Source organism: Amblyraja radiata, chromosome 10 (assembly GCF_010909765.2).
Source record: "Amblyraja radiata isolate CabotCenter1 chromosome 10, sAmbRad1.1.pri, whole genome shotgun sequence".
Classification (NCBI taxonomy): Eukaryota; Metazoa; Chordata; class Chondrichthyes; order Rajiformes; family Rajidae; genus Amblyraja; species Amblyraja radiata.
In genome coordinates this window covers 46387270-46459358 of record NC_045965.1, presented here as the reverse complement: position 1 = coordinate 46459358, position 72089 = coordinate 46387270, and the positions used below count along the sequence as shown (strand labels likewise).

General features: G+C 42.8%; 1 protein-coding gene across 2 annotated transcripts; it reads right to left on the bottom strand.

The window, feature by feature from the left end:
* Window positions 1–18531: 18531 nt before the first annotated feature.
* LOC116977873 (elongation of very long chain fatty acids protein 4-like) lies at window positions 18532–66509 on the bottom strand. 2 transcript variants are annotated; one of them, XM_033028727.1, is made up of 8 exons: window positions 66428–66509; window positions 41332–41418; window positions 37121–37308; window positions 34571–34651; window positions 32614–32670; window positions 28694–28808; window positions 25320–25447; window positions 18532–18714 (listed from the first exon to the last, which is right to left on the bottom strand). In XM_033028727.1, the coding sequence occupies exons 2-8, from the start codon at window positions 41387–41389 to the stop codon at window positions 18547–18549; spliced, it is 795 nt and encodes a 264-aa protein (XP_032884618.1). In that variant the 5' UTR covers window positions 41390–41418; window positions 66428–66509; the 3' UTR covers window positions 18532–18546. The 2 variants fall into 2 exon arrangements, with proteins under 2 accessions (XP_032884618.1, XP_032884619.1); XM_033028728.1 differs by lacking the exon at window positions 66428–66509 and adding an exon at window positions 49566–49662.
* Between the last annotated feature and the right edge of the window lie 5580 nt (window positions 66510–72089).

The following is a 72089-nucleotide window of genomic DNA, read 5'->3' as shown; positions in this document are numbered from 1 at the left end:
ACGATATTTGGTCGGCTCTCAATGGGAAAAGGAACGTCATACAGAGTACAATCAAATCAACTTGAAAAATAAGGGGAATGTCCATCGGCATCACTCATATTAAGAAGCCTCAATGTCTGAATTCAGAGTGCGAGTCATTATTGGTAACACCAGCTTGTGCAAAAAATAGGGTGAAACCAATTTAAGGTGAGAAATTAAACTAGAAAGGGGAGTGAAAACAAAAATAATGATCAATATTATTTAAAAAGCTGGTTTAAGACAAGAAGGAAAAGATTTTAAACGGGACCCAAGGAACCAACGGGCAGAGGTGGTTACAATGTCTTTTACAATTTAAAAGACATTTAGACAGGTACATGGATAGGAAAGATTGAGGGATAATGGCCATGAGCAGGCAAATGGGGCTAGCTCATATCAACAGCTTGGTCAGCATGAACAGGTTGGGCCGAAGGGCTTTTTTCGGTGCTGTATAACTCTACCATTCTATGATTCTCCAATAATACCATTTCATTTTGTCTGAAGATAGACACAAAAAGCTGGAGTAACTCAGCGGAACAGGCAGCATCTCTGGAGAAAAGGAATGGGTGATGTTTCAGGTCGAGACCCTTCTTCAGACCCGAAACGTCACCCATTCCTTCTCTCCAGAGATGCTGCCTGTTCCGCTGAGTTACGCCAGTTTTTTTGTGACTATCTTCAATTTAAACCAGCATCTGCAGTTCCTTCCTACACATTTCATTTTGTCTTTTCTACTGCAGAGCGAAAATAAGATAAACCATTGTTGACTCTAATGCAATAATGTTATCTGTCCAATATATCATTTGCTGTTCATGTACAAACCATTGAAGAGCAATCCATGAAGAAAGAGTGCACCAGAGGATGAGATGATGTAAATACACCATTCTAATTAAGTTTTAGTTAATCACAGATAAAACAAAGTCTTAGTTCCTTAGCCATAGGGTTTATTTTCCCCACTCACCGGATAAATCAGTTAAAATATCACAATATATTAAATAATGGGAAACTATTACAGAAATATTTGTAACCTGGGGAGATAATAGGATAACCTGCAATAGCTGTGATTCCTGTTCCCACAACACTGCTCTGTAGATCCCCAATCACTGAACCTCACTCAGCTCCCTCCCATTTCTCAGTCACATATTGGCTCTCAAGAATAGATTCCAACTCGCACTTCCTTGTTACCATCTTCTCAATCCTCCTTTGTCACTGTGCTTATTCAACTTCTGGTATTGGATGAGCAAATATTTTATTAAGCTAAAACCACGCTTCAGCAATGATGTGGTCCGTGGCCACTGGTGTAACAGACTAAATTGGATTAATAATAATAATAATAATGGATGGGATTTATATAGCGCCTTTCTAATACTCAAGGCGCTTTACATCGCATTATTCATTCACTCCTCAGTCACACTCGGTGGTGGTAAGCTACTTCTGTAGCCACAGCTGCCCTGGGGCAGACTGACGGAAGCGTGGCTGCCAATCTGCGCCTACGGCCCCTCCGACCACCACCAATCACTCACACACATTCACACACAGGCAAAGGTGGGTGAAGTGTCTTGCCCAAGGACACAACGACAGTATGCACTCCAAGCGGGATTCGAACCGGCTACCTTCCGGTTGCCAGCCGAACACTTAGCCCATTGTGCCATCTGTCGTCCCAAACATTACAACTTCTGCCGTTCACACCAGCGTGAAAAAAGGCAGAACTTGTAAGAAAATCTCCGCCACGCATTGTGAACTTGGGGTGAACTTGAGGTACAGCCAATTCATGCCCTCAATAGACAGCTGCAAAACAATGTATTAATGTTTAGCTGCATTAGATTTATAGCCAGAGGGTCTCATGCACTCAAATAATTAAAGCTGAAAGTTTTAAAGAAAAAAAAGTAAACCAATGTTGTTTCTCTTACCCTTAGCTCGCTCCTGCAGTTCCATCTCTCTTTTTCATACTTTATTTTTCTGTGTATTTCTACGTTTCTAATTCCCGATTCCATGACCTCTCATTGAGGACTGTTCAGTTCAACATGGTGCTTTGCATTGTTTGTAGATGCCACGGATCCCAGGTATAGTATAAGTTCCCAAAGTAGAACAAATTCCCATTTAAATCCAATGGAATCCTTGGGTCATGGACCTACAACTCCATTAACTGCAAGCCAATTGACTCCGTCATTCTGCCTGGCATTCATGTCGGGCAGATCAGACTATATTCCTTGGTAATGAGTTCAACCCTAATAGATACTCTTTACTACGTCCATCTGCTTCCACCTCAGAAACAGAGCACAGCACCAGCATGAGACCAACATGTCCATGATGCCGACCAAACTAATCCTGTTTGACTGTATTAATCCTGACCCATCCTGGGAACTATGAACTTGCACTGCAAGGTCAAGATATATCAACACTTAAGGTCCTTGCCATTTACTGCCAATGTCATGTCAGTATCTAACATACCAAATATTTGGTTGGATTAAATTTCAACCATCACCTTGTCAAGCTTGAAAGGGTTCAGAGAAGATTTACGAGGATGGTGTCAGGACTAGAGGGTGTGAGCTATAGTTGAGGTTGAGTAGGCTGGGTCTCTATTTCTTGGAGCGCAAGAGAATGAGGGGTGATCTTATAGAGGTGTATAAAATCATGAGAGGAATAGATCAGGTAGTTGCACAGAGTTTCTTGCCCAGAGTAGGGGAATCGAGGACCAGAGGACACAGGTTCAAGGTGAAGGGGAAAAGATTTAATAGGAATCTAAGGGATAACCTTTTCACAGAAAGGGTGGTGGGTGTATGGAACAAGCTGCCAAATGTGGTAGTTGAGGCTGGAACTATCCCAACTTTAAGAAACATTTAGACAGGTACATGGACAGGCCAGGTTTGGAGGGATATGGACCAACTGTTGTCAGGTGGGACTAGTGTAGATGGGACATGTTGGCCGGTGTGGGCATGTTGGGCCGAAGGGCCTGTTTCAACACAGTATCACTATGACTCTAAGGGATGGGAGATTGCAACCTTCACGTGGTCCATCCTGTTTCGACGAATGCAATCAACCTGGCGTGCGCAAATGGAAGATCAAACAGAGCAAGTTGTCTTACAACTTTAGGCTGTGCACGCCATACGCAAGAAGAAGTATGACTAAATGACCTTCTGGACAACTTTCCAAGCACATCTATACCTCTCTGTATCCTCAGCCAACCCTCTTCACCATAACTCCACCAATTTTCATCTTACCAACAAAATCGTCAATCAGACACTCTTAATTCACATCCAGATCTCCATATATGACAAATAAGGTTCCAAGCATTAATCCCTGCATTACACCAGTGGTTATAGATTTTAGACAGAACCCCCCCCCCCCCCCCCCCCCCCCTTCACCATTACTATGTCTCCAATCACCAAGAAAATTCTAGTTCTAATTTGCCCACACCTCAGATCCCATACATTTAAACACCTCCTCACTCCATTTGCCTGAAACACTCATCGTTGTTAGCTCTAAGTGTGATTCTTCAGTTTCCCTTGAGCCTTCTATTATCCTCACTTTATCGAAGAAAGCTCATCCAATTTGCACTGATTCCTGAGAAAAGCAATTCCGTTGGAGCCACTACCTGGCTCTTTGCCCCAATCCTGTAACTTTTCAACCATGTATTTATTCAATTATTTTCAAAGCTATCTAGTCAGACTCCTACAGGTCTTATCTTCCTGGTACTCACCATTTGTTGAGCAAAAGTATTTTCCTTCATGCCAACTCCAGTTCATTTGCGCTCAATTTGTAGCCTCTAGTTATTGATTCTTTAGGTATTGGAAACACTTTCTCTTGATTTATTCTCAGCCCTTCATGGTTCCAAACAACTTTGATTGACTGACATCTTCTACAAACCTACCAACTCCCACAATTATCTAGACTTCACTTTCTCCAACTGTGCCTCTTGCAAAGATGGTGTTCCCTACTCTCATCCCTTCCATCTCTGCCGCATCTGCTCCCAAGTTGAGGCTTTCCACGATATCCCCATTCTTTACTAAACGTCGTTTCTCCCCTTCTGTAATAGATGGATTCCTTACCTGCGTCGTCCCTGTCACCTTGGTTCTACTCTCGCTCCTCCTGATTGGTAAGGGTGTCAGGGGTTATGGGGAGAAGGCAGGAGAATGGGGCTGAGAGGAAAAGATAGATCAGCCATGATTGAATGGCAGAGTAGACTTGATGGGCCGAATGGCCTAATTCTGCTCCAAGAACTTATGAACTCCCAGATGGGAGTTCCCCTGGCCCTCACCTTTCACCACACCGGCCTCTCCATCCAACACATCAACCTCCAACATTTCCGATACATAGTTATCGGAAAAAGGAGAGAGGAAAAAGGTGGGTAAAGGCACAATAACTTCGCTCTCTAGTTTCCCCGTATATACCATGCCATTTGCACTTCTCTCACCTTCACTGGTTGGTCACTCAGATGGCCCCACACACTCGGTGCAGTTCAAGGGGGTAAGCTTACGTTTTCCTCTTTCATTATTGTTTAAAATGCAGCGATCCCATAAGAACTTGACCTTGAGTTTGCTCCCACACCCCGTTGCAAAGCTGCATGCCTCTACCTACTCTGTGGAAGCAGTGACTTCCAGCAGCCAGGCATGCCCTGCAATCAATTGACATCGAGGCTCTTGATGGGAATTACCAGCAGGAAACTTACATTCACCCGCAACTGATGCATTAGTAAATGCATTCTTGTGTAAACCTGTAACATTAAACTTTGATTCACTCCACTGGCACAGACTGTCAGTGGAATTAAACTCAATTGCCCTGTTGTAATATATAAAAGAAACTCTCGGACTACATTGCTCAAGTGGAGCTGCATACATTGTCCATCATTTTTAAACAAGCTACATTATCTTTATGACATGTTCCATTTCGCTGGTAAGGAGCTGCCAAGTAACCTAAACTAAGTTGCATCTTCGGGAGACACACTTTCAACAGTGAGAAAGTTCAATGCTTTTATTCCCCTGGCAGCGAAGAAGTGCGCGGCCAGGAGAGGTCTTCATTTAAAACACAGGCACGTTGAGAGCTTCACTGATCTGGAGACGGCAGGGCCAAAGTCGAAAGCAAAATACTGTTAATAGATACCTTGTACAAACGGTAGATGGTGACATCTAGTGTCAGATGAAAGAATTGCAAATGCATATTAACTCATTAGCACCTTTGCAAATCTGAATCTCCAATGGTTCAGGGAATAACAGCTGCAATCGCCCGAGGACTTTTAGGCAATGGTTTTGCACCCCGCTGTTGTAGGTGCTAATTGGATGAGGAAGTACAACTAAATTTATTTTTGAAGAAACACGTTTGGTTTAATTGTGAAAGTTAATTGGGCACACGTTTGAATCACTAGTCGTGGTTCTGTTCCTCTGCAAGTGCCTTTGATGTTCCTTCGTACCAAATAAAATTCATGCTAAAGTCCAAAGTACAAAATTAAATCAGTGCAGATTAAAGTCCCGTTGCCATGCACTGAAAGGTATGCATCCAGATACCGTCTTCAAAACCAGTCTTAAAACCCTTTTCTATTCCTTGGCTTTTGACCCTGCATGAGACTTTGCTCCTGTTTTAGTGTTTTTAATGTTTTTTATTGTTTTTACTCTTTCTTTTAATGTTTTTATTGTCTTGTAATAATTTTTTTGTTCATGATTAGTCATGTACAGCACTTTGTTGCAACAGTGGTTGTTTTTAAAGTGCTCTATAAATAAAGTTATTATTATTATTATTATTATTCTAAAAACTGTTGAAGTAAATTTTGTTTTTGTTTAAGAAGGGTTTCCTGGTTATCAAATGAGCAATATTAGAGCTGGAATATTTTTCCAACTTTTGCAGCACACTCCACAAGAAAATTTGAAAAAATAGAACTTTTGCTTCCAAAGGCCTGGCTGGACCCAAAGAGATATTACAAGGACATCTACTGTATGCATCAGAGAACTGGTCTTTAAAGCAGAGACTCATGTTACTTGTCTCCATCATCCTCTTACGTGGCACATACCCGATTGCAACCACCCACGGGGTGAAAAGGTTGTTCTCCAGATCCATTCTGAACCACTGACTACACACATATGCCTTTCTGCTTTAGACATCTCAGGTCTATAGCGATGTGTATTACTGTCGCTCCTGTCCCCCTCAATTTTGGACATCTCAATCAGGTTCTGCACCATACCCAGCTTCAATATCTTAAAATAAAATCGCAGATACTAGTAATCTGAAATAAAAATTGAGAAGGCTGAATACAGCCAGCAGGCCAGACGTCGCCTATGGAAAGAGAAACACAGCCAACGACTCAGTTCTGAGGCACTTCTTTTCTGCAGATGCTGCCTGGTCTGCTGGGTGTTTCCATTATTTTGTGTTTATCATCTCCCCTCAGCCTACGCCACTCTAAGAATGACAATCCCAGCCTATCCAGTCACTCCACATAACTGAAATTCTCCATTCCAGGCAACATACTGGTAAATCGCCCGTACACCTAATTAAATGTACTTCCTATTATCTGTGATCCAGGACTGTACACAATACTTTAGTTGTGACCTAACAAATGATGCATTAAGTTATATAATAGCTTTCCCACACTTGTACTCAATGCCCCAGCTAATGAAGGGCATCTTTCAGGATCAATAAGGATAGCAGGTACAATACACATTGATGCAACAGCCCAGGCAGAACCCCAACACCCAAACATCCTGAGGAGAGTGAGGAAATTTGGCATCGCTCCAGTGACTCTTACAAACTTCTATAGATGCATCATAGAAAGCATGCTGTCTGGTTGCATCACAGCTTGGTTTGGGAATAGCTTTGCCCAAGACCACAAGAAGTTTCTGAGTTGTGCATGCAGCCCAGTCTTTCACAGACCATACTTCCCATCATTGACTCCATCTACAATTAACAATACCTCGGAAAAGCAGCCAGCGTGATCAAAGACGTCAAACTCCGGTCATTCTTCTTCCTCCCTGTTCCCATCCAGCAGAAGATACAGAAGCTTGAAAGCGCACACCATCAGACTCACAACCACTTCTTTCTTTCCATTATCAGGCTTCTGAAAAGCTAGGGTACTGTCTGATTCACCTCTACCTCATCAAGGACATTAGACTTTGTCTGGTGCTGATGCATTCCAATGCTGAGAACAATAATCTGCACTCTGTATCATCTCCCTTTGTTCTATCTATTGTACGAGTTTGCCTTAATTGTATTTATGTATGGTATATCTGATCTTTAAACGTTATGCTTTTAGACTTTAGAGATACAGAGTGGAAACAAACCCTTCAGCCCACCGAGTCCGCGCGACTAGTACACTACTTTTATCTTACACGCTGGGGATAATTTATAGAAGCCAATTAACCTATAAACCTGTACATCTTTGGAATGTGGGAGGAAACCAGAGTACCCGGAGAAAACCCTTGCAGTCACAGGGAGAATGTACAAACTTCATGCAGATAGGACCCATAGTCAGGATCGGACCCAGGTCCCTAGCGCCTTAAGGCAGCGACTCTCCCACCACGCCACCCATAATCTGTTTGGATAGCATGCAAAACAAAATGTTCACCAGGCCTCAGTACACGTGACAACAATAAACCTAAACGTAGAGATACAAGCAAGAAAATCTTCAAAAAGACCCTGTTCCAATGTATACTAGTTTTTGGAATTAAAATAACATTGTAAACAGAGTTGTCTACAGAACACAAGCTATTGAGCCACTGCAGGAAGTTGCAAAAGATATAGTTTGCAAACTGACATAACTACAAGACAATCTCACTTGCATCAGCCAAATGTGAGAAAAAGGGTGTACTGTATGAAGAAGGGTCTCGACCCGAAACGTCACCTATTCCTTCACTCCATAGATGCTGCCTCACCCACTGAGTTTCTCCAGCATTTTTGTCTACCTTCGATTTTTCCAGCATCTGCAGTTCTTTCTTAAACATCTGTTAATTGGCTTTTTTCAAACCAGATTATCAGACACCATCTGCTGTTATTTTGCATCATTATGATAGGGATCAAGGTTCGCAATCTTATTTTGTCACTTAGTTCATCAAAAGTCAAGAGTGTTTTATTGTCATATGTCCCAGATAGAACTATGAAACTCTAATGGGTCTGTCCCACTTAGGCGACTGCAGGAGGCTATGCAGTCGCCACATGTTCACGGGTGGTTGCCAGGGAGTCGCATTAATGGTCACGAGGAGTTCCCGCATTCTGGGAACTACTCGCAGCCTCATTATGGTCGCCGTGAATTTTTCAACATGTTGAAAAATTAGCGGCGACTAGAATGAAGCCGCCATGGAGTAGCAGGAATTCTTGAGCCGTACGTGGGTCTAATGGGTTGCCAGGAGGTCGAAGGTTCTCGTAGGTTGTAGCCAGTGCTGAGCGATGAATTTTATTGGCTCATCGGGGGGAAAAAAAGGTCAGCAGTAGTTTTCAGAACCAAGGATAACCGACCGGTAATGTTAAATATCTGCCAAGCTTCACAGCCGTGTATCTCTGGCTTCTTAAAAGTCGTCTCCACTCCTTCTCCCCCCCCCCCACCTTTTAAAGGCCTTACCATACACTGTGCTTTAGCCGTCTTTTTACAGCGACAACCATCCTGTTCATCGCGATGCATGTCTGTTTCACCTTGGCTTTGCACCGTGTGAATTTTTTTAGACCGCGCTCCCCCGCTTGCCCTGTCCCCCGCCAGCATAATGGGAGAGTGAGTGAGTGTGTGTGAGTACCTGGATCTTACAGTTTTCAGGCACCTGTACCTTCTTCCCGATGGCAGTGGTGAAATGAGTGTGTGACCAAGATAGTGTGGGTCTCTGATGATGTTAGCTGCCTTTTTGAGGCAGCGACTCCGATAAATCCCTTCGATGGTGGGGAGGTCAGATCCGGTGATGGACTGGGCAGTGGTCACAACATTTTGCAGTCTTTTCCGCTCCTGGACGTTCAAGTTGCCGAACCAGGCCTGAAGAAGTTCAAGAGAATCCTCTTTGACATACCGAATCTCTGTAATTTTTTCAGGAACTAGAGGCGCTGATGTGCTTTATTTATAATTGCATCAATGTGCTGGGTCCAGGAAAGATCTTCGGAAATATGCACGCCCAGGAATTTAAAGTTATTGACTCTCCACCATCGTCCCATTGATATAAACAGGATTGTGGGTCCTCATCCTCCTCTTCCAAAGTCCACAATCAGTTCCTTGGTTTTGCTGATATTGAGAGCCAGGTTATTGTGCTGGCACCATTTGGTCAATCGGTCGATCTCACTTCTATACTCTGACATCACCATCTGTAATTCGTCCAACAACGGTGGTGTCGTCGGCAAACTTGATGATGGAGTTCGCACTATGTCCAGCTACGCAGTCATGCATATAGAATGAGTAGAGCAGGGGGCTGAGCACGCAGCCTTGAGGTGCTCCCCTACTGATTATTATTGGGGATGAAGTATTTCCACCAATTCGAACAGACTGTGGTCTGTGGATGAGGAAATCAAGGATCCAAATACAGAGGGATGTGCAGAGACCCAGTTCCGTGAGATTGGTAACCAGCTTGGAGGGGATGATGGTATTGAACGCCGAGCTATTGAACATGGTTAGAAGAATATTAAGCTTATTTCGTCACTTAGGACATCAAACATGGTTAGAGGCATCACAAAATTGCTGGGGAAACTCAGCGGGTGCAGCAGCATCTATGGAGCGAAGGAAATAGGCGACGTTTCGGGCCGAAACCCTTCATTATGGTTAGATGCATAATTGTCTGTCTGTAAGTAATTGGAATATTTGTGTCTTCAGAGAGTTAAGACCTCACAACACCCCACCAAGGGTCCCAACCCAAAACTGCGCGTTCAGTCCTTCCACAGATGCTGCTTGACCCACTGAGATCCTCCAGCACTTTGCACTTTCTTCAAGATTCTAGCACCTGAAGTTCCTGGTGTCTCCACCTATCACTAGTCAGGCTTTGCCCCAACCCTCACTCTTTTTTATCAAGCTTCCCCCCTCGCCCCACTACTCCATCAGTCTAAAGAAGTATCTTGACGCTTTTCCTGTACAGATGCCGTGTGACTCAATAGGTTCTGTTGCTTTGTGCCAAGTACTCCCAGGTTTCACGCTCAGTTCAGGTTTTCAGCAGCTACCATGCTCCTCATCCCACTGTTCCCTTGTATTCTGGCTCAATGCCCTCTAGTGGCTGGTACCAGAAGCATTTATACCTCGACAATCTCTAGCTCTCACAACCATTCCCTCTAATCTTCCCACATCTCTCTGCAACTTAAAATACACCTATTTTCTCCTCTTTTTCATTGACTTGACATGTTCACTGTTTCACTCTTCATAGATCCTGATTGATCTGCTGAAAATGTCCAGCATGTCGCTTTTATTTCAGATTCCTAGTATCTGCAGTTTTTTGCTTCAATTATTATTCATGCAGTAATCTAAATGCTAATAAAATGCTGCAGCGTCTAATGGACAGTATAGGTATTGAATATTGCTGCCACCATCTTAAGTCAAATTTGTTTACATGAGAGTTGGAATTCCAGAAAGTGAATGAAAATAACAATGAAAATAAAGAAAAGGGTTACAATAAAATGGGAGAGACCATTGTTGTCTGTTACATTGAATATTACTTAAGACAAAACCACATTTACACTCCATAAGATGCCCTCAATATTTTATATCTTAGGCATTTACTGAAGTGTCATCACTGTTCTAATATAAGCAGTTGATCTACACAGAGCAACCTCCCAGAAAGTAAAAATTGCTTTTTTGAAAGTATTTATTAAGTAACAATTTATTAAACGGAACACTGAGGATAACTCCCCAGTACCATCAGATCTTTTCAGACGGGCAGCACGGTGCTACTGCCTTACAGTGCCAGAGACCAGGGTTCAATCCTGACTACGGGTGCTTGTCTGTACGTAGTTTGTACATTCTCCGTGACCTGCGTGGGTTTTCTCCGAGATCTTCGATTTCCTCCCAGGATTGTAGGGTAATTGGCTTTGTATAACATGTAAAATTGTCCCTGGTGTGCATAGGGTAGTATTAATGTGTGGGGATTGCAGGTCAGTGGGCCTGTTTCCATGCTATATCTCTAAGCTAAGCTAAACAAAACTAGTTGAGAGAGCAGAAAGAACCTCAAATTTAAAACAGTGCTATTAGCAGCACTTCCTCAACTCTCACTCCCAGCTTAAATGTTTGTGCATAAGAATGTGAGCCCACCACTTCTCAATTAGAGCTATTAACTAAACATAGCTGATAAGAAGGCATCATATCAAACCACACACATAAGCATCACAGGACCAATCGTGAGTGAATCATTAGCTTTTACTGAAAAAATTGGAAACATAATAAGCCACTAAACAAAACAGTTGCGAAATATTAGCAAACAGCATGACATACCTAAAAGACAAAGGGTTTCAATTTAACCCATATTTAGGCTTTCACTGAATTATAAACCTTAATCTAACTGGAGTTTTTAAAAAATCGCATAAAATGAGGATGCATTCAAAATGTCCAAACAATTAAAAAAAACAGAAGGGGCAAGTAATAAATCCTAATTAAATTCAATTTTTCATTCATATTATCCAGCCAAGGAGTTACAATAACAATGGGAAAGGCCACTGTGGTATCTTACTTGTGTATATTACTTAAGCGCACAAGAAGTAAAGGCAAAATTGGGGAAAAAAGAGGTTTGCTACCAGCCATGTAACATTAACATGATCAGTATTTAAAAAAAAAAAAATCTTCAAGTGCAACCTTTGAAGTTAACAAGTACTTCATACAATTATTAGATTCTGATGCATCTCACAATATTGTTACATTTTGGTGAAATTATATTTTTAAAAATAACTGGTTTCAATATTTTTGCTCATTCAACAGAATATGTCTGGAGGATTTGTAATAGACATTCATAAAAGTTCTTGGATATACCAAGCTCGATGCTGTTCAAACATTACAAATTCAAGGCATCACTTATCTATTGCTAAGCGTCAAATTCTTGACCTATTGCAGATGTATCATGCTGTACAACAGATCCAGACTAACATAATACATATGCTAAACACAGGATTATAACTCGGTTATCTCACCAGGGATTCCAGGCCTTGCTCCAAGTTCTGGCAGAGTTCAGTAGTATTTCAGCTTCTCAAATAAACATTCATAATCCCTTACGATAAACAGAACCAACTTTAATGCATACTATTTCTGAGTAGCATAAGCAAATGGTGAATGATTCCTTTGGCTGTTAGGGTCATAATGCATTCTTCTTAGCTTACACAAGGCCAAATATATAATACATCCTTCATTAGGAGTGACCTTAAAATAGTGCTGCAGAAACACAATAGTTTACAATCTCAATTATGTGCTAATGAAATGCATAGTTTGCTTTGGTGCAGCATCGTGCCTCAGGAGCATGCAGTATCGGAAGGACGGGTTATTCTACGTGTGTTTACTGGCAAGGGGAATGGAAAAAAAGCAGAATGGAAGCAAAAAGAAAACAGACATTTCAACCAGATATCTGGTTCATGAAACAATACATTAGTGCTTATAAAAATGACTAGCCTCGTAGTTTGGCATTTTCAGGCTAATGTGAAGGTGCATTGAGCAACACCTAAATAAATAACACAACATTCATAAGGCATCCAATTGTGTATCACTCCTTTAGTGCATTGTTAACTGAGCAGCATTCATTTTCCATTCCATAACATTTTCTTGGTTATTATCTTATGGTAATGATCCAAAAAAAATTCCATTGCTCAAATTTAAATAAGATTTTTAACAATGCTGCAAACGGTGATAAGGTCAGTATATATATATATATATATATATATATATATATATGACAGGTTTTAAAAAATTGCTCTTTTAATTTTGTTGCATAAATCTGTTTAAAAGCTACTGTAATTGGGTCCTTCATTTTAGCAGTGGTCTTCATTTGTGAACTCGGCATGTTGCTGGGTTTTGTGGCTTTCCAGCTAATTTGAGGAAAGGCATTCTTGCTATTGAGAAAGTGCAGCATAGGTCCACGAGGTAAATTCCCAGGGTGGCAGAACTGTCATATGATGAAAGAATGGGCTTGTTTTCACTGGAAATTAGAAGGATGAGAGGAGATTTTATAGAAACATTTAAATTATTACAGGATTGGACATGCTAGATGCAGGAAACATGTTCCCAATGTTGGGGGAATCCAGAACCAGGGCCACAGTTTAAGAATAAGGGGTAGGCCATTTAGAACTAAGATGAGGAAAAACTTTTTCCACACAGAGAGCTGTGAATTTGTGGAATTCTCTGCCTCAGAAGGCTGTGGAGGCAAATTCACAGGATGTATTCAAAAGAGAGTTAGATAGCACTCTTAGGGCAAGCGGAATCAAGGGTTATGGGGGGGAAGGCAGGAACGTGGTACTGACTGTGGATGATCAGCCATGATCACATTGAATGGTGGTGCTGGTTCGAAGGGCCGAATGGCCTACTCCTGCACCTATTGTCTATGTATCTATCTATCTATCAAGTTTTATGCAAATAAGGTCCAGTGAATGATCAAAGCAGAACCATAAAAAAATTACAACACTGAATGAGATCTGTGCCTGTCAATAAAAAACAGCTCTACTTGATCTCTCATCCTCCACCACTTAAAGAGCTATGAGTTGTACTGAAATGGACTGAGCAGGTGTTGGGGTCTCTGTCTCCGCCACCCACTCATGTAATGTTCCAGACCTCTGTCATTCACTGCATGAAAAATATTCTCCTCATGTCCCTTCAACCAACTAGTTTAAATTCCATGAAATAAATTTGCAAATGCCTAGTTGTTACAAGGCACGTACATTGAAAGGGTGATGCTTTACTTGCTACATAAAAATGTCAAGGCTTGTGAAGACCTTTCATAAGCAAAATCCAAGGCATAAAACTAGACAGACCACTTTGCATTTAGTCATCTAAATTTCATTTAAATAAATACCTCCTTGCACCCTATCCCATTATTCCTTGAGTTTCACTCTGTTTCACTCTGTGAACAACACACACCGATCTTTAATCGACACAAAATGCTGAAGTAACTCAACAGGACAGGCAGCATCTCTGGATAGAAGGAATGGGTGACGTTTCGGGTCGGGACCCTTCATGTCCCGAAACATCACCCATTCCTTTTCTCCAGTGATGCTGCCTGTCCCGCTGAGATACTCCAGCATTTTGTGACCATGTTCAGTTTAAACCAGCATCTGCAGTTCCTTTCTACAATACACCAATCCTTGCTGATCTTTAAAGTGTCTTTGGACAAAGGCTACAAGAGGTCCTTTTGAGAGGAAGATGGATCATAACTGGGTTTTTAAACAATTTTGAATCATTCCTTTCTTTTGAGGAAGTCATTGGTTGCTTGCTCATATTTCACCAAACTTGCATCTGATTGTCATCCAAACATGTTGGAGGTATTTAACAATTGGGAAGAGACAAGTGCCAGAGTCCATTTCAACCTCATTCTTACTTGGTATTTACACAGTCCTCTCCACTGGTCACTTGCTAGAAATAGAAGCCATGAGCAGGAACTTTGGCTGATTCTCCCCATATTGCCACCTTTTACAAAAAATTTAGTTGGGAAAAGTAAACATTATGCAGGAATTTGCAGCAGTGAGGTGACAGAAACATATTTTCCAGCTTTAATTGATGGGGATGAATAGTAAAACCAATTGATAGATCATAAGATAAAGCAAAAAGTGTAATTCTATCCCTTTGCCTCATTCCAGAGAATTTATGACAGAGGAGTCCATTCACCTTATTGTGTTTCTGTGGGTAAAAAAAACAAACAAAAAACAGGACCTAATTCCACCTTCCAGTGCAGTAGTTCATTGCCCTTCAAGGGCACTAGAAAGTACTTTTTCCATGTAGAGAAGGTTTCTCCTTCTACTAACTTTTCAGGATCCGAGTTCTGCAACCCCACCACTATCCACTGGGTGAAAATATTGTTTTCCCTTTTGACTCCTGTCTAATCCTTCTGTCAATTTGGAACAAGGAAGGGCCACACCTTGAAGAGATTTACTAAAGTCAATAGAATTCTGGACATGCACAAACGAGAGAATAATAGAAAAGCCACAAACCATTTAGCCATCCTGAAAAGTTAAAGCGAGAAGTTAGTGAAGCCATGTTAATGTTGAGAGAAAGATCCAGGTGCAGACAGACTGATTACAAAAAATGGAAAAAGTAATCTTATTGAGAACAGAATTTGTGGTTTGGACTGGAGGACAGCAATGTTGATTTTGGCAGGTCTTGACTAAGTAGCAACTGAAGTGATCTTGACAAGGCAAATTAAAATAATGGGAAGTTCATGAATTAATACTTAACCAGTTTTAGTGGCACAGAAATTATTGCAGAGTTGAAGATGCATCCAGAGAGGCAAAGAAAGATATTTTCAGTAGAAAATCTCAATTTTTGCTTTGATCATGGTCCTGGAGGCAATGGCACCACTGGCTACTACCAAAGTTGCCCACTAACACTATCAAAGTTGAGCACACAAAGCTCAGCAGAGACCAAATCACAATGACGAGCACATATTTTTACTTTGGGAATGAGAATCTAACTGAAAGTTTCATTAAGTTTTATGGCTTGCCTCATCAGCTGCAAGTGGAATTTTCACAGTACACTTTTTTTTTTAAACCACAGTGAAAAAAATGATTCTATGGCCAGGTGCACTTGGGCAAGATAATCACTTCTTTTGCTTAATAACAATATGAAGAATGGAATACTGCTGATTGTTTTTTTAGAAAATGCCATTCTCAGTTAAAACCACAGTCAAAAAGAACTGAGTACTGTACTCAACAAGGAGTGTGTAGATATTTCAATATTCATCCATTATTGAAATTCCAAAGCAACATCCATAATTTCAGGGGGAAATGATGATTTGTTTGGTTGTTCTGTACCACAGTGTCATTCCTTCTCAAAAACCTATGCAATGAGATATACATTTCAAAGCATTACTACAAAAGCAACTCAGTGCAATAGGGACTTGTGCTTAACCCAACAAGGGTTTTCAAGCATGCACCCAAATTAGAATTCACCACACTTGGATCCATGTATTTGGTTATGGACCGACCACCTACGTTACCTTATTTGAAAAGCTACAAGTGAACATTAAAGTCTACATTATCTGTTCCTGAAACACCACATTCGCTCCAATACAAAAACAATCTGTTCAAGCAAGGTATTGAGAAGCAAGAATTTTGATTTTGGCAGTTTTCTGGTGAAATTATAGACATTTCCTTTGCATTGGAAAGGCATATTTGCTCAATAGTAAAAGACCATACAAATGCAAAAAAAAGGTTCTTCAGTGCAATGTTTGGGCACGTGATCTTTTAACTTGGCCAAAGATAATTGTGGAAAGATAAAGACAAAATATATAAATAATAAAATTACTTGTTGCACATTAACCTGCTTTTGTGTTGTAATTTGCTCCTCAAAACTACATCAGAAGAGACCTTTACATAAAAGCTGTAAGAATACAAACAAAAATAAGTTGCACAAAAAGATAATTAATAGCTAAACTCTATTACAATTGCAACTGATCCGTGTGCATTTGGGGAAGGAACAGTAAAGATTTTCTCCCAGTCATGGGCACTCACAATTAGTTTAATAGATAAATTAATGGGTTGAAATTTAGCAGGAATGATAAATAATCTGTGAACACCAACAGGAATTTGAGATTTGCATTAAAAAGTGCAATTCACCAAATACATCACCTGGCAGCTGCAGCAGAATTCTAATTATTCAGTGTTGGCCAAATGAAATGCCTCATTTACCTCACTCTGCTGCCCCCCTACTTCTATGATTTAATTTTGAGCCATTACGAAGGTAGACGTGAGAGTTTTTTTCAGTGCAACCACAGTGCCCTCCATAATGTTTGGGACAAAGACCCATCATTTATTTATTTGCCCTTGTACTCCACAATTTGAGTTTTGTAATTAAAAAAAAAAAAAATCACATGTGGTTAAAGTGCACATTGTCAGATTTTATGAAAGGGTATTTTTATACATTTTGGTTTCACCATGTAGAAATTTCCTCCCAATTTCAGGGCACCATAATGTTTGGGATACATGACTTTGCAGGTGTTTGTAATTGTTCAGGTGTGTTTAAATGCCTCCTTAAAGCAGGTATAAGAGAGATCTCAGCACCTAGTCTTTCCTCCAGTCTTTCCATCACCTTTGGAAACTTTTATTGCTGTTTATCAACATGAGGACCAAAGTTGTGCCAATGAAAGTCAAAGAAGCCATTATGGGACTGAGAAACAAGAATAAAACTGTTAAGGACATCAGCCAAACCTTAGGCTTACCAAAATCAACTGTCTGGAACATCATTAAGAAGAGAGCACTGGTGAGTTTACTAATCGCAATGGGACTGGCAGGCCAAGGAAGACCTCTACAGCTGATAACAGAAGAATTCTCTCTATAAATAAAGACAAATCCCCAAACACCTGTCTGACAGAGCAGAAACACTCTTCAGGAGTCAGGTGTGGATATGTCAATGACCAATGTCCACAGAAGACTTCATCAACAGAAATGCAGAGGCTACACTGCAAGATGCAAACCACTGGTTAACCACAAAAATAGGATGGCCAGGTTACAGCTTGCCAAGAAGTACTTCAAAAGAGAAACCACAGTTCTGGAAAAAGTTCTTGGGGACAGATAAGATGAAGATGAACTTATATCAGAGTGATGGGTAGAGCAAAGAATGGAGGAGAAAAGGAACTGCCCAAGATCCAAAGTATAACACCTCATCTGTGAAACACGGTGGTGGGGGTGTTATGGCCTGGGCGTGTGCGTGGCTGCTGAAGGTACTGACTCACTTATCTTCATTGATGATACAACTGCTGATGGTAGTAGCAGTCATTGCATGCAAAAGATATGCAACAAAATACTAAACATGACTACTTTCATTTACATGACATTGCTGTGTCCCAAACATTATGGTGCCCTGGAATGGGGGGGACTATGTATAAACACTGCTGTAATTTCTACATGGTGAACCCAAAATGTATAAAAATGGCCTTTATTAAAATCTGACAATATGCACTTTAACCACATGTGATTTTTTCTATTACAAATCTCAAATTGTGGTGTACAGAGGCAAATAAATAAATGATGGGTCTTTTTCCCAAACATTATGGAGAGCATTGTACCTGAGTAAGGGCAGCAAAGCAAATGTGGATGTGCAGGCTTCTGCTGGCATAGGAAAGTCATTATGGACCGTGCAGAGAGCGATTTCAGGAATCGGAAGACTCAGTCCATTAGAGTACAAAAAAATCCAATTAGCTTTCGTAAAAAATGTTTGAAAAAAAAAAACATGCTTAGCAGTGATAAGGTGGTTGTTGTGAGTTTGCAAACAGGAAATCCAAATAACACATATCTTTTGATATACCGGACTGGAGCAGCAAATAATCAACAAGGCTATTTTCTGCAATAATGAAGAATGGATCTTAAAATACAAAATCTTATCTAATACGCCACCCACACACTAAAAAAATTTGAACATTTACAATTGACACAAGGACATTGTTACAGATAGTTAAGAATTAATAGTCTGTGCAGGATTTATGCTGTTTTTGTCTTTTTCTGGATGTATGATTTATAATAAAAGTTGGTGAACAAAATAATTATAGTGATGATGTAGATGAAGACGAAAAGGTTAAACCCGTCTGGGAATGCACAGTCTGTGAAGAGGTTATAAGAAGTGTGCATAGCGATGCCATAAAACTGGAGCTAAAAAAGAAAATGAAACATGTTATTTATCGAATCATTAAAATCAAAGTCTGGAAACAGGCCATTTGGCCCAACTTTCCCACGCCAACCAACATGCCTCATCTGCACTAGTCCCAACTGCCTGCATTTGGCCCATATCCTTCTAAACCTTTCCTATCAAAATTATTTTAAATGTTCAACTACCTCCTCTGGCAGCTCATTCCATATACCCACTGCTCTTTGTGTGGAAAAGGTTGCCCCTCAAGTTCCTATTAAATCTTTTCCATCTCACCGTAAACCTATGTCCTCTGGTTCTTGACGACCCTACTCTGGATAATAGACTGGGCGTTTACCCTGCCTATTCCCCTCATGATCTTAAGTTCGCCAGTTAAAGACAGTCCTCAATCAGAGGCCCAGGGAGCCGTTGGTGAGAGGAGGAGTTACCTGGGCGGTGAGTTAAAAACCGAGCGCGGGGCTTGCTTTCAGAGGCCCGGGGAGCTGTTGGTGAGAGGAGGAGTTACCAAATCTGCAGCGTTCCATCTCACTTCCAGAGAAGGGGTCTGGTGGAAGCCTCTGATTGGTGGAAGAGGACCAGAGGAAGCAGCTGATTGGGTGCAACCCCAGGTTTGCATTTCTGCTTTCAGGTTAAGGGTTCTGTGAGTTAAGGGTTCTGAGAGTTAAGGGTTCTGAGAGTTAAGGGTTCTGAGAGTTAAGGGTTCTGAGAGTTAAGGGTTCTGAGAGTTAAGGGTTCTGAGAGTTAAGGGTTCTGTGGGTTAAGGGTTCTGAGGGTTAAGGGTTCGGAGAGTTAAGGGTTCTGAGAGTTAAGGGTTCTGAGAGTTAAGGGTTCTGAGAGTTAAGGGTTCTGTGGGTTAAGGGTTCTGAGAGTTAAGGGTTCTGTGAGTTAAGGGTTCTGAGAGTTAAGGGTTCTGAGAGTTAAGGGTTCTGAGAGTTAAGGTGTTCTGAGAGTTAAGGGTTCTGAGAGTTAAGGGTTCTGTGGGTTAAGGGTTCTGTGGGTTAAGGGTTCTGTGGGTTAAGGGTTCTGTGGGTTAAGGGTTCTGTGAGTTAAGGGTACAGTATTTATTAGTAAAGGTGCAGTTTAAAGGATAAAGATTTTTATAGTGTGAGGGAGTTGATTTAATTTGGGAGTAAACTATGTCAGTGGAGATTGGCCCCGTGGTTTGCTCAGCCTTCAACATGTGGGAGATCAGGGATATGGTCAGTGTCCCTGGTGACTACGTTTGCAGCAAGTGTGTCCAACTGCAACTCCTGGCAGACCGCATTGAACGATTGGAGCTGCGGTTGGATTCATACTGGAGCATTCACGATGCTGAGAAAGTCGTGAATAGCACGTAGAGTGAGTTGGTCACACCGTAGGTAAAAGGTAAGAGGACAGAAAGGGAACGGGTGGCCAATAGCCAGCATAGCAGTAGGCAGGTAGTGCAGGAGTCCCCTGCGGTCATCTCCCTCCTAAACAGGTATACCATTTTGGATACTGTTGGGGAAGATGGCTCATCAGGAGAAGGCAGCAGCAGCCAAGTTCATGGCACCATGGGTGGCTCTGCAGCACAGGAGGGGAGAAAAAAGAGTGGAAGGGCAATAGTAATAGGGGATTCAATTGTAAGGGGAATAGATAGGCGTTTCTGTGGCCGTAAACGAGACTCCAGGATGGTATGTTGCCACCCTGGTGCAAGGGTCAGGGATGTCACTGAACGGCTGCAGAACATTCTGGAGGTGGAGGGTGAACAGCCAGTTGTCGTGGTGCATATTGGCACCAACGATATAGGTAAAAAAAGGGATGAGGTCCTACAAGGTGAATTTGGGAGCTAGGAGATAAACTTAAAAGTAGGACCTCAAAGGTAATAATCTCTGGATTACTACCAGTGCCACGGGCTAGTCAGAGTAGAAATAGGAGGATATTGCAGATGAATACGTGGCTTGAAAAATGGTGCAAGGGGGAGGGATTCAAATTTCTAGGGCATTGGAACCAGTTCTGGGGGAGGTGGGACCAGTACAAACAGGACGGTCTGCACCTGGGCTGGAATGGAACCAATGTCCTTGGGGGAGTGTTTGCTAGTGCTGTCGGGGAGGATTTAAACTAATGTGGCAGGGGGATGGGTGCAAGAGCAGAGAGGCAGAGGGGTGTAAAATGAGGGTAGAAGCAATAGGTAGCAAGGTGAAAAGTAAAAGTGGCAGGCAGACAAATCCAGGGCAAAAATCAAAAAGGGCCGCTTTTCAACATAATTGTATAAGGGGTAAGAGTGTTGTAAAGACACGCCTGAAGGCTTTGTATCTTAATGCAAGGAGCATTCGAAATAAGGTGGATGAGTTGAATGTGCAGATAGTTATTAATGAATATGATATAGTTGGGATCACGGAGACATGGCTCCAGGGTGACCAAGGCTGGGAGCTGAACATCCAGGGATATTCAATATTCAGGAGGGATAGACAGAAAGGAAAAGGAGGCGGGGTAGCTTTGCTGGTTAGAGAGATTAACGTAATAGAAAGGAAGGACATTAGCTTGGAGGATGTGGAATCAATATGGGTAGAGCTGCGAAACACTAAGGGGCAGAAAACGCTAGTGGGAGTTGTGTACAGGCCACCTAACAGTAGTAGTGGAGTTGGGGATGGCATCAAACAGGAAATTAGAAATGCGTGCAACAAAGGTAAAACAATTATAATGGGTGACTTCAATCTACATATAGATTGGGTGAATCAAATTGGCAGGGGTGCTGAGGAAGAGGATTTCTTGGAATGTATGCGGGATAGTTTTCTAAACATACATGTTGAGGAACCAACGAGCGAGCAGGCTATTCTAGACTGGGTATTGAGTAATGAGGAAGGGTTAGTTAGCAGTCTTGTTGTGCGTGACCCCTTGGGCAAGAGTGATCATAATATGGTTGAGTTCTTCATTAGGATGGAGAGTGACATTGTTAATTCAGAAACAAGGGTCCTGAACTTAAAGAAAGGTGACTTTGAGGGTACGAGATGTGAATTAGCCAAGATAGACTGGCAAATGATTCTCAAAGGGTTGACGGTGGATATGCAATGGAAGGCATTTAAAAACTGCATGGATGAACTACAACAATTGTTCATCCCAGTTTGGCAAAAGAATAAATCAGGGAAGGTAATGCATCCGTGGATAACAAGGGAAATCAGGGATAGTATCAAAACAAAAGATGAAGCGTACAAATTAGCCAGAAAAAGCAGCCTACCAGAGGACTTGGAGAAATTCAGAGTCCAGCAGAGGACAAAAGGCTTAATTAGGAATGGGGAAAATAGATTATTAAAGAAAACTGGCAGGGAACATAAAAACTGACTGCAAAGGTTTTTATAGATATGTGAAGAGGAAAAGATTAGTTAAAACAAATGTAGGTCCCTTGCAGTCAGAAACAGGCGAATTGATCATGGGGAGCAAGGACATGGCAGACCAATTGAATAACTACTTTGGTTCTGTCTTCACTAAGGAAGACATAAATAATCTGCCGGAAATAGCAAGGGACCTGGGGTTAAATGTGATGGAAGAACTGAGTGAAATCCAGGTTAGCCGGGAAGTGGTGTTAGGTAAATTGAATGGATTAAAGGCCGATAAATCCCCAGGGCCAGATAAGTTGCATCCCAGAGTACTTAAGGAAGTAGCCGCAGAAATAGTGGATGCATTAGTGATAATTTTTCAAAACTCTTTAGATTCTGGAGTAGTTCCTGAGGACTGGAGGGTAGCTAATGTAACCCCACTTTTTTAAAAGGGAGGGAGAGGGAAAACGGGGAATTACAGACCAGTTAGTCTAACATCGGTGGTGGGGAAAATTCTGGAGTCAGTTATTAAAGATGGGATAGCAGCACATTTGGAAAGTGGTGAATTCATTGGACAAAGTCAGCATGGATTTATGAAAGGTGAATCATGTCTGACGAATCTTATAGAATTTTTCGAGGATGTAACTAGTAGAGTGGATAAGGGAGAACCAGTGGATGTGTTATATCTGGACTTTCGGAAGGCTTTTGACAAGGTCCCACATAAGAGATTAGTATACAAACGTAAAGAACACGGTATTGGGGGTTCAGTATTGATGTGGATAGAGAACTGGCTGGCAGACAGGAAGCAAAGAGTAGGAGTAAACGGGTCCTTTTCACAATGGCAGGCAGTGACTAGTGGGGTACCGCAAGGCTCAGTGATGGGACCCCAGCTATTTACAATATATATTAATGATCTGGATGAGGGAATTGAATGCAACATCTCCAAGTTTGCGGATGACACGAAGCTGGGGGGCAGTGTTAGCTGTGAGGAGGATGCTAGGAAGCTGCAAGGTGACTTGGATAGGTTGGGTGAGTGGGCAAATGCATGGCAGATGCAGTATAATGTGGATAAATGTGAGGTTATCCACTTTGGTGGCAAAAACAGGAAGGTAGACTATTATCTGAATGGTGGCCGATTAGGAAAAGGGGAGGCAACGAGACCTTGGTGTCATAGTACACCAGTCATTGAAAGTAGGAATGCAGGTGCAGCAGGCAGTGAATAAAGCAAATGGTATGTTAGCATTCATAGCAAAAGGATTTGAGTATAAGAGCAGGGCTGAGGAGTGAATGAATAATGCGATGTAAAGCGCCTTGAGTATCTAGAAAGGCGCTATATAAATCCCATCCATTATTATTATTATTACTGCAGTTGTACAGGGTTTTGGTGAGACCACACATCTGGAGTATTGCGCACAGTTTTGGTCTCCTAATCTGAGGAAAGACATTCTTGCCATAGAGGGAGTACAGAGAAGGTTCACCAGACTGATTCCTGGGATGGCAGGACTTTCATATGAAGAAAGACTGGATAGACTCGGCTTGTACACGCTAGAATTTAGAAGATTGAGGGGGGATCTTATAGAAACGTACAAAATTCTTAAGGGGTTGGACAGGCTAGATGCAGGAAGATTATTCCCGATGTTGGGGAAGTCCAGAACTAGGGGTCACAGTTTAAGGATAAGAGGGAAGTCTTTTAGGACCGAGATGAGAAAATCATTTTTTACACAGAGAGTGGTGAATCTGTGGAATTCTCGGCCACAGAAGGTAGTTGAGGCCAGTTCATTGGCTATATTTAAGAGGGAGTTAGATGTGGCCCTTGTGGCTAAAGGGATCAAGGGGTATGGAGAGGGCAGGGATGGGATACTGAGTTGGATGATCAGCCATGATCATATCGAATGGCAGTGCAGGCTCGAAGGGCCGAATGGCCTACTCCTGCACCTATTTTCTATGTTTCTATCTCTTCTTTCCCTCATGCACAGATGGAGAGAGTGCATAGCAAAAGTCCTACAACACAGTTTAATTCTTTCCCCCGTTTTATTCATTAGCAAGTCCAATAATTGTTCCACTGTGTGTCTTCCAGTGAGGAGACCATAGCTTTGTAGATGTTAACAAACGAGGATAGCTCTTGGCCGGTACTCGCTAGAGTTTAGAAAGATATGGGGCGATTTCATTGATACCTACTGCATAATAAAAGACCTAGTTAGAGTAGATGTGGAGAGGATGCTTCCAGCAGTGGGAGAGTTTAGGGTCACAGCTTCAGAATAAAAGGAATACCTTGAGAATGGAGATGAGGAAGAATTTCTTTAGCCAAAGGGTGGGAAATCTGTGGAATTAGTGGAGGCCAAAATATTGGGTATTTCTAAAGTAAAGATTGATAGGTTCTTGATTAGAAGTGGTGTCAAAGGTTATAGGGAGGGGGAGAAGGATGGGTTTGAAAGGGAAAAATATTAACAGGTTGAACAGTTAATGGGCCAAATAGCCTAATTCTGCTCCAATGTGTTGTGAACTTATGTAGAGTCAGCAAATTTTATTTTCCACATTTATCTCAATTTATGTTCTTTAAACTTGCTAACAGCAGGAAGAGACCTTGCTCTAATTCAATCACATAGATACAACTTCCACCCTCAATGCATTAGAAGTTGCCCTCTTTGAACAAGTTGGCATTGTGTTAGAACATTGGTGTGGGCAGCAGGTTTGGCTACAATTGTCAACGTTACCACAAAAGAGAAGGCACCAACGTCAGCACTACAATGAAACGGCAAGACCAAGCCCAGCTTAGAGTGCACACCACACCTGCAGTTAATTATGGAATGGAATGCAACACTATATTGTCACAAGAGACAAGGCACAGTGAAACTCTTTGCTTGCATACACAATGTATACAAATAGCAACCACCAACGGCGCTGACAGTTGCAAAGTACACTGGCTCCTCCTTGTATTCTCTCTCTCCCCCCATCCCCCCACAGCGGTTCCCCCATGCGAGGTCCCCATTGTCCTTTGTTCTCCTCCCTCCCCATTGTCCCATAATTTTTCCATATTATGCATGATGCAATGAAGACTTTGAGATATCCAAATATAAGGTATAACATAAGGGAGTCTGAAGAAGGGTCTCGACCCAAAACGTCACCCATTCCTTCTCTCGAGATACTGCCTGCCCCGCTGAGTTACTCCAGCTTTTTGTGTCTATCCAAATATAAGAGTTGACATATAACCAAAAGAGAAGATCATGGGATGGGTTGAATATTCAGGTGTTATTACATCTCCATTTTATGTCCAAGTCAGGATTTCTGGCACTCTGATATTTTTAAATCTACACATTTTTGAATGATCAACATACCAGCTGAATCATTGTGAGATGACGCTTCCACCACAGGTACTTGCGCATGTGTGGTCCCATTGCAGCAATGCCATAGTACAGGTACATCACAATATGCACAAAGGAATTCAACATACCAATGAAGAAAGCTGAAGATGACAATTAATATTAATGAACATTCATTACATTGTAATCATAACGGATGCAACATACGGCAATGTGTAAAGAATTACTGATTCGACCATCCTATTTGTCCTAACCCATAAACATTTATGGATGATCATTAAGTCAGAGACAGAGCACAATATCAGGCCTTTTGGCCCATTGAGTCCATGCCTACATACCGAAACGTCACACATTCCTACTCTCCAGATATGCTGCCTGTCCCGCTGAGTTACTCCAGCATGTTGTGTCTATCTTACCAACTAACCAACCAACCTGCACTTCTTTAGGATGTGGAGAAAACATGAGCACCTGGAGGAATCCATGCAGTCACAAGGGGAACATGCAAACGTCCCACAGACAGTACCCAAGTCAGGGTTGAACCCAGGTTATTGGTGCAGTGAGGCAATAGCTCTACCAGCTGATCTGTTAGATTCAGGGAAAAAGCAAGAGAGGCTTTGTAGCAGATGGAATAATGATTGGAATAATGAACGGGAGAAGGGTGGCAGGAATTGCCACGGAATAATTGTCTCCAAGCTTCAACTGCTACTGTTAACAAGGCCTCTTTATAGCTCAGATTAACTGTGAGCAAAATACCCTTAAACTCCTGAAGGTAGACAAAAATGCTGGAGAAACTCGGTGGGTGAGGCAGCATCTATGGAGCAAAGGAAATAGGCGGGGGGGGAGATGTGTGATGGTGGGTTGGGGATAGGGCTGGGGAGAGAAAGAGAAGAAGCGTTAGTTTCGCACTTCCTGCTCATGCTATATCGGGACCATCACTGATATATTCTAAAAATAGTAGCACTTGATATCATATAGATTGTAGCAACATGAATGAGTAGTTAACAAAGAAATAGTAAATTGTTGCTGGCTCCAACAAAGCATGCACTAATCGGCTTCTACAGCCAGGACCTGACTTTAGATTTACTTTTATGTTTCACTTGTAAGCTAATAGTCGATGGGTGACATTTATACACAAAAGGACAACCATTTTGAAGATAAGGGCATTATAAACATTGACAAAGTACACCTTAGTATGAGACTTCAGGAGGACATACACCTGTAAAATCAACAAACATATGGGAGATGCACTTTATCATGGGTAACTGAGAATTAATGTATTGCAAATGCAATATAGTCTGAAATTAAAATTTAAGAGTAGAGATGCAAGAACAAACTGGGGGTGGCAGGGTGGGCATATGTCAACAAATGTGACAGTGTAGTTTATTAAATACATAATTGTTTAAACATGACACACGGAACACAAAAGTAACCAAGTCACGCTAAACCTTTAGAAATAATGGGTTAAGGCTCAGGTGGAGTATTTTAGACAATTCTAGGCACAACGCTTTAAGGTAATATTCTCTCCAGGGTCTTGTCAAACATGGCTTATCAGGAATAAAACACTTCATAAATAGTGAGCAACACAAACTACCAGAAGGGTTCAGCAGGTTGAGCTTCATCTGTGGAGGCAGAGGGATGGTTGATGTTTAGGCCAAAACTCTGGATCAGGGCCGATAAGGTAGAGAGGATCGCCAGCATAAAAGAGGTGAGAGAGAGGGGTGGGGCAGGTAGCAGGCAGCAAGTTTACTGAAAATGGAAGACATTTCAGATGGAACACCTCACCGTGAAACGATTGAGGCAATGGAGACGGAGAAACCGAGAGAAAGGAATGGCATTCAGCCAAGATAATAGTTAGGAGGAGGTGTCAATGTAGTTGGGGGGGGGGGGGGGGGGTGGAAATCTGTTGCAAAGTGGATAAAATTGACGGGTTCCAAACAAGTGCAGGAAACAGCACCAATGCAGTCACTGATGTAGCAGAGATAGAATTGGAGAGCTATGCCATTGTGGATTTGGACCATGGACTAGATAAGCAACAAAAAGACAGGCATACTAGGGGCCCACGAGCACACAACTGATTTGTAGAAAGTGGGAGGAATCAACAAAGAAGTGATTTAGAGCAAGAATAAGGTCTGTCAGGCGAATTACAGCACTTTGTGGCAGGGAGCTAATGAAGGACAGAGGTATAAAAAAAGTCTGGTCATCCATGGTGAAGATGAGGCTGTGGGGAACAGGGAAGTGGAAGGGCATACTGGTTTTAAATTACAAACTGGTGCAGGGCATGCAAGGTGGCCCAGATTTAGGTGGGAAGAGACTGAACAAAAAAAGACAGGATAGAGGTGAGGTACGAGGAGATTGTTTCTGCCTGCTCTTACCTGACAGAACCTATGGGTCCATCAGGACAACCCTTTTTTGTGGCTCTTGGGGTGCTGCAGAATGCATGGGAGAGGAGGGGGAAGATGTGACTCATGCTGCAATCCCATTGCAACGGGTAGAAATGTATCTCCAGCAGTTGTTTTTTTTCTAGCTGACAGCAGTCTCTTGTTCTTCATAAAAAGTAACATTGTACGGCTTATGGAGACACAAGCAACTGCAAATGAACTCCATGGGGTAGAGAAGGCTAAGAGAGGATGCTCTACAAAAGGTAGTAGAAATTATGAAGGACTTCGATAAAAAATATTTTTCCTTTGCAATGCGCATTGTGTGATCACAGATTAAATGAAAAATTGGCAATAAAGTTAAGAGCACAAATAGTTTTAGAGGATCATTATGACCTCAAAAACACAGAGTGTTTGAATGATGAAAAAGAGTGATGGAATTGAATTTCATTGATATTTTTTAAATAGGGCAAATACAGACAACTCACTTGCAGAGTTTAATGGTGACAGGGTTAGAATATCAGGCTCAATTGTTCATCTTTTTCAAAAATCTAGCACGGAACAATGGCCTAACTGGCCTCTTTTGTACTGCGAGATGCCATTATTCAAGTGAATTTCTTTGTTTGATCATAACAACAGAGAACCCCATTCCACACTGTGGGTGATGTAACAGGAGGGAGTCTAACAGCACCGATGATTTGATCTACAAATTGTCAGACTGGGTTATGTTCTGTGTAGAAGCAAAGCAAAATATAGGGACAAGGAACTGCATATGCTGGAATATTGATTAAAACACAAAGGGCTAGAGTAACCCAGCAGGTCAGGAAACATCTCTAAAGGACATGGATAGGTGATGTTTTGGGTCAGGATTTATAGTTTACCTACTAATCATCTACTAATCTACTAATTAATTAACTGCAACTTTCCTTCCAAGACTTGGCATTACACATAAATGACTGATTATTTTGTGCAAAGTCCACATTTTTCAGAAAGGTGCACTATCTGAATACTTACACTGCCCCCCTGGTACATATTTTACTCCTGCCCACCAATTGAAAATCATTGTGCCATGGTGGTAAACATGAAGAAATGTGACCTGATTGTGCTTTTTCCTCAGAATGAAAAATACCTGCCAAAAGGAAACAAGATGGAATTAGCAGACTGAAGCAAAGTGAAAAAGGAAAATATATCAAGATTTACATGGGCTGCATGAAAATAGTTCCATAAGAAATAGCAGACTGCATCTACTTCAGTGATCAAGCCTATAGCCCTTTGTCTTTTGTGGACAACAATGAATAAGATTGGAAAAGCTCGGCAAGAGAATTTTTATTTTTTATTTTTATGTATTGTTACATTTCTAGTCCATTGAAACAAAATTCTATATTCATGTGTATACCAGCATGGTTTAGTTCAGTAATTATGTAGGTCATTACATTTGATTCACACTATTCATCGCTAATCATATCTAATATAGCAGACTTATCTATTACTGAACAGTGCCACTAAGAATATTAATCTGGTTCTAAGTACAAAGTCTCTGATATTATACCTATCGTTATTCAAAACCTATTTTTGAAGCCATGAAAATCATACTTCTCACTGGGAGATTAAATTTCTGATAAAATTGCATTCAGTCTCATCTTGTACAGGACTCCATGGAGATGAATGTCAAAAGCATTTAGCAGCACAGTAACTGAAAATTATGCTAGGAATGCTCATTAACTTGTATGGATAAGCTGATGGGGAATAAAGATGAATAACAGGATACTTAACTAGACTATGAAAACAGGATCATTAAGTTTGCGGACGACACGACTGTGGTGGGACTGATAAACAACAACGACGAGTCTGCCTACAGGGATGAAGTCCAAAAACTGACTGTCTGGTGTACCAAAAACAACCTGGTACTCAATCCATCAAAGACAAAAGAGCTGGTCGTTGACTTCAGGAGGAAGAGGAGAGAGGAACCTGCTCCCTTATACAGCAAAGGAGACATGGTGGAGAGAGTCACTGGCTTTAAGTTCCTGGGAATAAACATCTCCCAGGACCTCAAATGGCAAATGAACACCGTCACTCTCGTGAAGAAGTCACATCAGCGGCTGTAATTCCTGAGGTCTCTGCGGAGAACAAACGTCTCACAGCCGCTGCTGTTGTCCTTCTACCGATGCGCCGTGGAGAGTATCCTCTCCTATGGAATCCTGGTGTGGTTTGCTAGCTGTACTGTGGCTGAGAGGAGGGCGTTGCAGGGAATTATAAAAACTGCGCAGAACATTACAAACGCCCAACTGCCCTCCTTGGATGACATATATAGGGCCCGATGCTTGCGCCGGGCCACAAATATCAAGCAGGACACATCCCACCCTGCCAACCACCTTTTTACTCTGCTACCCTCTGGGAGGCGATTCAGGACTCTGAAGGCTCTTCAGACTAAAAAACTAAGTAGACTAAAAAATAGTTTCTACCCATGTGCGATAAAAGAGCTAAATTCCAACAGAGAATGCTGGGGAAGCAAAATGTAATTCCAAGAAATACCGCCAAATTCTTTTAAAATACCTATTTATTTTTTACTAATAAGTGTACATATGTGTTAATGGTTGTCGTGTTTGTATTTTTTTTTTAACTGGAGGAGATGTAATGGAATTTCGTTGCACAGAATTGTGCAATGACAATAAACGTATTCATTCATTCATTCAAAATTATTGCACAATCTTATACAATTTTAGACTAACACAAATTGGGAGATGCTGAGATTTTTAAAGCTCCACATATAATGCCACTAAGGGCTACAAGTAGCAAGTTACCAATTTGTTCTCCTACCCACTAGCCAAGACTCATATTTCAGATACTATTAATTAATAGCTGGTTGATTTGAAACAATGTTCTAAAACCAGGATACTAACCCTGCTCATTAATCTAATTGCAAACTGGCAAATATCCAAGCTACTACAATATACATGGTACACGATGCTCATATCGAGTTTGATTGTTTCTTTTTTATTTCAACCAAAGTTAGAAATACAGCTGGTTTGATTCTGTCATAACAACATGTTATACACCACCCATCCATCAGACCATTTGCAAAGATAATCTGTTAAAATGTAACATACTGTACAGTCTTTAGTATTTTAAGATTGCAGAAATAAAAATAAACTTCAAGCTACTCACCAAGACCTTAATTATTGATAATATTCCAGTTCCTAATCTTTTCCAAATTAACACAATTGAATTGAATTGAATTGAATTGAATTGAATTGAATTGAATCCTTTATTTGTCATTCAGACCTTTCGGTCTGAACGAAATGTCGTTGCCTGCAGCCATACATGTAATAATAACAAAACACAATAAACACAAATTAACATCCACCACAGTGAGTTCACCAAACACCTCCTCACTGTGATGGAGGCAAAAGTCTTAGAGTTACTGTCTCTTCCCTCCTCTTCTCCCTCTGCGCCGAGGCGATACCCCACCGGGCGATGGCGGCCCGGGGGGTGGTCGAAGCTGCCCGCAGCTGTTGCAACGGGTGCTCCGGAAAACAGGCACCAGCCTGTGACCTGCGAGCTCCCGACATTGTCCTCCACCGGCCCGCGGCCGAGCCCAGGATCCAGGTCGCCGCCGCCTCAGCCGCCGTAGCACCGTCTCCGCTCCGCACCGGGCCGCCCACAAGGCAGCGTCTCAGCCCTGCACCGGGCTGCTCACACAGGAGCGCCTTCCAGCCGGTAGCCGGTCCGCCCACAAGGCAGCGTCTCAGCCCCGCACCGGGCTGCTCACACAGGAGCACCTTCCAGCCGGTAGCCGTGCCGGCCGCACAGGAGTGTCTCAGCTCCGCACCGTCCGCCCTCACCGGAGCGCCGAGTCGTGCCACTGCCCGGACGTCGCCACAGCTCGAAGACGGCCAGCCTCGCGTTGGTGAGTCCTGGCTGGCTCTACCTCCGGACCCTCGAGGTCGGTCTCAGGTTGGAGGCCGCCAGCTCCGCCATTAGGCCTCAGCGCAGACGGGGGAAGAGAAGGGGGATACGACAAAAAGTCGCATTCCCCCGAAGGGAGAGACAGAAAGCTCTGTTTCACCCTCCCCCCACACACATAACACCACCTAATAACCAAAAAAATTACTAAACTAGACAAAAAAAACCGACATAAAAAGTAAAAACAGACAGACTGCAGGCGAACCGCAGCTGTATCACAGCGCCGCCACAATTGTCTTTGCAATGAGAGTTTCTATCTCATGAGATTTCTAATGGCAGAACCACTTGCATAATCATTCATCTTAGAAGCAAATTCAGCAACTGCACCTAAATGCTCATCCCTCACTTCAGGTCAAGTGGAGAGAAAAGCCTCATTCCTCTGGCATCTCATCATTTCCTTCAGCAACATCTCAAAGCAGTCATGTAATTGAGTGATTATCAAATAGGCCTGCCATTACACCAAATATCCACAATTCTGGAACTGAGGGAAGAATATAGACTAGGCTCAAGAGAATTTCTGCTGTTTCTTCAATAGTGATAAAGGACCCATTAATAATCAGTCCATCAAGGAAATAGACAGAAATGGTGCATTAGCCTATATTAATGCATTTAACTTCTGGAATTTTCGGACTTTCAGGCAACAATTTACCTAAATAGATCAAAGTCAAATGTTATTTTGTACTGGTTAGTATTGATAGGTAAATAATTAAGTCCTTTTTCTGTCATTGCATTGACACGGGGCAGGAATCTTATTCTAGAAATGTATTGCAATTGTTCTAATGAACTACACTCAAACTATCATCATGTACACTAGTTTGTACTTGTGGTTTTAATTTCACTATTATAACAATCTTGCAGTCACTAATCAGTTAGAATTATGGGAGGGAATTTTCAAGAAAATAGTTAACCTCCAAATAAGTAAAATGTCAACATAATTGAACCTACATTAAAAAAAAAAGGTATTCACTTACAGTGTCCATCAGTTCAATTACTTTGGAGAAGAAAAACCACCAGCAGACATTTGCCATCTGTAAAGAGAGATAAAAATCTGCAAAATCAAAATTTAGAAACAAAATGATAAACAGGTCCATTGCCATTGGAGGAAAAGGTTAATACCGATTCCAACAACATTCAATGAATTCTGCTTAAAAGGTCAATTTATATTTTATGATGAAAACTGACCCATTACATTTATCAAATGGAAGGGTCACAGCCTACAATGTCGTCCATCCATTTCCCATCAGATGCTGCCTGACCAGCTGAGGTCTGGTGGAGGTTTCCCCATCAGATGCTGCCTGACCAGCTGAGCTCTGGTGGAGGTGGGGGTGGGGGTTTCCCCATCAGATGCTGCCTGACCCAGCTGCGTTCTGGTGGAGGTGGAGGTTTCCCCATCAGATGCTGCCTGACCAGCTGAGCTCTGGTGGAGGTGGAGGTTTCCCCATCAGATGCTGCCTGACCAGCTGAGCTCTGGTGGAGGTGGGGGTGGGGGTTTCCCCATCAGATGCTGCCTGACCAGCTGAGCTCTGGTGGAGGTGGGGGTTTTTTTTTGCTCCAGATTCATCTGAAATCTGGGCAGCACAGTGGCTCAGAGATAGGTTTGCTGCCTCACAGCACCAGAGACCCGGGTTCAATTCTGGCTATGGATGCCGTCTGTACAGAATTTGTATGTTTCCCCCTGTGACCACGTGGGGTTTCTCCGGGTGCGCTGGTTTCCTCCCACACTCCCAATACGTTTAGGCTTGTAGCTTAATTGGCTTCTGTAAAATTGTCCATAGTGTGTAGGATAGTGTTAGTGTATGGGGTGATCGCTGGTCTGCACGTACACCGTGGGCCGAAGCGTCTGTTTCTGCGCTGTATCTCTTTGGGTGTGGGGGGGGGGGGGGGGTAGAAAGCCAGAAGAGAAGGGGGCAGGCCAAAGCCTGGCAAGTGATTAACCTCCCCCCCCCACCACTCAACTGAATCCACCTATCACTGAAGAAGGGTTTCGGCCCATAAAACTTTGCCTATTTCCTTCACTCCATAGATGCTGCTGCGCCCGCTGAGTTTCTCCATCTTTTTTGTGTACCTTCCACCTATCACTTGCCAGGCTTTGTCCCGCCCTTCGTATCCTCCCGCTTTGTTTCCCCCCCCCCCCCCCCCCCTCCCCCAACCACAATCAGTCTGAAGGGTCCTGACCTGAAATGTCTCACAATGTGGAGAAATAAAAGATGGCCAAGTTTTGTGAGTCAGAAAGGAATTTGCTAAATTAGAATGGAGGGATGAGGTTTCAAACTGTTGGATGTATTTAAAAAAGGCTGAAAGTTGAAACAACTGTGGCCTTCACCATGGGTGTCAGAAGGAAAATTCAAAGGAAACTTTGACAAAATAAAATTTAACAGCTGAACTAGCGATGCCTGTTCTTGATAAGGAAAATCACATATATTTTGAACCAAGCAACTATATGCATACATAGTGCTCTATATATTTCACGTCATGGAATAAAACAACAACGATCTAAAACAAGGTTTGTTTTATTTACTGTTAACAAAACCTGCTTTCAGTAAGAAACCAGTGACATGCAAAAAAAAGAGCAAGCACGTCTGGTCACAAATGCAAATGTTATATACAGCCAATAACAGTCTTATTTTGTACAAGTATCCTACAAGAGATCCTAATCGGTATAGTTTACAATTAGAAGTATCATCACCGTGACTTTTGCTCCCATTTACTTTGCCGCCCATTTCAAACTCTAAAACTTGGCAGCAATTACTTTTGATCAGTAATGAATGAAATTAACTAAGAGATATCAAATCAGAATTGCACCAAGTATTCCCATGGCTATACGATGGAGTAACAAGTGAACAGGTGTGCATATTTTATAATGGTTCCTTATTCCATAAATCAAACAAAATTTAAGGACAACATTATTACAAGAGGCATTCTTCTTACCCGTAATCCATGTTCACTGTTGCTGTAATCCACAGGTTCGCAAAGATAGCTGTAGTTTGCATGAATTGATGTCACGAGGAACTAGAATGCATTTTTTTTCATGTTAACAAGATGCATGAACACAACTAGACTCAGCAAGAAATGAAATAGAATCAAATGACGTGGTGTATGTCAGGAGGTGTGGTTCCAATCAGACAAAACTACACAAGAGAATGTCACCCCTGATCTCTACTAATTATAACAGGCGTTGCAAGTAACTTCATATACATAAATACTGATGGCCTGTAATTTCTGGCTACTTTTGTTTCCGTTTAGAAAATTGTCTTAATCTGTTCCATTAAACACATTTTACATTCATACTTTCAATCTAGGTGTCAGTGGTAATGTTAAAATTGGCAAGCACATGGGAAAATCATTGCCTGCATATAGCTCAGAGTTGAAAGCACAAGAGTTTGATTTAGCTCTCAGGGCTAACGGAATCAAGGGATATGGGAAAAAGCAGGAACGGGGTACTGATTTTGGATGATCAGCAAAGATCATATTGAATGGCGGCAGTGCTGGCTCGAAGGGCCGAATGGCCTACTCCTGCACCTATTTTCTATGTCTAAATTATCCTTCTCCATAGTCTCCGACTCCAAATCCTGGACTCACCACCAAACTGTACCATGGGTGTCTTTACGACAAGACTATACTCATTCAAGTTGCTCATCTACTCCTTCATAAAGACAATAAATACTGGTCCAGTCAGGTAATACATCCCATTTAACATATCATAAGATTACAGTAATTTTCTCACTTATGGAAAACCTCAACAATATCAAGAAGCTATGGTTGGTGTTATTTCAAAAATATTTTTCTCAGTTTTGTGTACAAGTCTAGAGGCGGCACAGTGGCGCAGCAGTAGAGTTGCTGCCTCACAGTGCCAGAGTGCCAGAGACCCGGTTCGATCCTGATTATGGGTGCTGTATTTGCACGTTCTCCCTGTGACCACATGAGTTTGTACGTTCTCTCTGTGACAGCATGGGTTTTCTCCAGGAGCTCTGATTTCTTCTCACACTCCAAAGACCTACAGGTTTGTAGGTTAATTGGCTTGGGTAGAATTGTAAATTGTCCCTGATACGTATGCAGGATAGTGCTAGTGTATGAGGTGATTGCTGGTCGGCATGCTCGGTGGGATTAAGGGCCTGTTTCCGCGCTGTATCTCTAATGTATAAAGTCTAAAGTAAATGTGGATAAGCAAACAGTATATTTATTTTTCCTGACAGCTACTCTCATTGACCAGTTTTAAAGGCAAATCTTTGCTGTGGACACTAATTTTATGCAATGGGCATAATAACATTATTATTCCTTCTATTAATATAGGTATGTTGCAAAGCCTACCTGAAGATCGCTGAAAATCTGTCCCAGCCCGTGTGCGCGATTTTGGCGCCGTTTAGAGGGGGGGCGGGTTTAAAACGCGATTTCCCCTAGGCTGTTCAAATCGAGGTTTGCAGCCTAGTTAATTATTAACGAAAAATCGCTGGAAGATTCCGTAGCTGGAGCTATTTTTAGTTTTAAGGGATTTCTTTACTTGTTATAGTAGGTTAAAAATTAACCTCTAAACCCGAGACCGCCGACAACGGGTCGGATCTCATACAGGGGAAAACGGAAGGTAGGCTGTTTATTTTTACGTTAAAAAGGGCTTCTTAAGATCCCTTTATACAAAGTTTAATGTTGCGAGTAGCTAATTTGGGCCCCATTATATCCCGCAGTATTTTTCTGGGCATTTGAGGGCACAAATCTACCGCAATGTGAACGTTCTAAACCAGCGCGTTCACAGGATCCCACTAGAAAGCTGATTTAAATGGACTTTAATTTACAGCAATTGAACACTAAATTCCTTCCATTTGGCCTATAAATTAATGTAAATGAGATTTAAAAATCATGTTTTATTGTGAATTATTTGTGAATATTATTTGGACACTTAGGCTATTTAAAAATGTTAATCATTTATTAAGAAATGGATAGATGTTTAGATCTAGTAATTGAAGTTTGAAATTAGCTACAATTGGGTAACTAACTAATTATATGCTTTAATTTCAGGTCATCCAAGTAAGATTATTTTATATTTGTTTCAGAATGCTTCAATCTATGATAACTGAAAATTTCATTCAGTTCTCTTAATTTTTAAGAAAGTTATGGCCTTTTGACTGTCCACGATCACAGCTTTTTTGTTATGTCCATAGAAAATCAATAGGGAACAAGATGTTAATTTCCGAGTATGAAAATGGCCATAACTTTTTAAATACTTGAGATATGAAAGTGAATTGGGTGTCAAATTAAACTTCTTTTTATGCTTTATCTGATGGGATAAATTGCAGACTTGATTTTTTAAATCTCAAAATTTTGTAACATTGCTAATTAATATGAAGCCCAATGTCCAGAGATAAAGGATAATTGGTCAGCCTGGCTGCCAACAGAACAATTTAAAATCAATAGATCCAAGCAAGCACATGACTCAAATAAAAAGCAAAATATTCACAATTACAGTTCATAATAAACAATACATACCTCCCAGAAAATGTAAGCTGAAATCCCGACAAGGGCAAAATTGTAAACAATAAGTATATATTTCAGATTGAATGGTTCTCGGCTCAGCATGTACTTCGGTCCATATTTGCAGAATAGAAGGTAAATAATGAAGGTCACCAAAACGGGAATGGGCGAATAAACCAGGAACCAGGGTTCTGTCCTCTTGTCTAAAATAGAACACATTTTTTAAAGAGACAATTAGAATAAAAATATTTCAATTCACAAATATACAAATCTTGAAACTATTTCCCTCTCAAAGAGGAATACCAATTTTGATAATGTTGGGGAAGTGCGGAGAGATTTGCCTCCAAGAGGAAAGCAGCAGCCGTCAAGTTGGTGGCACTTTGACTGGCTCTGCTACACAGCAAGAAAGACAGAATCAAAACCAGCATTAATGAAAGTTAATTCAAGAGTCAGGGATATAGGCAGCCAAGGACATAAAGTGCTTGAGTAACGCAACACGTCAGGATAACATTGATTGGCGAAGTTTTGGGTCAGGACGCTTCTTCAGACTGATCCCGACCCAAAATGGAGCCTAACCATGTTCTCCAGAGAAGAAGTGCCTCAACCTGAAACATCACCCATTCCTTCTCTCCAGAGATGCTACCTGACTCACTGAGTTACTCCACCACTTTGCATCCTTTTTTGTAAACTAACATCTGCATTTCCTTGTAAGACAGATAGACAGCCATTTCTGTGACTGAGAGAGACTCCACGATGGCATGTTGCTAGGGTTAAGAGGTCTGAGCAGGTACAACATTCTCTGAAAGAGGAAGGTGAGTAACCAGCTGTCTCCATTGCTACTAACGGAATAGACAAGAAGAGAAGTGCGGCTCTACAAAGGGTATTTAGTTAGGTAGAAATTTGTAAAACAGGACTAGGTGGATTGTAATCTCGGGATTCTTCTAGAGTCATAGTGATAGAGTTGAAACAGGCCCTTCAGCCAACTAGCGATGTGGGGGGGGGGGGGGGGGGGGGGGGGGGTGCCATAACACCCAGAATGACATGACCCAGAGGCTGACTTGTATGTGCAAAATAAAACATGCCAGTCCAGTGGGAAGAGTACATAGAGACAGGAAGAAATTTTGAACTCAGCAACTACAGTGCCCTCCAGAATGTTTGGGACAAAGACCCATCATTTATTTATTTGCCTCTGTACTCCACAATTTGAGATTTGTAATAGAAAAAAAAAAATCACATGTGGTTAAAGTGCACATTGTCAGATTTTATTAAAGGGTATTTTTATATATTTTGGTTTGAGATCCTAAACTAATACATCTCATTGGTATTCACCAGGGAGAAGGATGTGAAGACTAAGGAGTTCAGGGATGAGTGGACTGATTTCCAGAAACACATCTGTCTTAGGAAGGAGGAAGTGCTGGAAATATTGGAGTAAATTAAGGAGGATAAATCCACAGGATCAGATGGGCTCTATCCCAGGATGCTAAGGAAAGCGAGAGGGAACATTACAGCATTCTGATGGATATTTGTTTTACATCTTTGACAGCCACAGGCAAGATATCAAAAGACTAAAGGATCATTAATGCTGTCCCATGGGCAGTTTGGAAGAGCCTGGAAACCACAGGCTGGTGAGCCTTACATCAGTTATAGGGAAGTTGCTGGGTACAATTTTGAGGCAAACATCCATGTTTGCTGAGAAAGACAAAGCACATGTGAAACTCAGTGTGAATTTGTGCAGGGGAGGTAATGTGTCACAAATCCGATAGAATCTTTTTTTGAGGAAGTAACTAAAGGAAATTGATTTCTTTGGTACATACCCAAAACATTGAGTAGCAGTTATGCCAAAAGGCTATGCAATTTAGTTTTTCATGTACATTGTCATCATCATCATCATCGTTGAAAACATTAGCGACACAGTGGTGCTGGTTTCCAACGGGAACGGTGACGGACGCACCACACATCTCTGTCCTCCAGTTCCTGCGGACTTCCGACGCTGGAAGTACAGGATTTTGGCGTGTGTGCTTTATCATCATTCCTTACAATGTTATGTACGACAGTGATCACAACTTCCACTGAAGTGTGGATGGCCGTTGGCTCGCTAGAAGCTCATCCGCTCTTTGACAGGTCTTGTTTTTGGTCCTGTTGGGTGTCCACAGCCTCCTCCTCACCTGGCAAACCAGGTGGGGGAGACGGCTTAGTCGCCGACTATCCGACCATGGAGCAGGTAGCACGGGATTACATGGTACCCGTGGTGGGGGGAACTCCCCCCGACCTGACATTTAGAGGACCAAGCATTTAGCTTCATTCTACTTAATGTCCTTCGAGAGCAGCAAATAGAATCCCAGAAATGTACAGCACAGAAAGAGGCTCAATGCAACCCACCATCCCCCTGCTGATTGTGATCTTTATATACGCAAATCCCATTTGCCCATATCCCCCTTCCTCATCCCTATTCAAGTATCTGTCAAGTATTTCAGCAGTTTTCCGTTATGAATATTAATGGCCATTCTTAGAGTCTTAGAGTGATACAGTGTGGAAACAGACCCTTCGGCCCAACTCGCCCACATCGGCCAACAATGTCCCAGCTACACTAGCCCCCCCTTGCCTGTGCTTGGTCCATATCCCTACAAACCTGTCCTATTCATGTACTGTCTAATTGTTTCTTAAACGATGGGATAATCCCAGCCTCAACTACTTCCTTGTTCCATACACCTTTTGTGTGAAAATGTTACACCTCGGATTCCTGTTAAATCTTTTTCCCTTCACCTTGAACCCATGTCCTCTGGTCCTCAATTCCCCCACTCTGGGCAAAAGACTGTGCATCTACCCGATCTATTCCTCTCATGATTTTGTACACCTACATAAGATATCCCCTCATCCTCCTGCGCTCCATGGAATAGAGACCCAGCCTACTCAACATCTCCCTATCGCTCACACCCTCTAGTCCTGGCAACATCCTCATAAATCTTTTCTGAACCCTTACGAGCTTGACAATATCTTTCCTATAACATGGTGCCCAGAACTGAACACAATATTCTAAATGCGTTCTCACCAACGTCTTATACAACTGCAACATGACCTCCCAACTTCTATACCCAATACTCTGACTGATGAAGGCCAAAGTTCCAAAAGCCTTTGTGACCACCTTATCTACCTGCAACGTGACCTTCAAGAAACTATGCACCTGTACTCCTAGATCCCTCTGCTCTACAACACTACCCAGAGGTCTACCATCTACTGTGTAGGTCCTGCCCTTGTTTGACGTCCCACAATGCAACACCGCACACTTTTCTGCATTATTTCCCATCAACCATTCCTCCGCCCACCTGGCCAATCGATCCAGATCCTGCTGCAATCTTTCACAACCATCTTCACTATCTGCAAAACCACTAACTTTTGTATCATCAGCAAACTTGCTAATCTTGCCCAGTATGTTCTCATCCAAATCATTGATGTAGATGACAAACAGTAATGGGCCCAGCACCAAACCCCGAGACACACCACTAGTCACAGGCCTCCAGTCTGAGAAGCAACCTTCCACCATCACCCTCTGCTTCCATCCATGGAGCGAATTTGCTATCCATTCAGCTATCTCTCCTTGGATCCCATGCGAACTAACTTTCCAGAGCAGCCTTCCATGAGACACCTTGTCGAACGCCATACTGAAGTTCATGTACACAACATCCACAGCTCTGCCCTCATCAAACTTTTTGGTCACGTCTTCAAAATAATCAATCAGATTTGTGAGATACGACCTCCCATGTACAAAACCAAACTAACTAACCCTAAACTAACTTGCCCATCCAAGTGCCTGTATAACCTATCCCTCAGAATACTCTCCAGTAACTTACCAACTACAGATGTTAAGCTCACCGGCCTATAGTTCCCAGCATTTTCCCTGTAGCCCTTCTTGAAAAGAAGCACAGCATTTGCCACCCTCCAGTCTTCTCGTAAATTTCAACCAGGGCTCTCGTAATTTCCTCTCTAGTTTCCTGCAATGTCCTTGGATATATGATCAGGCCCTGGACCATTCTTCTGAACCATTCAATGGAGCAAAAATAATTCAGCCCCATCCACTAAGAGAGTGGAGAAATTGCTGATGCCAAGAAAACTGTAAACTGTAAAATCGATAACGCACTTTTATCATATAATTCTGTAAATCATACCAGCATATACCTGTTAAAAATGGGAACGTTGGGTTCAAGGTCACACTGTGCTGTTTAACTTACCTCCATTTTCTACAGCCCAGTCATAAAAATCTCTTATCTTCTCCCAGGTGGAAGCCATGGAAATCTCAAGTGCCTTAATCAAAAGTTCTGAAACAGATTAACATATGACACTGAAAGTGAATTTAAAGTCAAATCTTGAACATTTTTCCTCTTTAGTTTCTAATAATTGTTTGCAGAAGTCAACAAAAATAAAATGTCACACACACTGGAGGCCATAAAGGAAACAGGAGATAGCTCGGGCAGATAATATTAAGGAACTATTAAGGGAAATCCAAAAATATGTACTTTTTGGGAAACAGGATAACTAGAGAGTGAAACCAAAGTGGTCATCTATGTGTCGACCAGCAGAAGTTGAGCAAGGCCCTCAATGAGGGCAGCTCCTGTTGTCCTTGGAATTGGACTTGAGGGCTGGGGAACTTGGAACAGTTAATGGGGATGTCTTAAAAACAATCGTATTACGGTCGAGGAGAGTATGAAGGTAGATAAATCTCCCGAGCCTGATCAGATATATCCAAAGACACTGTAGGAAGCTAAGTAAGAAATTGCACGATCCGTGGCTGTGATATACAAATCATTGTTAGATACAAGCGAGGTGCTGGAAGACTAGAGGGTATGAGTTGTGCCTCTTGTTAAGAAGGGTTGCAAGCAAAATCTTGGGACCCATAGATCAGTGAGTCTAACATCTGTGGTAGGCAAGTGACTGGAGAGGATTCTGAGGGATAAGAAATGCATGTATTTGGGTAGATATGGGCTGATTAGCAATAGTGAGCATGGTTTTGTACGTGGAGATAGTGTCATACAAATCAGTTTGTTTTTTAAAGTAAACAAAAGGGGTGACAAGGGAAAAGCCATAGACATTGTCTATATGGACTTCTCAAGTCATTTGAAAGGTTCCACGTGGTAGGCTGCTCTGGAAGGTTAGATTGCATGGGATCCAGGGAAAGTTACCCTACTAGATAAAGAAGGTAGACAAAAGTGCTGGAGAAACTCAGCTGGTGCGGCAGCATCTATGGAGTGAAGGAAATAGACAACGTTTCAGGCCGAAACCCTGCTTCAGACTGAAGAAGGGTTTTGGCCCGAAACGTTGCCTATTTCCTTCGCTCCATAGATGCTGCCGCACCCGCTGAGTTTCTCCAGCACTTTTGTCTACCTTCAATTTTCCAGCATCTGCAGTTCTTTCTTAAACAATTGCTAGATAAAGAATTGACTTCATGGAAGAAAGCAGAGGACGATGGTGGAAGATTGTTTTTCCAGATTGGATGCTCATGGTTAGTGGTGCACCTCAGGGTTCAGTGCTGGGCCCAATGTTGTTTGTGGTTTATATCAACGATTTGTTTGAGAATGTACAAGGGACCATTAGTGAGTTTGCAAATCGGACCAAAGTAGGTGGTATCGCAGATAGTGAACATGGTTATCAAAAATTACAGTAGGATCATGATCAGCTGGGCAAGTGGTTTGAGGAATGGTGAATAGAATTTAATGCAGATAAATGCAAAGTCTTGCATTTTGGGAAGTCAAACCAGACATGACCTTCACAGTGAATGGGGGGGGGGGGCCTGTGGAATGTTAGAGGATCTAAAAGATTAGTTTAGTTTATTGTCACATTGATGAGGCCACATTTGGAGTTTTGTATTGAATTTTGATCACCCTGCTACGGGACATATGGTGTAAAGATGGAAAGAGTGCAGAGAAGATTTGCAAGGAAGTTGCCAGGACATAGAAACATATAAAATAGGTGCAGGTGTAGGCCATTCGGCCCTTCGAGCCTGCACCGCCATTCAATATGATCATGGCTGATCATCCAACTCAGTATCCTGTACCTGCCTTCTCTCCATACCCCCTGATCCCTTTAGCCACAAGGGCCACATCTAACTCCCTCTTAAATATAGCCAATGAACTGGCCTCAACTACCTTCTGTGGCAGAGAGTTCCAGAGACTCACCAATCTTTAGGGCTTTAGGGCTTAAGTGGCGGCACGGCTCTGGCTGCAGCGGCTCTCCGGCAGTCCTGTTTGTTTTGTGTTTTTTGTGTTGTTTATTTTCGTTTTGATTAGTCTAGTTTTGGTTTTTAGTTTCTGTTTTGGGGGGGGGGGGTTGAAACGGGGCTTGCTGTCTCTCCCTGCGGGGGAATGCGACTTTTTTGTCGTATTCCCCTTCTCTGCCTCCGTCTGCGCTGAGGCCTAATGGCGGAGCTGGCGACCTCGAGGCTCAGGAGGCAGAGCCCGCCAGGACTCGCACTGGGCTCGCTCCCGTGACGACGGCCCGGCTCGGGGCTGGAACAGGGCTTCCGTGAGGGACTGTGACGCTCCCGTGAGGACGGCCGGCCCGAGGAAGGAACGGTGCTCCCGTCGGAGTGGCCGAGCTCGGGGAGGTACGGCGTTCCCAGCCCGAGGGAGGAGCGGCGCCCAGTCGGGGCAGCCCAGCCCGAGGGAGGAGCGGCGCCCAGTCGGGGCGGCCCAGCCCGAGGGAGAAGCGGTGCCCAGTCTGGGCGGCCCAGCCCGAGGGAGAAGCGGCGCCCAGTCGGGGTGGCCCAGCCTGAGGGAGAAGCAGTGCCCATGTCGGGGCGGCCTGGCGCGAGGCTGAGACGGTAACGGCACTCGCGTGAGGGCGATCCGGCTCGGGGCTGGAACGGTGCTCCGGCGGCGGTGGCCTGAGTCCGGGGTTCGGCCGCGGGCCAGCGGCTGCGTCAGCAGGACTGGTGGGCGGCAGCTTCGACCACCCCGGGCCGCAGTGTTTGAGCCGCGGGACAGTTGTAACATCGCCCGGGGGGTATCGCCTCAGCGCAGAGGGAGAAGAGGAGAGAAGAGACTGGAGACCAAAGACTTTTGCCTCCATCACAGTGAGGAGATGTTGGGTGGACTCACTGTGGTGGATGTTAATATGTGTTTATTGTTGTTTTTTATTGTATTGTATTGTATGTATGACTGCTTAAATTTCGTTCAGACTTCAGTGTGAATGACAATAAAGGCTATCTAATCTAATCTAATCTAATAGGGAGAGGTTGGGCAGGCTAGGATTTTATTCCTTGGAGCGTAGGAGGCTGAAGGGTGATCTTATAGAGGTGTATAAATTCACAAGGAGGAATAAATGGGGGTTTTTTTTTTTAAGTTCTTTTTTTTAACCCAGGGCAATGGAATCAAGTACCAGAGGGCATGAGGACATAATTTGACATTTTATTACGATATTGCTCAGCTTCTTGACAGCTTTACTCAGTCAAACAGACAAAGTTGGAAAAAAATGAAAAGCCTGTGGCCGGAGCAGCATGTTTAACGCTCAACACCTTTAGAAAGGTGATGAGGAGGAATTTCTTTAGTCAGAGGGTGATGAATCTGTGGAATTCATTACCACAGAAGGCTGTGGAGGGCAAGTCAATGGATATTTTTAAGGCAGAGATTATCAGATTCTTGATAAGTACCGGTCGGTGTCAAGGGTTATGGGAGAAAGTTGAGGGGAAAGAAAGATCAGCCATGATTGAATGGCAGAGTAGACTTGATGGGCCGAATGACCTAATTCTGCTGTTAAAACGTATGAACTTTGTGGTGGTTGGTTATCACCCACAGTTCATGAATAAATAAGTTTTGGATATTGCAAAGCTTCAAGTTGCTTTAAATTTTTGATTATGATAAGATAAGCATTTTCAGAGACTGAAAAATGTTATTTGTTCAGAAGTTGAAAAAAAAAATTGAAACCACTTATCTTCTTGCCCATGCAAGCCTGAAACAATTGGTTTGGTAAAAACATTCTTTGCATAGCATTCATGGCACAGAAACAAGTCATTCAGTTCAGCATGCCCATGCTGGCACTTTATCTCCATGCAAGCCTCCTCTTGCTTTACCTCAGCTAAATCTCTTTAGCATAACTCTTTAATTACAACAGTGCGATCTGCGTATCCATCTGCTTCCTAAATGCATCCATATTCTATTCACTTCAATCACTCGCCATGTTAACGAATTCCACACTTGCAACATTTTTTTGAGAAATACATTTCTTCTGAATTCTCTATTAGAACTCTTGTGGACATCTTACATTGGTGACCAGTGCTGGGTCACCTCTCGATCGCCTTTTCTCAAGAGAAGAAACCCAGTCTGTTCATCATTTTGAAAGGGACATATTCTTACTTCTCTGATATCATGCCTGTCTATCTTCTCTGCATCTTCTTCAGTGCTTCAACACCTTTTTTTAATATAAAGACAGAGACACAGGAGACTGCCAATGCTGGAATTAGGAGCAAAGAAATGAACTACTGAATGAAAACCATTCGAGCAGCATTCACATATTCTGTTGTGCTGCAGCAAGTAAGAATTTCATTGTCCCGTCCGAGACATACGACAATAAAACACTCTTGATTCTTGTTGACAGGTAGTGGGAATGGGAAGGAATTGTCAATGTTTTCGGTTGAGGCCCTGCATCAGGTCGGATTCAAGGTTGCTCTGCAAAATGTTGATAAAGCCCCTGTCCCACTTAGGAGACCTAAACAGCAACCTCTGGTGACCTTGCCCACCACCCAAGGTTTCCATGAGGTCACCGGAGGTTTTGGTCACTCTCCCTAATGGTCGAAAGTGGTTTCCGCGTGGTCGAGGCTTCATCTAGGTTGCTGCTATTTTTTCATCATAGTTAAAACCGGCCTCGACTAAAAATAGGTTGCCGTTTTAAAAATCGATAATTTTTTAGTCGCAGGTCTAGTCGAAGCTGGTTTTCTTTCATAGTCGAGGAAGGTTTTCAACATGTGCGTGGGAGGTGGTAGGAGGTTGCAGGTCACCTCGACCTTGATTTTCTTTTGGGTGGCGGGCAAGGTCACCAGAGGTTGCTGTTTAGGTCTCCTAAGTGGGACGGGGGCTCTCCTATTCTCACCAGCCTAATGCTTCTTGCCCCATTAAATTCCTCCCGATACCTCAATTTTTAAGTATAAAACACAGCAAGAATAATTACATGCAGTAGCATTCAACACAGATTCTGAAGAACTGTTCACATTTTAAAGCAGTGGCCTAATATATCTTAGTGTCAAGCTTGCTTTTCCACCCTTCTACAAATGGAGTCACAGGAATTCAACAGCAGTATAGACATCGACAGGATGGCTGAATGCATACGAACTACATCAACTTCTGCTGGGATGTTGTTGTGCCAGTAAGAACTGTTTGTTGCTTTCCCAACAAGCATGACCTGAAAAGGAGCTTGAAGCAGGCAAAAGGGGACTGTAAAAGGAAGCTGGAGAGGAAACTGCAGCACGACAGCATCAAAGAGGTGTGGAGAGGAATGAAGACCATCACTGGCTTCAAGGAGAAGAGAAGCCAGCCATCAGGAGATGTGGACAAGACCAATGAGTTTAACCTGTTCTATAACAGGTTTGATCTGGTATCCCCTCCCACCTCTGCAGGTGCAGCCTCTCCCCCACCATCACCTCCACGAGGCAGCCCCCCCAAAACCACATCTGCAGCACCTCCTATGCCGGCATCTCCTCAACTGTTCTTCACGGCGGACGAGGTGAGAGCTGAGCTGAGGAGGTTGCACCCTGGTAAAGCAGCTGGCCCTGATGGTGTGACTGAAAGACTGTGCGGCTCAGGTGACTGAAAGACTGTGCGGCTCAGCTGGCGGAGCCTCTCCAGACCATTTTCAACCCGAGTCTCCAGTCGGGGAGGGTACCAGGTCTGTGGAAAACATCATGTCTTGTGCCGGTTCCCAAAGCAGGGCGGCCGACCAAAATCGACTACAGACCGGTGGCCCTTACATCTCATATCATGAAGACTATGGAGCAGCTACTTATTCGTCTCCTGAGACCCCAGTCTAGCACGCACTCGGCCCACTACAGTTTGCGTACCATGAGAACATTGGTGTGGATGATGCAGTCCTCTACATGCTGCACCGGATTTACTCCTTTTTGGACGAACCGGGTGGCTACGTGAGGATTATGTTCTTCGACTTTTCAAGTGCGTTCAACACCATCCAACCCCTGATTTTGAAAGCCAAGCTTGAGAAGATAGGGGTGGATTCCACCTTTATCTCCTGGATATACAACTACTTGACGGGTCGACCACAGTTTGTTAAGCTGGGGGACTGTGTTTCCGGGACAGTGGTGTGCAATGTTGGAGCCCCACAGGGAACGGTTTTGGCCCTGTTCCTCTTCACCCTGTATACTGCAGACTTCAAATATAAGTCTGACACATGCCACACACAGAAATATTCAGATGACACAGCGATTGTGGCATGTGTAAGGAACGGACATGAGGAGGAATACGGGGACTTGACCAGTGCTTTCTGTGTCTGGAGTAAAGAGAACTGTCTCATCCTGAATACAACCAAGACCAAAGAGATGGTTGTTAACTTTGGCAAGTCCATGCTCCCCCTTCAGCCGGTTAACACTGCAGTGGTGGACATTGCGGTGGTGCAGACGTATAAATATCTGGGAGTGCACCTCGATAACAAACTGGACTGGTCAGTGAACACCGATGCCCTCTACAAAAAAGGACAGAGCAGACTCTTTATCCTCAGAAGGCTCAGATCCTTCAATGTGCGCAATGACTTGCTCTATCTATTTTACTATACTGTGGTTGCAAGTGTCATTTTCTACGCTGTTGTATGCCGGGGCAACAACATCAGTGCTAAGAATAGCAAGAAGTTGGACAAGCTGGTAAAACGAGCTAGCTCAGTGCTGGGGTGGGGGGGGAGGGAGAGTGGACTCTGTGGTGGATGTGCTCGAGAGGCGTATGAGGAGCAAGTTGCAGGCCATCCTCGACAACTCCGGGCACCCCCTCCATGAAATTCTGGGGATGTATGAGGATGCTTTGCACTTTATAGTTATTTATTGGGACTTTTTAAGTATTTATTGCTTTCAAGTATTGTCCATATTGAATTTTATGTGTTTTTTGTCTACTTTCGTTCTGAATGTGTGGGTTTGTTGGTTGTTGGCTTCTGGACATCTGAATTTCCCCGAGGGGATCAATAAAGTATTTATTATTATTATTATTAATTTAGCAGATGTACAACTTATTGTGTACTTGTGCTCTGAGATCCTTTAACTACTTTACACACTAAGACTCACTCTTCCAAGTAGTAATTTTTTTCTACCAAAATACATTACCTTATATTTAGCCATTTTCAAATCCAATTCCCAGTCACTTGCCCACCGTACAGGTTTTACTAATGTCCTCCTCTACCTTGCAGGAGTTCAATAATTCACATTTTGTCCTGGATCTCCCTTTGTCGACTTCCATACTGTTGCAATAATCTATCCATGAGAGGGGCGAAATATGTTTGAGACCAACAGAAAAATGAAACCAATCCTCCTCCTTTGCCTTTCTCCAAGTTTTGACATGCTTTTCATTAACTTGTGCTCATGAACAGAAACATCTTTTTGAGTACACATGTTAGGAATCGCATTATATTTTGTAGATAAGCCCATTGCATGAAATGCATCAATTGCTATTGAAACTATTTAAAACATCTCACAACTGCTTACATTAAACCTAGACACTGAATACGAGTCCTTTCTAAATTTGCATGACTGCAATACAGTGGTACAAAACATTTTTGTTGCACATAATGGCTAATTCAACCGTCAGAATCAAAATCAATGGGTATATAACAAAGAGGATCCACAATGGTTAATTCCACAAATTTAGCTCCTTCAAGTACCAGGCTCATAAAAGCAGCATAAACAATAGTGCTTTCATTGAACGCATTATGCAATTCATTTAGATTGGGCATGCTCGGGATCATAAATCGCTATAGCTTGCATTGCAGTATGCTGGAGGAAATTGCAAAGAGATCATGAGGCATACTTAAAGCAATAAAAGATAAATAAACAAATAAATAGGTATAATTTGTAGAGCTATAGAGTTAAGGTGATAAAGGCTGGAAGTTAAATGCTCTGACTGCTTTACATTTTGAAGAACAAGCAAAAAGGAAAAGGAGAGTCAGCTTTGTTAGTGGAGCATGACAGCAGTATAATAGTGAGAAATAACCTTGGCTTAGACGATGTTGAATCGGTTTGGTTGGAGAGGTTGGAGATATCAAATAGAAAGAGAAAGGTGAAGTTAGCCCAAAGTGAGGTGATGCAAGGCGAGGATCAAAACAAAAAGTATGAGATTGGGCAAAAAAGTATGAGATTGGGCAAAAAAGTGGATGGAGTGAAGTGTGATGATCTACCAGAGCATATCCCAGAAACTCTACTGCTGTATTGTTGATATTCATTTATTGTCATCATGCAAACCAAGATGTGGTGAAAAACATGTTGCATTACCTCCAAATATGGCTCTACCCAAGCAGTCTAAAACTGTGCTCTAGATAGACACAAAAAGCTGGAGTAACTCAGGCAGCATCGTTGGAGAGAAGGAATGGGTGACGTTTCGGATCAAGACCCTTCTTCAGACTGAAAGTCACGGGAAAGAGAAATGAGAGATATAGTATAATGAATGAAAAATATGCAAAAACGTAATGATGAAAGTAAAGGAAACAGGCCATTGTTAGCTGTTGTTGGGTGAAAAGGAGAATATGGTGGAACTTGGGTAGGGGAGGGATGGAGTGAGAGGGAATGCCTGAGTTTCTTGAAGTTAGAGATATCAATATTCATACCAAGGGCTGTTACTGATGTCTCACAAAGCATTACATAGATGCTGCAACATTTCTTGGTTCATTCTTAACTCTCTTTTCTTTTGCTTTTATTCATGATAAAAGTGAAGGCCAAATGTACTCAAATCTGTTTTTCACAGAAGAATGGATTTATCCAGACTTAAACTATTTTATGACATTAACAATAGATCTTTAAAAAAAAAATTGCTATTAACTTTATTTACATGGAGGACGAAGGATGAAATAAGTGGGAGGTGATAGAGAATGCTTTTGTACATTTTGGAATCTGATGTGTAGGAGGTGGATTTCAAGGAATGGAGATTTGCAGAAGGATCACTTAATTGTGCCAAAAGAAATGTAGAACATTTCTTTCGTATCACTTGTAATGCAGAAGCACCACATGGATTTAGGGTGATCAATAGCTTTGGTCAGCTTCTATAAGAAGAACCTGACAAATCACTTGAGAAAAGTGCAGAGTAGTGCGCCACTGACATGATGTTGAAACTTCCAACTAGAGCTCCGAAGTTGAAAACTCATGTTAGATACATTTAGACTACAAAAAGTAGTAAACACTGCCCAGTCCATCATCGGCTCTGACCTTCCTTCCATCGAGGGGATTTATCGAAATCGCTGCCTCAAAAAGGATGGCAGTATCATCAAAGACCCACACCATCCTGGCCACACACTCATCTCCCTGCTACCTTCAGGTAGAAGGTACAGGAGCCTGAAGACTGCAACAACCAGGTTCAGGAACAGCTACTTCCCCACAGCCATCAGGCTATTAAACCTGGCTCGGCCAAAACTCTGAACATTAATAACCCATTATTTGTTATTTGCACTTTATCAGTTTATTTATTCATGTGTTTGTAGTAAATGCCTATTATGCTCTGTGTGCTGAAGCAAAGCAAGAATTTCATTGTCCTATCAGGGACACATGACAATAAACTTGAACTTTCTCAATATTCCATGGTGTAGAGTGTAGACAATGCATATCAAGAGTTGAACAGCAAATCCATACCACAAAATACATGGAATGCTTCATGCACCAGCATCTAAACTTTTTTGGAAAGCAGAACGTTCACACCAAGCAATATAAAATTAACAGCAAAGTCAGAGTTTTGTTAGTTTACTTTGGAGATACATCACGGAAACAGGACCTTCGGCCTACTGAGTCTACGTCAACCAACGATCCCCATACACCGTACACTAACGCTATCCTACACACTAGGGACAACTTACAATATTTACCAAAGCCAATTAACCTACAAACCTACATGTCTTTTGAATGTGGGAGGACAGCGGAGTACCCGGAGAAAGCCCTCGCGGACACGTGAACCATGTACAAACTCCATACAGGCTCCATATATACAGTCTAAATATCTCTTAAACATTGCAATTATCTGTAGTTTCACCATCTCCTCTGGCCACGTGTTCTAGCTATCAACTACTGTGTAAAAAAAGAATTTCCCCTCAAATCCATTTAAAAACTCCTTCCTCTCGCCTTAATTCATGCCCACATTTTTTATACATTCGCCAGGGCAAAAAAAAAAAGATGCCCATCGACCCTATCTGAGCCTCTTGTAAAGTTATATACCTTTCAGATCACCCCATAGCTTCCTTTGCTCCAGGAGAAACAAGCCCAGCCTATTTCATCTGTCCCCATAACCAACATCCTTCAATCCTGGTGACATCCAGGTGAATATCCTCTGCACTCTCTCCAGTGCAACTCCATCCACCCTTTATGCAGTGACCCCAAAACTGAACACCATACTCCAAGTATGATCTAACCAGTCCCCGGTAAAGTTGGAACATAACCCCATAACTTTTATTTTCTATGCTCCAACCTATTCCTTCTTCACCACCCCACCAACCTGTGTTGCTAGTTTCAGGGAATTATAGACTTAAACCCAAAGGCCTTCAGTTTATGAACATTCCTTGGGACTCAACCATTTGCAATACATGTCCTACCCCATTATGCTATGCATAATGCACCAATTCACACTTGTCAGGATTAAATTCTGCCGGATTTTCCATCTCATCCATATCATGCCGTAGCCTCTGGCAACCTTTGTTACCATTCCCTGCATATCCATATGCCCACCCAAACGTATGTTAAATACCACTATCGTATCTGCCTCAAACCACTATCTCCTGTAGTGCATTCCAGGCACTCATCATCCTCTTTCTAATAAAAACTGCCTTGCATATCGCTTTTAAATGTTGCCCCTCTCACCTTAAAGCTTTGTTCTCCAGTATTTGATATTTCCATCTGGGGAAAAAATGTTTGGGCTTTCTACTCTGTCTATGCCTCTCATAATTTTATATGCGTCTTTAAGATTTGCCTGAAATTTCCAATGTTTCAGAGAAAACAATCCAAGTTCGTCCAACGGCTCCCTTTAGCTAATACTCCCTTATCCAGGCCTCATTCTGGTAAAACACCTCAATAGTTTAGTTTAGTTTAGAGATACAGATAGATAGATATATATAATTTAATTGCCACACAACCAAGGTCGGTGGAATTTGGGTTGCCAGCAGCGGTACAGTAATAAAGAACACAACCACAATAAAAAAGTTACACAAACATCCACCACAGCATTCATCACTGTGGTGGAAGGCACAGAGCTTGGCCAGTCCTCCTCCATTTCCCCCCGTGGTCGGGACCTCCACCCTCCACAGCCGTTGCTGCGGGCGTCCAGGTGGTAAGGGACAAAGTCAAAGTCAAGGTGAGTCCAGGATCGGCTCTTCCCAACCAGAGACCGCGGCTTCAGGCTGGTGTAGGCCGCAGGCCGGCGGTCAAAGTTTTAAAGTACCGGCCGTGCCGCAGCCGGAAGCACCGCAGTCTGCAGGGCCGGCGGTCGAAGCTCCCCTCCAGGGGAGGTGATAAGTCCATGCCGCACCCGCGGTAGAAGACGCCGCGGGCCGGCGGTGGAAGCTTCTTCTTCCCCCCGGGTCCTCCACGAGGGATCCCGGGCTGTAGACGCCGCACCAGCTGGAGCTGTGCAGACTGCGGCTTCAGGCTGCCAGCTGCCGCGGGCCAGCGTAACGGAGCGCTCCCCTCCAGCGAGGTCTCACCTGCTCCGCGCCGAGAGTCCATGCTGTGCCCGCCGCTGAAGCTCCGGGCGCGTCTCCGGGAAAGTCCGCGCCGATCCTTGCTGTTAGGCCACGGGGGGGGCGACCTGAAAAAAGTCGCCTCTCCATGTAAGAGGCGGCCAAAACGGTTTCCCCCTCACCCCCCCACACCACCCCCCACACATAACACACAAAGAAACATTAAAAACAGACTTTTAAACATACTAAAAAAATTTAAAAAGTTGAAAAAAAACGGACACGCTGCCGACAGGCTGCTGCCAGTGCAGCGCCCCCTACTCGATACAGTGCAGAAACAGGCCCTTTGGCCCACTGAGTCCGTGCCGACCAGTAATCCCTGCACACATTAAGACTCTCCAACACACATGTCCAACACACACCAGGGAAATTTGCACATACACCAAGCCAATTAACCTACATACCTGTATGTCTTCAGAGTGTGAGAGAAAACCGCAGATCTCGGAGAAAACCCACGCGGTCACGGGGAGAACATACAAACTCCATGCATACAGCACCCGTTGTCGGGATCAAACCCGGGTCTCCGGCGCTGCAAGTGCTGCAAGGCAGAACTCTACCGCTGCGCCACCGTACCACCCCAGTAGTATTTGATTCGACTCAAAGCGGGCTAAGCACTATTCACAGAACAGCAAATTTCTTGTGCCAATATTTATCCATCTCCACCAGCAAGGCGAAAGCAGATTATGCTATCATCCTCATGTCATTGCTTTTGAGACCATACAGTTTACTAATGTTGTCTTTCCTACATCAGAACTGCATTTAAAATTGACACTTTGGTGCATCTCAAGATTATTAAAGGATTTTTTAAAAAAGCACCACCAAATCTACATCACGTGATAATATTCATCACTTCCCCAAAAATAATCACAATTTTTTTTAGTTTTGTTATGCTTCCATTTTCAGTTTAGGCAATATAGTTTCTGGCCCTGATATCATCAAGGGTGACTTATGATTTGTTCCATCCAGCTTAAAATATGCTGTTAAGTCATTCATAATATAAGTCTTGCCTATCACTTATAACGGAGACGATGAAACACTTTTTCTCACAGTGGTGAGTCTGTGGAATTCTCTGCCTCAGAGGGCGGTGGAGACAGGTTCTCTGGATGCTTTCAAGAGAGCTAGATAGGGCTTAAAAATAGTGGAGTCAGGGGATATGGGGAGAAGGCAGGAACAGGGTACTGATTGGGGATGATCAGCCATGATCGCATTGAATGGCGGTGCTGGCCCGAAGGGCCGAATGGCCTACTCCTGCACCTATTGTCTATTGTCTATCACAAGAACCACTGGTGAGTTAAGAATCAGGCATCTGATATAACCTCCAGTGGAGTTGGTGCAGGAAGCTCACTGGCTCAGATCCTCCTACATCCATTGCATTCAGGAGGAAAACAGTTTAGAACAGGGATCACCTTCCGCATCAAAATCCAGCACAATGGCTAAAGTTGTCCAGAATGTCAAAATGGGTCAGTAACCAATCTCTGGCGAAGTGCAAATCCTCAAATCAGAACTGCCAAAATTAATCTTTTCACTCAATAGCCACAAAACCACGATGGAGATCTCCGATTGTCTCAGAAACTCCCTGCCATTGGCCTCTAGATCTCTTCCTTGCCATGATTATGTGCTGACTGGTCATTGAACAGCCTCACTGCTTTAAATCAAACCAAGGGGAAGTTTTCTCCGGCCTGGATGAGGACCATCCACCACACTTTCCATGATATACCTGCACAGGCTAGCTAGGATGGGAACAGAACAAGTGCAATATATAAATATACATATATTGCAATAAGGAGAGAGGAAATTTGTTGGAGCAAAACTCAGTGCCGGATGCTGTGCTGAAAATGTTAAAGAATTTTTATTTTTGGAATTGAAATCAGAGAAAATAATGTCAGCAATTGGGCTGTCAGTAATGTCAGCAAATGTCAAATCAGAGCTGCAAATTACTTTTTTAATATTGACATGAAAAAGGCTTGCATGCCAAAGATTGTCACACCATATCGCACAGGGACACAGAACCAGAATATTGGTGTCCAGAATGCTTCAAAGATTAACCTTGAACCATTTCATTGGGTGAAACGGTTATTAACTAATAGTTTTCAAGGTTTTCTTTTCTTTCAAGGATGGCAACAACAAACACAAGCCACGCTAGTATTTTTTTAATGTATTTGACTAGACAGGAACAGTAGAGAACTGAAGAAAGGTGCCCTGTCCATCTCCTCAAACTGAACTAAGAAATGAAGAGTTTAGTTTGGATTATTAATGTCACATGTACAGAGGTACAGTGAAAAGCTTTTTTGTTGAATGCTATCCAGTCAATGAAAAGCCTATACATTATCACAATCAAGTCATCCAGTGTACAGATGCAGGATAAAGGGTTTAGTGCAAGATAAAGACCAGTAAAGTCAGATTAAAGATAGTTCAAAGGTTTTCAATGGGGTGGATGGGTCCCCATGGTGAATGGAGTTATTTGGAAAAATAAGCAGCTCTATACGTAGCATAAATTTTTTTAATGATAAAAATATCGATATTTATGAAATCTAAAGATCAAAGTTAAAGATCAAAATATCAATCCAAAATAAAAATTAGATTAAGATAGTCGTTCATTTTAGTTTCAACGTCCAACAGACAAGACTAACGTAACTATTCACATATGGCATTAGGGTTTTGTGCGTCCGAGTTTCTGTAAATATTATAAATCTGGTATGCTTCCTGCCCATCAGAACAACAATGTATTGCTCAACAATTCAACCTATATTAAATAATCTTTGCTGCAATATATTTGAGTCATTTTGTGTAATAATCATTCTCATTACTCAGGTTTGGCTCTGGAAAAAGGGATAAACATTATAAGCTCCTGTTCACAAGACGGATGAAGAAAACAGGCAAATAGTTACATATATCACTCCCTTTGTCAGCAGATTAAAAAAATGACACACAAAGGCTGGTATGAGGCAGTAACTGGCCCAACACAAGAACTTAGAAAAGGATAGTGGAGAAATGGAAATAATAGATTCAAAAGCCAAAGAGACTTGTACACGTGATATTTGTGCGCCAACATTTAAGTGTCACACAAAATTCTATACAAGTTATGAAAACATTATCAGTCAGCAATATAGTACTTGTGTTATGACATATAACCAAATTAATTAATTCCATTATTATTTGCTGTACACATTATCAAGCATAAAATTCTAAACCAGTTTAACATGTTGGGATGTAATTAAACCAGGCAGAGGGGAAGAAAGGGATGATCTTGCTTTCATTTACCTGGCTTAAACAAATATTTTAAACAAATATTAAAATAGGAAACAGTTTAGAAATGAACATTTCATTATTCCTACTGCAGATATTAATAATTCTAGCATAATAGTAAAGGTTGAATCAAGTGTGTCCTTTCATGTGTGACAAGCAGGCCCAGGAACTTGCTCAAGTAGCTTTTAAAGCACCACTGTAAACCACCTTTCCATCAGCATCCCAACTACCTCATCTGCAGAAGATGAGTCCTTAGGTTGACCCTCATAATTACTTCAACCCCTACAGAATTCAAGAGGAGGCAAGTCATCCTTAACTGCAATGGATTAATGTGAAGAAAACCAAGAATGCACAAGTTAAGAGTCATTCTGATAAATAAAGTTACCCTAATTTTGGGAGTTGAAGCTCATTACAATGGATACATATGCACACACCTGCTGCCCAGGCAAGCATCGCCAAACTATTCCTAGACAAATCACTAGCATGCTTGATGGATTACAAAACGTGTTGTCAATTAATTTAAAACAAATCTGCTCTTTTATGCTCAGGCATCATCATACTGAAGTAAATTATTCCCTTCAACCAACATTCATCCAAACGATTGGCTACACCATGTTTAGAAACTTAAATATTCAGACAGGAATATCGTAGTTTAACCCTTGAAAAGCCAACAGGACATATCAATATGTCAAAACTACACATCAATGAATTAACATTTAACATCCGTGTTCTCTTATTCTCTGCTAAAACAACTTGATTGCACAGGCTATAATAATTTTGCCATCTCCAAGAAGGATTTCAATCATCCATTTTGTTAATGTACATATGTTAGCACAAAATCAATTATCACGTCAATTAACAGAAATAATTATTGGACAATCCAGTAATCAGACAACACCAAAAGTAATTCAATTCACAAAGATATTTCAAAATCAACCTCAGAATTACCATTACTCCTGACGTAACAGCATTCAGTATCAATATAATTTTACAAATGCTGAAGAAATCAAGTCACGTAGAAAACACCTCCAGGTCCCACAAAGTTAAGAGACAAATAAGAGTTCTGGTGGAAAAAAAAGTGTTGACAAAAAAAGTGAAAGGATGCTTATTGAGGATTCTATTAAAAAGACACTGAAAATGGAATCAAGCTAAGGGCAATTTAGTCACAGTATCCCTACCACAATAGACATTCAAATACTGAAATGGACATTACAGTAAAACTCAAATAGATGGGAATGTGATTAAAGATTAAAATGTACCGTGTCTGCACCTCCTTGCACAGTAGCTACTGTGAATAATTATGTATAGTTAGAAATATTGCCTAATATATTAAATTATTTCACCCAAGATGTTATATTCTGAAATAGACAGACTATAAGTACTTATTTATTGGCAAGAGCAATGAAACATATATATAGTGAGTTGCACAAGGGAATGGACAAATCCATGTCAAACTACAGCATTTTGGTTTATTGGAAATGCACTGAGGCAAGAGTGTAAATTGGAAGGTTAAACAGATAATTGCTGGGATATGCTAAAGGTGGAGAAAATAGTCTTTGAAGTAAAAAGATCCATTATGATCTTGCTGAATGGCAGAACTGACTCAATGGACCCAACAGCACCTCCTGCTTCTATTTATTTGCATATGCCATCCATCAACCTAGATAGACAGCATGGTGGCGCAGTGGTAGAGTTGCACCAGAGACCCGAGTTCAATCTTAACTATGGGTGCTTGTCTGCACGGAATTTGTATGTTCTCCCAGTGAACTGTGTGGGTTTTTTCCGGGAGCCCCAGTTTCCTCCAGCACTCCAAAGATGTACAGGTTTTTAGGTTAATTGGCTTTGTAAAATTGTAAATTGTTCCTAGTATGTGTAGGATAGTGTTACTGTGCGGGGATAGCTGGTCGGTGCAGACATGGTGGGCCGAAGGGCCTGTTTCCGTTATCTCTAAACTAAACTAAGACAATTTCTGATACCATTTAAAGCAATAAATCTTATGCAATCCATTTTTGCATTTATACCCTTAATATATAGAGACAATAGCACGTGAATATCAACAACTGCAAAATAAACTTAGCAAAATTTTACGAATACTTTGGTTTTCCTCCACATCGTTTATGGGCAAATACTATTCCCCTGGCATGTACCAAATTCTTTGGTGTCCAGACAAATCTTGAGGCCAGCCTACTTGCAGCATCTTCCAATTTACCACCAAAGAAATATTTTTGAAAATTATTAATTCAACTTCCAAGCTCAAAGAGTCAGGAAAACATATAAAATTATATTCTGCATACTAAACTATCATCAAGATTTCTTTGGGCAATGTCCCTTAAGAGCAATAAACAAATTAGTGTTTCAGAAGGCAAACGAGGCCAGTCAAGTAATTCTACCAGGATAAATAGTTACCAACTTGATAGTACTTGCCTATTCAATTAAAAAAAATATTTAAATCGATCAATAATATGAATGGGCGTGGTCAGAGAAGGAAATTAATAGCTTTGATTTAAATAGTACACCATCGCTCAGTGAACTAATAATTTCCTGAGCAAACTGTCTTTTCAAAAATTGCTCCTTCTCACTTAATCACTTCATCTACTTAAGATCTTACATTTCTTCCTCACACTGGTTCCTTCCTCAAATCAAGCAGAAATTGACGGGTGATAGTGTACGAGTTTACAGTTCATCCAAACTCCATCTTGCAGCCCATAATTCTTTATCAACTTTTCTCTGCGTCTTCCCGGTAAATCTGCCCATTCCGTTCCCTCGTCAAGATTCTTCTGTAACACCCACTGCATGAACAGTGACTCTCACTACACCACAAACACCTCCATTTCCCTTGAGATCAATGTCCCCACAATTACAACAAAATTTCTCTACTTTTCTGTTAATAACATTACGACTTTTAACCTTACACGTTCACAATCAATCCAAATCTCTCAGCACTGTACTCCTTCCAACTGCAAACAACCCTTCACAGCATCTCATTCACCACATCTGTACCCTTGAAATATCCGCCGTCTTCTCTTTTAAATGCCCAAGCTTATCTCCCTTTGTCCTTCTCTTGCTGCCCATATTTACAGTGCTTCCTCATTCCAAATCTCAGATGTGTTCCGCCAAAACTTTGAAAAGATAAGGATGTTCCTTCCTTGCAACACTGGCAGATGCCAAATATGGTCAGAAATGTGGCCCATGATTAGATGCCTGGAGTTAAAGTGACTGATATCTTACTGACTGATTTCAGCAACAAACTCAATGATCAGCATTGCAAGGAGGTGAGTTGGTAAAATAATTTGAATCATCAAAGGTGGTTAAAAGAAGTGTATTTATAAGCCATCTTTCAAGACCGTAGGAGTTTTGCTGCTAATTAACCTGAGGTGCTTTCATTGTGGTGACCTAGGAAACACACCTGACAATATGCACACAATAAGGTTCAACAAAGAGCAAAGCATTAGGCAGTCAAGTAAATTACTTTGAGGGTGCTGATGGGGCAAATAAATATTGGTCTGTATAGCAGAAGCAGATTGCTAATAAGGAAGTATTTAAAACATAGAGAAACAAAATAGGTTTACACTTTAGACTTACAGCCCTGAAACAAGCCCTTCGGTTCAACAAGTCCGCGCTGACCAGCGACCACCCCATGCACTATTCTACATACACGAGCGACAATTTTACACCTTTCTGAAGCCAATTAACTTAAAAACTTCAGTCTCAAGCAGGATCTCGACCCAAAATATCACCCATTCCTTCTTTCCAGAGACGCTGCCTGAGTTACTCCAGCATTATGTGTCTACCTTTAACTTAAAAACTTGTACGTTATTGGAGTGGGAGGAAACCAGAGCTCCCAGAGAAAACCCATGTAAGAGTAAAGAACGTACAAACTCATGCAGACAGCATCGTTAGTCCAGGATCGAACCTGGATCTCTGGCACTGTAAGGCAGCAACTCTACTGTTGCGCCATAAAGGTTAAAAGCAAAAGAAAAAAAACCTTACCCCAAAATTTAATTGTAAAATCATAAATGGAGATGAGAAAAGTGCACATAATCTTGAAGACTGAGGAAACCTGATAAAAATGTGCAAAATTGTTAACTGACTCAATTATCAGACAAAAATGTGACCATAGGGATTATAAATGGTCACTGAAAATTAAAGAATTTAGGAGGAACTTCTTGTGAAAGAATAACAAAAATGCAGAACCCACCACCGCATGTTGTGTTTGAAACAGACACCACCAATACAATTAATGGATGGTTAGTTAGGCTCCTTAATCACTTTGTTGAGATGCAAGTTCCACATAACTTTTGTTAATAACAACCAAAGTCTAAATTTTATTGCCTAGTCTCTTCATCTATCCACATTATGAATTTCAATAATGTTAGAGTAAATTGAGTAAAGTTTAAAATATAGACAACTCCTTTTTGATACTGGTGAAATAAAAGGCTGCAGATGCTGGAATCTGGAGCAAAAAAAATCAAACAAACAGCTGGAGGAACTCAGCAGGTTAGGCAGCACCTGTGATGAGAAACAGACAGACTTCATTTCAGGTTGAGATCCTTCCTCTACACTGAGAATGGAGGGGAAATAGAAAGTATAGAGAGAAGCTGGCACATGTTAGGTGAACCAGGTGAGAAAGGCTGTATGGTGCATGGAGTTAGTGTTGGGGGAGAGGGGTGGGGATAACAGATGTCGAAACTTGGTAGACAAACGTAACCATTGGCTGCAGATGATGGAATCTGATGGGCAGGGATGATGGATTATGGGAACAAATACAAGAGGTGGGTGGGCAGGTGCGAGCAGTGGAGGGAACTTATAGGAGGAGTGGGTGATGTGCGGCTAGAATGAATGAGGAAAAGCTGGGTAAGAAGATGCAGAGTGTTGTGGGAAAGAAGAATACAAGTGGCGAATTTGGATGCAGGGTATGTTGTGGGAGAGAGGGATTCACTTGGCCCATTTGGGTTTGGACACACTAGAGGCAGGAAACATGTTCCCGGTGTTGGGGGAGTCCAGGGGCCACAGTTTTAGAATAAGGGGTAAGCCATTTAGAACGGAGGCGAGGAAACACTTCTTCACACAGTTAGTTGTGAGTCTGTGGAATTCTCTTCCTCGGAGGGAAGTGGAGGCCAGTCCTCTGGATACTTTCAAGGGAGAGCTAGATAGGGCTCTTGAAGATAGCAGAGTCAGGGGATATAGGGAGAAGGCAGGAACAGGGTACTGATTAGGGATGATCAGCCATGATCACATTGAATGGCAGTGCTGGCTTGAGGGGGCCGAATAGCCTACTCCTGCACCTATTGTCTATTTCTGACACCGCTCTCCTCTTTCTCAATCTCTGTCTCCATCTGATGAGACAACGTATTCATTGACATTTACAACAAACTCCCTTACATCCATATTACTAGACATCCGTTCTCACTCTTTCTTTTGTAAGGATCCCATCCCCTTCTCTCAGTTTCTTCGCCTCGGCCTCATTTGTTCTCGAGATGAGCCATTCAACGTCAGGACAGTGGAGATGCCTTCCTTCCTTCAGAATATATAGGACTTACCTCACTGTGAGTGATGCTGCCCTCACCTGCATCTCTACCATTTCTTGTACATCACATCCCCCTCTCCCCAGACAGGATAGGGAGAGAGCCCTCTTGGATCTTACATTTTACCTCACCAGCCTTCGCATCCAGTGCATCATCCTTGGACATATTAGACAAGCGACACTGTGATCCCACCACCTGTCGCAGCTTCCCCTTCTCACCCCTTTCTATTTTCTGGGGGAGCTCTCTCTCCGTGATTCTCTGAGTCGGTCATCCCTTCCCCACCTGGGGCACTTTACCTGCAACCTGTTCCTGCACTTCAACCCTCACCACCATCGAGGGACCTAAACTGCCCTTCCAGGAGAACCAAAAATGCACATGCGCCTCTTCTAATCAAGTTTATTGCACGAGTTGCTCATGATGTTACCTCCCCTGCATTGATGAGACTAAACGCTGAATTGGCAATCACTTTGCCAAGCACCTGTGCTCTATCCTCATCCGACATGGAGCTCCCAGTTGCCAGCTATTTCAATTCCGCTCCCTATTCCCATTCCCACATGAACCTTTTTACGTTCTCCACTACCATGGTGAGGGCAAACAGAAATTAGAGGGAAAAAGCACCTTATTTAATTTCAGGTAATTCCATTTATTACTTTCTTTCCCACAACACCCCATCCCCTTACATCCAGCTTCTACATCTTCTAGTTACCTCGACCTATTAACCACAGTGGTAGAGTTTCTGCCATACAGCACTTGCAGCACCCGAGTCCGAGGTGTGATCGCGACTACAGGTGCTGTATATACGGAGTTTGTACGTTCTCCCCGAGACTGCGTGGGGTTTCTCCGAGGTATTCGGTTTCCTCCCACACTCCAAAGACATACAGGTTTGTAGGTTCATTGGCTTGGGTTTGTATACTTAGTATAAGTGTAAATTTTCCCTCGTGTGTGTAGGTCTGTGTTAATGCGTGAGGATTGCTGATCGGTGCGGACTGTGGGCCTCAGGGCCTGTTTTACAAACGCTGTATCTCTAAACAAAACTATCACATCCCAGCCTCATCCCTTTCTTCCCCTCCTGACTCCTTCCACCAATGCACTCCTCACCTGAATCCACCTATCGTTTGCTAGCTCCTGCCCCACCTTCCTCTGCTCTTTTTGCTCTCTACGTCACCATACCCATTCAGTCAAGAGGATGAGTCTTGACCCAAAACATTGACGGTCCATTTCACCTCTGCCTGACCTGTTACGTTGTTCTAGTTTTGCTCCTTCTTGATAATGCCAACATGTATCGTAATATTCGTGAGTTAAAAAAAGGCTCACACTGAAAAAACTTCTAAATCTAGGCTAAGGCTTTGACTCATAACAGTACTATTCCCAAGACACCTTAAATTAGTCAGCTCAAATGCATTTTGCAGAACTCCCATTGTCCTGGCCATATTTCTTGTTTCCCCATACTAACACTTACTGAAAGGTACCTTTTTAGAAGGCCCCAGGGTTCTGAAAAAGCAACATAAAAATGCTCCCACATGGTAGGCTGATCTAGCAGATTAAGATGCACAGTGACTGGGTTGCTTGGATTCTGATTCACCATTGAAGACAGAGGATAGAGGTGGAGGGGAGACTTTCTTTCTGGAGATCTGGGATCAGTGTTGGAGTGCGTGTGTGCCCGCAGGTGATAGAGTGGCTATGTGTGTATGTGAGTGAGAGTGCATGTGCGCGAATCAGAGAGTGCGTATGCGTGTGTGCGCGAGTGAGAGTGTGCGTGCGCGCGCGCGAGAGACATTCTTTCTGGAGATCTGGGATCAGTGCTGGAGTGCATGTGTACCCGCAGGTGATAGAGTGGCTATGTGTGTATGCGAGTGAGAGTGTGTGTGCGCGAATGAGAGTACGTATGTGCGCGAGTGAGTGTGTGCCTGCGCGCGAGTGAGAGTATGTGCGCGCGAGTGAGTGTGTGCGCGCGAGTGAGAGTATGTGCGCGCGAGTGAGAGTATGTGCGCGCGAGTGAGTGTGTGCGCGCGAGTGAGAGTATGTGCGCGCGAGTGAGAGTGTGCATGCGCGCGAGTGAGTGTGCCTGCGCGTGAGTGTGTGTGCCTGCGCGCGACTGAGAGTGTGTGCGCGCGAGTGAGTGTGTGTGCCTGCGCGCGACTGAGAGTGTGCCTGCGCGCGAGTGAGTGTGCCTGCGCGCGAGTGAGTGTGTGCGCGCGAGTGAGAGTATGTGCGGGCGAGTGAGAGTGTGTGCGCACGAGTGAGAGTATGTGCGGGCGAGTGAGAGTGTGTGCCTGCGCGCGAGTGAGAGTGTGCCTGCGCGCGAGTGAGTGTGTGCGCGCGAGTGAGAGTATGTGCGGGCGAGTGAGAGTGTGTGCCTGCGCGCGACTGAGAGTGTGCCTGCGCGCGAGTGAGTGTGTGCGCGCGCGACTGAGAGTGTGCCTGCGCGCGAGTGAGTGTGCCTGCGCGTGAGTGAGTGTGCGCGCGAGTGAGTGCGCCTGCGCGTGAGTGAGTGTGCGCGCGAGTGAGAGTGTGCATGCGCGCGAGTGAGTGTGCCTGCGCGCGAGTGAGTGTGCCTGCGCGCGAGTGAGTGTGCCTGCGCGCGAGTGAGTGTGCCTGCGCGCGAGTGAGTGTGTGCGCGAGTGAGAGTGTGTGCGCGCGAGTGAGTGTGTGCGCACGAGTGAGTGTGTGCGCGCGCGAGTGAGCGTGTGTGTGAGTGTGTGTGTGTGTGTGCGTGTTTGTGCATGCATCTGTGTATATACGACTTAGACCGAAATGCATAAGAAAAAACTGCAAATGCTGGAAAAAAGTCTAAGGTAGACAAAAATGCTGGAGAAACTCAGCGGGTGAGGCAGCATCTATGGAGCGAAGGAATAGGTGACATTTCAGGTCGAGACCCTTCTGAAGGGTCTCGACCCGAAACGTCACCTATTCCTTTGCTCCATAGATGCTGCCTCACCCGCTAAGGTTCTCCAGCATTTTTGTCTACCTTAGACAGAAATGCAGATGGGTTGGTTAGTAACTATCCACACTATAACACACAAATTAGTGGTCATGGACAATGAAAATGCCTAGGATACAGGATTAAGTCAAAGGATACAGAAAGATATAGATCCATTGCAGTAGACACAAAATGCTGGAGTAACTCATTCTCTGGAGATAAGGATGGATGACATTTCGGGTCAAGACCATTCCCATTCTTTCTCTGAAAGATGTTGCCTGACCTGCTGGGTTACTCCAGCACTTTGGGGCTATCTTTGTTATAAACCAGCATCTGCAGTTGTTTGTTTCTACATTAGATCAGTCGCAGATAAGGGAGGAGAAATGAGAGATTTTAATCTGGGCAAGTGTGAAGTGTTGCAATTTAGGCAGTCAAATGTGAGAGTAAGGTATACATTAAAGCAGCATTGATGTACAGATAGTCCAAATCCATAGCTCCCTTAAAGCAGCAACACAATTAGATAGAGTGGCAATGGCTGCCTTTGTATGCTTGCTCTCATCAGTCAGGGCATTGAGGATCGTCAGGAAGTCATGTTGCAGCTTTATAAAAAGTTGTTAGGCCACATGTGGAGAAATGTGTGTAGTTCTGTTTGCCCCATTACAGGAAGGATGTGGAAGTTTTGAACAGAGTACAGGGGAGTTTACCAGAATGCTGCCTGGATTGGAGAATAATTGCAATAAGCAGCGGTTGGACAAACTAGGATCGACTTCACTGGGGTGCGGGAGTCTGAGGCTGATAGAAGCTGGCACAGTCACGAGAGATATAAATAGGCGAGACAATCAGAAACTGTTTCCCCAGGGTGGAAATGTCAACTACTAGAGGGCATAGCTATACGGTCAGAGAGAGAAAGTTTAAAGGAGACGTGTAGGGCATTTGTATTTACATAGAGCGTGTTTGTGTCTGGAACGCGTTGCGAGGCGTGGTGGCGGCAGAGGCAGATGCGATAGTGGCTCTTAGAGAAGGAAATGAATAAACAGGAAAATGGAGAGACATGGCTCACGTGCAGGCAGAATGAATAAGTTTTAATTTGGCAACATGTTCGACACAGACACCGTGGGCCGAGAGGCCTGTTTCCGTAATATACCACACTTTCCTATAACAGTGTTCTCATCCTCGGGCGTTAGGTGGAGGATTAATCCAATCGCAACGAGAGACCAGGACAAGGCAGTACCGGCTGGTACGCGGACACAGCCTACATCACACCCACGGAAAATCAACAAAAATACTACCATCGACAGGCCTGTTGTATCCATCTCAACACGACCGGAGTCCGTTGCAAAATAAAATAATGGGTTTAAAAGACCGATTTCAGACAGGAAAAACCCCGAGTATCCTTGAACTTCAAGAAAGTATTTAGGAAATGCACCTCTCCGCCTTACCCTTCAAAAGTGCTCCCACTTCGAAATGCCAAATCAAAACTTGTGTCAGGAAACAGCTTTAAAAAAAAAAAAGTTTCAACGAGGTTGCGGACTGCCATAAAAGAATCATTAAAATCTGTTCTCTCAGACCCGCGTTCAACAAGTGATGCAATCAATGACGGTTGGAAGATGCCACGCCTCAGTGGGGGGAAAGAAACACACATACACACAAAAGGCAGACACAGGAGGAGTAGACAGAAAGTTGGCTGAGTAGAGGTGAGACCTGGTCGGGTCTCTCCTCTCCGGGAGCCACACTCACCTTGGCGACCGCCCGGGCGCTCCGCAAGTGGCAGACGAGGAGAGTGGAGTCGGTGCGGTGCGCTGGGTTAGACTGGGCTGGGCTGGGTTAGGCTGGGCTGGGCTGGGTTAGACTGGGCTGGGCGGGACGGGACGGGACGCAGCACAACGATGCCCCTGACGGGACCAGGCAATCTCCTTCCCCTGCCTTGCGCATGTGCCAGAGACCAACAGATGCCGCCGTCAATCCCATCCCACTCAACTCTGAACCGAGAGCTACCTCTGCGAAGAAGAACTTTTCTCCCGCGGCGAGAATTAGCCGAACAAAGAACCGAACAAGGTAAAATGTCACGTTCGGAATTTAAACTCGCCAAATGATTTCGGCCCGGGCCATTCCAGCGGCCCTGGAGGAGCGAGTTGCCAGCGCAGGAACGTCACGTTCAAGTGTCAAGTCAACAGTGTGTTAATTGTCTTATGTACCGACAAATGAACAATGACATTTTTGGGGAGAAGGGATGAGCGACGTCTCGAGTCGGGGCCCTTCTTTACCCATTCCTTCTTCCCTGAGTTACTCCAGCATGTTGTGTCTTTATTCGGTGTAAACCAGCATCCACAGTACCTTCCCACACAATTACATTGATACTTGCAGCAGCAGAGCAGGCCTCCAAACGCAATATAGACACAAAATGCTGGATGGAGCATCTCTGGAGAGAAGGAATAGGGGGTCGGGTCGGGACCCTTCTTCACTCCAAACACATGGATAATATAGCAAACAAAGTTCAACAAATTAATAATCCCAAAACTATCAGACGTCTTAAGTGCAGCCAAAGACAGTCCAAAGTTAATCTTCAACATTTTATTACATGCTATCAAAGTTTCTGCAGCTTTATGGTGTCGATCGTGTTAATTTGTAGGGGGAAACCTGTTGACAATAGTGCATCGGAGGGGTTTGGGGCCGAGCCCTTTGCCGTTTGCTTTCTATATTTAGCTCTGAAACAATTGTACAGAGAGCACCACAATGACAGGCCCTTCAGCCCACAATGACAGCGCCGAATATGATGCCACGATGAACTAATCTCATCTGCCAGCACGTGATCCACATCACTGCATTCCACGCATATCCATGTACATATTTAAAAGCGTCTTCAACATAATTTTCCACCACCACCTCACCTGACCATGCATTCTGTGTGTGTAAAAAAAAATGCTCTTGCACATCTTTAAATTTTGCCCATCTCGCCATAAAATTGTGCCCTCTAGTCTTAAGATTTTTCCACCCTAGGGGGGGGGGAAAGGGTCCTGACTGACTACCCTTTCTATGCCTTAAGATTGCAGAAAAGCTTAGGGATGTTAGGTGTTCATCCAGGACACACACATCCACTGACCTCTTCATGCAGCCACGGTATGTCCATTGCTTATTCACTTGAATTTCTGGTCCATGGTGGCCCCAATGATGGTGTGGGTCAGCAATGCAGAGTTTCACTGAGATCTGCCATTTGTATACAAATATGGCAGAACTGTGTGGTTTTAAAGTAATCTCCAGGCTGTGTGTTTTCCAGCTCACCTTATTTCTTGCACTTTTGCTGCTTAACATACATAGTAATACTTTGAAGCTTTGCCAGTTTAGCACTTCATTTTTTAGGTATGCTTGATGCTGTTCTGTACATGTCCTTATGCACTATCATTGAAACTGGGTGGCTCCTTGGCTTTATTTCAATAGCAAATTAAGAGAATTTCTAGGCCATGTGATTCTGCTGGAATTTCTACTGCTTCTGATGGTTCACAGCATCTCTAAAATGCCCCAATTATGAGCTACCAGGTCTGATCTGAGGTTATGTGTAGGAAGGAACCGCAGATGCTGGTTCAAACCGAAGATAGACACAAAAAACTGGAGTAACACAGTGGAACAGGCAACATCTCCAGAGAGAAGGAATGGGTGACGTTTCGGGTCGAGGCAGTCTGAAGAAGGGTCTCGACCCGAAACATCACCCATTCCTTCTCTCCAGAGATGCTGCCTGTCGCTAAGTTACTCCAGCTTTTTGTGTCTATCTTCTGTTCTGAGGTTACCCAATTAAGCATTTGTTGGAGGGTATCTTTGGTGGCTTTGCAAGGACAATATAACAGTCACAACAACCAATGCTAATGTGGGAGATGCAACTGGACAATTTGATTAATGAAGATAAAGTTAAGTAGATTTAATCCTCTTCAGGGCTCTCTATTAACTTTTTTTCCCTGTTGCCAGCCGGGCAACCTCGGCAGCTATTTAGGTTGCCAAATGACAATTTAGGTGGTCATTTAAGATGGCTTGCATGACGCGTGCGATAATGTGCTCGGACGAAGTGCATAGTTACAAGTCGGAATTATGGTCATTGAAGCATTCACATATTATTTCTGCTTCAAATAAAGTCACAAACTAAACATATTCACCAATCAAGACATGATATATACCACAATGACATGCAGCAAAATTACAATACAGTATCTCATCTCTTTTTACACGTTGCAATGAATGCAATTTCTATTATTTCTTTCCACTTCCAAACAAAAATATGGTTGGATTATTCAGCGTATAATCAACCTCGGTGAGACCAAGCGCAGGCTTGGCGATCGCTTTGCACAACACCTCCACTCAGTTCCCCATAACCAACCTGATCTCCCGGTGGCTCAGCACTTCAACTCTCCCTCCCATTCCAAATCCAACCTTCCTGTCCTGGGCCTCCTCCATGGCCAGAGTGAGGCCTACCGCAAATTGGAGGAACAGCACCTCATATTTCGCTTGGGTAGTTTCAACCCCAGCGGTGTGAACATTGGCTTCTCCAATTTCAGGTAGTCCTTGCTTTCTCCCTCCTTCCCCTTCCATTCCCAGTTCTACCACAGCATACTGTCTCCGCCTCTTTCTTTCTTTTTCCCACCCCCACCCCCCTCCCCCCTCCCGACATCAGCCTGAAGAAAGGGGGGGGGGGGGGGGGGATTTCAATTGCGTGCTCATAGTTCTGTCTGGATTAAGGGAGGGGCTGGACCACCAGTTGTCGGAAAATCGGTGGTGGACCTATATTCCAACACAGTCTCACCAACAACAATTTCACTGTGGAAACATGATATCCAAACACCAGTACTCAATGAACCCTTACTAGTGAAGTTAAGAATGCTGAACATCTTCTTTACCACCCTGTCTACATTTTCAAGGAACAATGTACTTGTACCCCTAAACCTCTTTGTTCTCCATCACTCTCTAGGATCTGGCCATTTACTATGTTGGTTCTGGCCTAGTTTAACATACCAAAATGCAACAAGTAATTAGCAGAGTTAAATTCCAACAGCTATTCTTTGCTCCACTTCCCAGATGATTTGGATTCTGTTATAATCTTAGATAACCTTGCTCACTGTCCACTATGCTACCAATTTTGGTGTAATTCGCAAACTTACCAACCATGTTAACATTACCATCTAAATCATTAATGTAGGGATTGTAGATGACAAACAAAGGTGGAGTCAGTGGCACGCCACTGGTCAAAGGCCTCTAATCTGGAAATCAATCCTCCACTTTCACCCTTTAACTCCTTCCACCATTTTGTATCTTGTTGGCTAATCTTCAGATCATATTCAATGCCAACATTCTTCAGTTGGATAGAACTGCATTAGCTGGACTCACCTCTCTATCCAGTCAGAATCAGAGATTCCCTGATATTGGTGTCACTTCCCACTCTGACACCCTTCCCAATAATCTATCCTTAGTTGCCTTCTACATCTATTTAATTAATGAAATTTAGATTTTGCATTTGCCCTCTTGAGAGTCAAATTTGAGTTTAATTTAACTGATGTGTGCAACTGCTGTGCACTAATCCAGTAATTTAATCAATATGAAAGTAGACAAAAAATGCTGGAGAAACTCAGCGAGTGAGGCAGCATCTATGGAGAAAAAGAGTAGGCGAAGTTTCGGGTCAAGATCCTTCTTCGGACTGAAGAGTCTGAAGAAGGGTCTCGACCCGAAACATCGCCTACTCCTTTTCTCGATAGATGCTGCCTCACCCGCTGAGTTTCTCCAACATTTTTTGCCTACTTTCGATTTTTCCAGCATCTGCAGTTCCTTCTTAAACTTAGAAAAAATTAATCAACATGCTCCTTTTTATCCTGTTGTTTCCTGTCCTAAATCTAGACTAGACTTTCAACACTGTCATGGGTTGATCTCCTGCGCTCTACTTTTTTTCAATTTGTGGGTATCACTCAAAGCAAGTGCAGTGAGCTTGTACATCTGTATTTTCTCCTGATTACGTACCATCTTAATGAAAAAATTAAAATCTGTTTATTCAAATCCCTACGTGGCATCCTAACAATTGTCTCTGTAATCGTCTTCAGCCCCACAATTTCCCCAAGCAGCCCGATGTTCTTCTTCATTATCTCAAATTTAATTGTATTACCATCAGTTGCCATATGTCATCTGCTAAAGACCTAAGCTCTGAAAAGATCTCTGCAAACTGGCTCGAAGGGCCAAATGGCCTACTCCTGCACCTATTATCTATTGTTTAACTCTTCATCCCTTATGCCAGTTGAAAATGCCTGTTTCTTTCACAAAAGGTTTTGGTCATCTACCCAAAATAGACTAATGTAGCTTTGTGTCAAGTTTTGTTAATGCACATGTGAAACATTTTGCCTTTTTAAAAATCAAATCAAGTCAAGTCAAGTCAAGTCAAGTCAAGTTTATTTGTCACATACACATACGAGATGTGCAGTGAAATGAAAGTGGCAATGCTCGCGGACGTTTGTGCAAAAGACAAACAACCAAACAACCAAACAAACTATAAACACAATCATAACACACATATTCTTTTACATAATAAATAATGGAAGGAAAAACGTTCAGTAGAGTTAGTCCCTGGTGAGATAGGCGTTTACAGTCCGAATGACCTCTGGGAAGAAACTCCTCCTCAACCTCTCCGTTCTCACCGCATGGCAACGGAGGCGTTTGCCTGCCCCTAGCAGCTGGAACAGTCCGTTGCAGGGGTGGAAGGGGTCTCTCATGATATTGTTGGCTCTGGAGTTGCACCTCCTGATGTATAGTTCCTGCAGGGGGGCAAGTGAAGTTCCCATAGTGCGTTCGGCCGAACGCACTACTCTCTGCAGAGCCTTCTTATCCTTGGCAGAGCGATTCTCAAACCAGATGGTAATGTTCCCGGACAAGATGCTTTCCACCGCTGCTGCGTAGAAGCACTGGAGGATCCTCAGAGACACTCTGAATTTCCTCAATTGCCTGAGGTGGTAAAGGCGCTGCCTTGCCTTACTCATGAGTGCTGAGGCGTGTGATGCCCATGTCATATCCTCGGAGATGTGGACTCCCAGATATTTAAAACAGTTCACCCTATCCACAGGATCCCCATTTATCCTCAATGGAGTGTACGTCCTCGGATGATGTGCCCTCCTAAAGTCCATGATCAGCTCCTTCATTTTTTTGATGTTCAAGAGGAGGCTTGACACGCAGGTCATAAGGAAATATAAAAGGTAATCAAATATTTACGAAAAGATTTTTTTGTAAAGGAAGAGAGATAAGGAAATGTATTGTCGTTTCTGGTAAATCTTTCAGAATTTAGAAATTAGACAACTGGCAGTGGTAGAGGAAACAACAAAAAACAGGTTGAGCAGGGAGCCAGATTTGGTGAAGTACAAAGGACATTTATTGTCATGTACAC

Coding starts and splice junctions, on each gene's coding strand:
- LOC116977873 (XM_033028727.1), bottom strand. CDS start 41,389: ATGGCTTCCACCTGGGAGAAGATAAGAGATTTTTATGACTGGGCTGTA. Junction 37,309..41,331: donor CTGGGCTGTAGAAAATGGAG/GTAAGTTAAACA, acceptor GTTCTATTTTAG/ACAAGAGGACAGAACCCTGG. Junction 18,715..25,319: donor ATCTCACAATGATTCAGCTG/GTATGTTGATCA, acceptor TTTCTTTTTTAG/CTCCAGTTTTATGGCATCGC.